This window comes from Poecile atricapillus, chromosome 2 (genome assembly GCF_030490865.1).
Source record: "Poecile atricapillus isolate bPoeAtr1 chromosome 2, bPoeAtr1.hap1, whole genome shotgun sequence".
In the NCBI taxonomy this organism is placed as follows: Eukaryota; Metazoa; Chordata; class Aves; order Passeriformes; family Paridae; genus Poecile; species Poecile atricapillus.
In genome coordinates, this window is record NC_081250.1 from 2,943,381 (window position 1) to 3,014,582 (window position 71,202).

A 71,202-nucleotide genomic window follows, 5' to 3' on the forward strand; every position below is an offset into this window, starting at 1 on the left:
TGATGTCTTTACAAACAATTCAATGGGTGAAGGGACGGCTGTTAATGCCTTTCAGATGGGGCTCAATGTCGCTGCCAACTTTGGGCATCAGGTTTGTTACAGAGCCCAGACAGTTCGGCTGCTGAAACAGCCAAATGGGGCCGCAGAAGCCTGGACTTCTGAACTTGGGGGGTAAATAACATGTTCGAGGGGGGGAATATGTGTCAGGCGGTTCGGGAAGGCTGCACCTCCCTGGTACCTCGGCCACTGGGGGAAGAAGAGGGCAACGAGCGGGAATTTGGGATAAAAGGAGGCAGCGCCCTCCGAAACCTCGAGAGAGAAAACCCCGCGGGCTGTGCCCCAGTGGCCTCTCTCCCTTTATCCGAATAAAGCTGCAGGACTCCTCTGTCTCTTTATGGACACGGGCTTTTCCCAGCCAGATTTTCCGTACAATACTCACATCACCATCCCGGGGCACCCCTAGCCCCGTTCCCAGCCCGGTTCCATCCAGCTCCTATACCGTTCCCATCCCGCTCCCGGTGCTCTCATCCCGTTCCCACCCCGTTCCCCGTTCCCCGTTCCCTGCTCCTCCCGGCGCTGTCCCGGTGCTCCCATCCCGTTCCCCGTTCCCCGTTCCTCCCGGCGCTGTCCCGCCGTTCCCATCCCGTTCCCCGCTCCCCCTTCCCCGCTCCCCGCTCCTCCCGGCGCTGTCCCGGTGCTCCCATCCTGTTCCCATCCCGTTCCCCATTCCCCGCTCCTCCGGGCGCTGTCCCGGTGCTCCCATCCTGTTCCCATCCCGTTCCCCGCTCCTCCGGGCGCTGTCCCGGTGCTCCCATCCCGTTCCCCGTTCCCCCTTCCCCGCTCCTCCGGGCGCTGTCCCGGTGCTCCCATGCTGTTCCCATCCCGTTCCCCGTTCCCCGCTCCCCGCTCCTCCGGGCGCTGTCCCGGCGCTCCCCGCGCGGCCGCTCCCGCCGCCGCCTCGCTGGTTCCTCGCTGCTGAGGCGGGCGGGGCCGGCGCCGGGCGGAGCGGGAGGCCGAGGCCGCGGGGCCGCCGGGGGAAGGGAGGTGAGCGGCGGAGGGTCCCGGCTGGGCAGGGGGACCCTGACCCTGCTCCTCATCCTCTTCCTCTGCCCCCGTGCCCTCCGCGTCCCCGGGGCGGTCCGGGATGTGTGCGCGGCTGGAAGGGTGTGGGGGGAGTGAGCTGGGAGGGCACTGGGGGTGTGGGGGTGTCCGGGGGGATTGGGAAGGCTCTGAGGGGACTTTGGAGACGTGATGCGGAGCGAGGGGATGTTTGTGTGTTGGGGTTGGGATCTCGTGGTTTGGATATAGGGTTTGGGGGCTCCTTGGGGTGCTTGAGGGGCAGAGGAGGAGCTGTGGGTTGGGTTGGGGATGGATTGGGGTGAGCAGGGATAACGTGAGGGTTTGGGAACCACGGGATGGATTTGGGCTGTCTCCGTGCTCGAGGGATGTGTGCAAGGCCTTGTCAGTACAAAGCAGAGCCCGAGTGAACACATGGGTATGTTTGCTGTCAAGGTGCCCGGGTTTATTGAAGAGCGTGGCAAGGGGGTTCTTTTGGGGATTTTAGGATGCCTAATGGGGAGGGAGAGGTGTGGGTAGGGTGTAGTTCTGTATAATGTGAGTGGAACAAGATGGATGTGAGATGGGTCCTTAGTTACACGGGTTTGTGAAGGGACAGGGATGAGCTGCTGGGCTTGGGGAGGATTCAGGCAGGTGGGGTGGGTGAGTATTTGAGAACAGGTGGAGTGGCTGGTGTTTCTGAGAGATGAAGGTGAGGCAGAACCTCAGAGCATCACAGAGTTGTTGCAGTGTGGTTTGGGAAAGGGTTTGGAGGATTTCCTGTTGGAATAGTGGGAGCTGGAATAGTGGGAGCTGGATGCTGGGGTTGGAGGTTTGTGTGTGCTTTATTTCTGGTAATCCACAGGAGTGCATGCGGACAGATTTGTGATGGTAAGGGTTTTCCACATGCTTCCCCTTGGGGATAAGAGTAAGCCTGTAGGATTTATAGGAGCCTAAAAGCTCTAGATATGCACAAATCCTGTGTTAAATTTTGAGATAGCAGCGTGTTTTCAAATTGCTTTTATTCACTGCTCAGTCTGGAGAGTGGGTCTGGGGTGTCTGTAGCTGCTCAGCACTGCTGGGGGATTGGAAGGAGATCAGCTGGGAAGGATCAGGTGGATACTGGTGCAATCTTAGAAAATGAGAAATTTAACAGTGTTCTGGATTTGTTTTTTTTTTTAACACACCTGAGATGAAGATAAACTCCACTTCATGATCCCTCAGGGATGTGATAAATCTCCCTCATGAACCACATCCTTGTTGGGTGAGACCCAAAGCAGCACTGGAGCTGCAGTTCAGGTTTTGTGTTTGATGAGTCAACCTGAATCTCTTTCATGTTCATCCCACCTGTAGCTGTCCAGGACTCCCTCTGGAGATCACCTGCCTGAGGAAGGATTCTTTAGTGCGGTAGTTGTTGTCATATATCAAACTGTCATGTGTCAAAAGCACTTCACATCCTGCTTCAGGGCCATGGTAACATCCACTAAAGCTTTTGGCTCTTCCTTCAGCAGGAAGGTCAGAACTGGACAAAACAGATAGGGTTGAAGGTGGACACCACTAGAGAGCAGGGGAATGTGTCTCTGAACAGGGACAGACAGCAAATACTTGAGAGAAATCCTGGTCACATTTCTTTGTGAGCACTGTGCCATTCTTGGAATGAAACCTGTTTCTGATGGTGAGGTAATTTCTGAAAGAACCAGGTTTTTGATATAATTCCCCCTTATGAACTCTGCACTGGTTTGCATTTGCTTTCACAGCCTTTTGAGCAGATTGTTTTCTAAGTCCAGGCAATAAAGCATGAGTTTGTTGAGCATTTGGGGAAGTGTGGCCTGGTGAGTTGGGTGTAATCTTCTTAGCCAGAGGAGCTTGCGTAACACACAGTAAAGTGCAGGAGGTCTGATTGAGGCTGCCTTGATAATCCCTACACAGCCACTGGAGAGTTGGCTGCTCCCTAGGAAGTGAGGGAAGGGGGAATTGTGCTCCAGGTGGCTTAGATACACTGAAGAATTGTTTATTCTGAGATTGGTGCTGTTAATGTGAGTCTTGCACTAGGCAGTTTTATTCTGAAGCATTGTTGGATGTACAGGTGCTTCAAGAAATGAAAACATGGCTTTGTTTCTTTTAGTCATAAATTATAACTTGTTCTTCTGAAACAATTGCTTGAAATACTTCCCATGGTTCTGCTTTATGCCAGAACGGGTGTTCTGATGCTGACATGATGTTATCAGTTGTGAACTCTGCAAGATTTGAATCCAAAGCCTTGAGTTCATTGTCCAAGTTCAGAGCCAAGGTCAAAGAGCTGCCACGTACAGGCGCTTGCAGATCTTTGGGCTGCTGATGGTGTGCAGACAGACAGACTGCAGGAGGAAAGGGCAGCCAGTGTGACACAGTGACAGCATCGAGCCACCTCCTTACGTGGACACCTTGATCAGCCCAGCAAGCTGTGATACTTTGTGCTTGGACACAGGTGACGTGGCAAAACTGGCTTGCAAGTAGTTAAAATTCCAAGGGCAGTGCCGTTGGTGGCTGTCACTTGCCAAAGCAACACAGCCCTGAACATCATCTGATGGGAAAGTAGCAAGGGCTGTGCCAAAGGGAAAACCAAAGGACTCATTTCTCCAGTGAAGTCTGGCATTTAATTGGGAAGTTTTCCTGGTGGACACCTGATCTTTCTTTCCCAGACCAAAGGATCCCTCTGATGGGCAGCTGATACTCAGTGACAGCATTGGGCGCTCCAGCAGGAAGGTTTGTGTGTCTTGGAAAGTTGGAAAACTTCATATGTGCAGTTGGTTAACTGTAGGTGATCTTATCCTTGGTGATTAATAAAATATATAGATATTTACATTTAAACTCTTGCTCTTAGTGGCATAGGGAGCTGAATAATTTCATGGGCTGGGTAGGTTTTAGAAAATGTCTTTGATTTTTCAGTTTGTTTCTTTTTTGTCATCCTGGTCATCTTCTAGCTGTTCTGGAATTATTTTGGAGCTAAACTTCATCGATATTACCAACCCTTCATTATAAAACTGCAATTCTGAGCAACTGTGCTTAGAGGTTGGCTGTGTAAAAGTTAATATTTCTGTTAAAGTTCTTTTTTGTTTTGGTTCATTTCACTTCCATGTAAAAGTTTTCTGCACTGTTTTATCAATGGCTACAAGCACATTGGAGATTGATGGCATGTTTCAAACTGATTTATAATAATCACGAAAATTGTTGAAATTCTTTTTGATATGTGTTGAAGTTGGTGAGCTTAGTTTGCTTTTACAACTTAAATGACAGCTGGAGGAGAACTGTGAGAGGGATTGCGGAAAAAAAAAATCACATCTAATTCTTTAATCTCCATTTGAAAAGTTCAAGACAACACTTCTCAAGAGATGTCTGATCTTCTGTAGTTTTAATCTGCTTTTCTAAGGAAACAAGTTTTATGCCTTCATTGTGCTTTCTGCTAATTCCTCTGATAATTATCCTCTGATAATTGCAGTTGCTTTAAAGTTCTGGCACCTTGGACAGAGGGATGTTTCCCACAATTTCTGTGGGAATGATTCCTGTGGGGTAGAAATGAGACCCTCTTAGTGCTGCCTGTGGCAAGAACTCAGCCCTTATCAGACATCAGGAGAGTTTGGGGTGCCTGAATTGGAGAAGGTTTTGCTCTCTGGATTTCTCAGACAAGAAAAGCTTGTCCTGATGAGCCACATTTCAAAGACACTTTGAGCATCCTAATGAATTGTGTGATACAGGGCTGGTCAAAGCAGTTCTCTCTATCAAAAGTTTGAGTTCACAAAGTGTGGGTTTTTTTTCCTTCTTTTTATTTCCCCAATGCTTTATTTATGTTGTTTGCCTGAAGCCAAGTAAATGCCTTTGGTTTTCCTTTTTTCCCTTTTTTTTTATTTCTTGAGTTGTTTATGGTAATCCCTTAAAATCTGCTGATTTAGAGCTGTTCTTTTTACTGATACAACTTTAAAAAAATTCTGATTGGGGCATGAAAAATATTTTTCCTATCATTCCACAGCATCTTTGAATGAGTCTAGAAATGAATACATTGCATAAGAAAATGAGTTGTTTGTTTTACTTCAGGCAAAGCACTTCCTAGGATATGTTTTCCTTGCTTCACAGGAAATCTGATGGTAAATACACATGTAAATACAGGTAATTAATTAGCTTTTTAAACTAATTTTTAATTATTTCATTCTGATTCTCTTTCAGAGATGCTATGAAGTGCTGTTAATCCTCTGACACCGTGCCCTGGATCCTCATGGTATGTCTGAAGGACACATCTCTGCATGTTCTGGATATGCCAGGTGAAGCCCAAGAATAACTTTCCACGGGAGTTTGTGACCTCTTAAAGAGGAAGAAGTCAAGAGAGGGCAACTTTTAGTCTATATTTAGCCCTAGGTGAGTCTGTAAAAAGAACTTGACAGGCTCTAGCCTAAAACTTATTTTTGGATTTGTGTGTTACGCTAGAAAATAGAGAAGTGCCATGCTCAGGCAGCTTTTAGGAGCTCCAGTGGAGATGCACCACATCAGTGGGGCTCAGGAGCTTCCACAAACACCTGTGAGAACTTCACTCAGCATTTCTGATTGTTTGGACAAAGCAGGAGAGAAAACAGGAATATTTTTCAGGTAGATAATTCCTCTGTCAAATCCCCTGCCTCATATTTTGATCTGAGAGGCACGAATTTGGCACAGCCATGAGCTTTGAGAAGAGTTTGGTTGCTTTGCAATAGCAGAGGTGTCACCAGAGGTGCTGTTCAGTTCCAGTGGTGAATTGAGCCTCATCCTCACACATTCCTGCCTGGAATTTTGGAATCAGCCGACTTAAATCTTTCATTTGCAGGTTGTCCTCATGAATACTTCCGTGGAGAATGTCCATGATCTTCTTTGCCTGTGTGGTGCGGGTGAGGGATGGGCTTCCCCTCTCAGCCTCCACAGATTTCCATCTCAACCAGGACTTTCTGGAGTGCAGGAAGAGATTGAAGGCGTTATCCTCCATCCTGGCGCGGTATCCCAGCCGGGGCACAGCGAAAGGACGTAACCTGAGCATTCAGTGAGTCCCTGCTCTGCTCTGCTGGGGTGTTTCTGGCTTTAATTTTTGAAATAATGCTCTTGGGGAGTAGTGTTCTATTGAAATAATGCCCTGGGTGTGGTCTGCAGTGCCTAATTCCAGCCTGAAATCCCACAGTGCTTGTCTAGGCTCCAATGATTTTGAAGTTTTATTCCTCAGTTCCTGCTCAGTGTAGTGAGAATGTGCTTAGTTATATATTTGTATATATTCATATATATTTATATACTTATATTTCTATAATATATAATATGTAATTTAATATATTATATATTATATAATTATTTCTATATTAATATAAAATTAATATAAATTAATATATTTTATATTTTTATATATTTACATATATTTTATACATTTATGCCTTTATTTTCTATATTTATATATATAGAAAATATATATTATGTATTATATATTATATATAAATATACATTGTATATTATATATTTATATATATTATATTTTTCTATTTTTCTATTTTTATATTTTTCTATTTTTATATTTTTATATATTGATATATTATATTTTGTATGTTACTTTATACAAGTATACTTACATAACTGTTACATATTTTGTATTATATTTGCACACATTTCATTTTGCACTTATATTTATATATACACATTTATACATATAAATATTTCCATATAAGTATTTCTATATAAATATTTCCATATACATACATGATATTTATATCTATTAAGCTACATATTTATATACACATACACAATATTTATACATATTTAATTATACAATTATATATATTTTTCTTATGTGTATTTGGCTCATTTTAATTTTCACTTTGTGTAACAAAAGCCTCCTGCTCAGTGGGCAGTGCTTGTTACTCTCAGTAACTGGAGTATCACAGATTTCTACAAATCCCTTTAAGAAGGCATCCAAGTGCCTTGGAATGTTTTAGTTTAGGAGAAGAAATTTATTAAAGAAATTACAGAGAAATAAATGAAGAAACTTGTTTAAAACTCATTTAAGAAGTGAATTTTATCTTGTGATTGCATTTCTGGTGAGCAAATGGGAGAAAACTTAAAGTGACCCTAAGCTAAAACTAAGCATCCCTTTTTGGGAGAGTTAAAAAATACAAGAATTTACACTGAAACGGTTGGAAAAGCAGAGATTTTCATCTCAATTCCTTTTCACTGAAAACAAACTTGTGCCCTTTGATGCCAACAAGTCCTGCAGCTTTTTCATCTGCTGTAGTGTGTGCAGCAGCTCAGCCCTGGCTCTGGAATGAGAGCAGTGCAAATGGATCCGTGGCAGAAAGGCCATAAATTATGGACAGCTTGGAAAAGGTGGTGTTAGGCAGGCATGGTGTTGATCCCAGCTGGGAGCTGGGAGCAGCAGGAATTTGGGGAAGCTCCCCAGTGGAACTGGGGCTGGCAGAGCCAAGCAAAACTGTAAATCCCAAATCCACTGTGCAGCAAATAAATAAAAATGATATGAAAATGAAATGAAATAGAAGCCATGAGTGTGAGATGAAGCTGGGATGAAATATAGGAACAGTAGGAAAGAGACAAATTGTTCAGTTTCAAAGCTTGGGTGTTAAACTGATTTCCTGCTGACAAATGGATGGGCTGCAAGGGAAGATATCCCTGAGAAATCTCCTGGCAGGTTTGGACCATCTGCAAGTGGAAACTTTTACATAAATATGGATTCAGTGTTAGAGGAGTCCCTTTTAGAGTAGAATTTTTATTGTGATGTAGCAGGAAGTGTTTGAAAATCTTGGGTTGTTCAAATTAGCAGATATTTCTTGCTGTTTATATGATGTTGCCATGTTCAAGGGAAGCAAGGAATCAATCTGCTTCCTGGGAACAAACTTCCTTGCTTTTACTTCTTTTCTGCATTTTCTTTCAAAATAGGTTTTCTGACCACCTTGGTTTTTATTAATGTGATTTAAAGCCAGCCTGGGAAAGGAATGTCCTCGATTTGTACTGATGTACCAATTTAATAAAGTCTGTGTTGTGCTCTTCACTGTGCTCAGCATCCTGGATGAGTTAAGAATAAATAATTGTATAAGAAAAAATAGATCTACAGGAATTGCAGGACTTTGACAACAACAAAAATCTCTTTTTTTGCAGTCTGCTCTCCGCTCAGTCTGTACATTTTGTTCTGACAGAAAGCACTGCTTCATCCTCACGTTCAGCAGGACTTTCACCTTTTTATGTTGGTGTGATTGTTTAAAATTTCTATTTCAGTTTCCTTTCTTCTGGGGATATTGCCTGCATGGCAATCTGTTCCAGCAGCTACTCAACCATCATGGCCTTCTGCTTCCTGGAAGAGCTTCGGTGGGAATTTGCTGCTTCCTACAACACGAGGAGCATCAATTCAGCTTCCAGACCATATGCATTTATTGAATTTGGTTTGTAACTTTGTTCTCTAATATCAAAAATCCTCTCCCTGCCAAGTTTATGGTGTTAACATTTCCTGGCCAGAGGCTGATGATAAAAGTGACTTGGGGTGTGCCTTTGCCTGCATGTGGAGGAGGAGTGAGGATCTTAATGCCCTAAACTATTTGAGTATTTGGAGTTCCTCAGAGTTCATCTATTATGAACAAAATGCTCTGGTGATTGATGAACAAGCAGAGAAGAAAAAAGAAATTGATTCCTCAGACACTTTCTAACTTAATTTAAAAAATCTGATGAGTGGAGACAGATGAGTACAGGAAAAAAAGGGAGACTGAATAGATTATTATGGGCAGCTTTATTTCTGGCATGACTTGGAGTCAGAATACTTCAGAACCGTGCCCAGTGGGTTTTTTTTAACCTGAAATAATTAGTTTTCTTGCCAAGTGGTGGCTGCTCTACTGAACCTCACACCTTTGAAAGACACAATTCCCTTGCAGTGAGAGTTTTCTGGAAAAGGATAATATGCTGCAGTATGTTTGCACACTTCAGTCCAGATTTCAGTAACAGTGTTAAACTCAGGCTTAAAAACTTGAGAAATCCATCAGGAAAGCTTCTTTTAGACCCATCTTGGATTTTTGGGTAGATTCCCTGCAGGGCACAGCCAGGATGTAATTTCATATTCAGATCCACATTACTCCTTTTCTTGCTTTTTTTAACTTGAGTAGGAGTTGGGGAATTTCTGGCCTCTTTAAATCGCATAAATCTTATTTTTTAAAAGAAAAAATACATCTGTAAAATAATTTTTACTATTATACTTTATTAAGTTACTGAGTGCCTAATATTGCTGTGTGGTTATTTATTTATTAATTTAATCATCTTCTTTCCTGTGTTTGGATCTAAGATGTGCTTGATGCTTAAGATTTTAATATTTTGTTCGGTAGTTACAGATAATTTTTATTATTATTTAGAGTAGATATTAGAATAAATTCTTTCCTGTGAGGGTGGGGAGGTGCAGTTACCCAGATCCAGAGAAGCTGTGGCTGCCCCTGGGTCCCTGGAAGTGTCCAAGGCCAGGTTGGATGGGGCTGGGAGCAGCCTGGGACAGTGGAAGGTTCCAGAGCATCGGGGTAGCACTTAAGGACCTTAAGGTCCCTTCCATCCCAAAAGTTTCTGTGCTATGAAATACCTAAAAGAAGTACTTTTGTTCCCTACCCAGCAGTGGAATTTTAGGCCTGAAACCAGTCAGAAACGAAACAAAGAAATTAATACAATCAAACAGAACAGCATGATAGGATAAAATACCACCATAATTAAGGTTTTCGTAACACTTAAGGATGAATTAGTCAGTTTTTCAGAGGAGATTTGAGCAGCTTTTCCTGTTCTTTCAGATAACATCATTCAGAAGGTGAAACACCATTTCAACAGCACCCGTGGCTCCCGGGCCAGGAGCAGCTGGGAGAGGGTGGAGGAGGAGCTGAAGCTGCAGCCCCCAGTGCAGCTGCAGCTGGAGGCCACGGAGCTGCTGAACGGGCTGAGCAACGGAGGGCACGCAGGAGGCCATGTGGAGGTTGGTAAGTTGCTTCTACACGAGGTGACAGGAGAGTTCCTCACCCTGCACGTGGCAGAAAAACACGTGGGGCTTCCTTGTGTACCGAGAAATGTTTATTTACATGGTGTGTGTGAAACCAAAAAAAAAGGCTTTTTCCGTCATAGTAAACAACATATGGGCTTTACATTGCAGCAGGTATGCAGCAGGGCTTTGGAGACTGCTGGAGGGTCTTTTTCCAGCCTTACATCTTCCTCTCTGTATGGAAAATATAGGCTGGGCTTGATATTTTCCACATGGAATTCTCTTCTCTTAAAACCCTTGTTTGTTCAAATTTCTAAAGCAGCTCCAGTATTCATTGCATGTTGCAGACTCTTAATGAAAGATCTGTAATTACAGTTTGAATGAGTTTCTTCAGCCTAGAGGGAAACAAAGATGAAAAAAATGCAAGCTGAGGGTAAAACTCTTGTTCCCACATTGTCTGACATGAGTTGTTCTCACCTCTTTGCTTTCTCCTTTTACCATATTTTTTTTTTTAAATGCAACTAAAATTTGACTAAAAATCTGAAAGAGGATTTGTGTATCTGTATAAAAAACACAGAGACTTGACAGGGGCCTTTTTTATAACAAAAATTGACATTTTACCTGCTTTTGAAGTACCAACTTCTACTACTTTATAATAAAAATGGTACCTCTCACTTGTCTTTCAGTTGCAGAGTCAAGGTCCTGCCTACCTCCTCCACAAATGAAATCAGAATTACTTAGGTTGGAGAAAACCTTACAGATCATTGAGTCCAAGCAGAAACCAAACCCTGCCAAGTCCACCACTAAACCATACTCTATTTTAATCCTATTAGCACGGTGGTTGAAATGCAGCTTGCAGTTCCATGAGCTTGTATTTCCTTTTTTTTTTTTGTTGTTCTTGGCTTATGAAACACTAATAAAATTAAGTTCCAGTTGCTCAATCTAATTGTTTGTGATAGATGAGCTGGAATCTAATTTGACATAGGTATTTTAAATTAAGAGTATGGAAGGGCACTGGCCAGGAGGAATTAAAAATAGAATGGAAACCACTTTATTTGCCAGTCAGATTTGTGAGTGCTCCTCAGAATTGTGCTTGAAGGTTAAATCTTTTCATGTTATGACAGGGCTTAGAAATTCTTTGCACTTTTTCTTTAAATTTTGAACAGCTTCAGTGCCAGTAAATATTTGTGATCTAGTCTGTGTCCACAGATCAGAAATACATTTTCACTTCCCTCTTATTCCTAATTGCTTTCCTTTACTTTCCATCTGGCTTTTTATTTCTGGCTGTTCTCTCTGGTCTAACCCAAATACTCTCACAGATTGTTCTGCCTTTATTTTAAGGATCATGTTTATGATCATCTGTTTGCCTCCACTGGAGTCAGCTTTCCTGGCTTGTGTCTCTCTCCTCTCATCATTCCCTCCCAGCTGAATCGCACTTTGCTGCTCTAAGTTTAGCTGTGTGCACAGTGTTTGTTCCATGTTAATGTTATTTATACGATGGCTCTGCTCTACAAGAGGCTGTTTGAAATGCTGTGGCTGCAGGAGAGCAGGATTGAATTGTGACTGCACTCCCTGGTGCAGATTGATCGATGCAGGGGTGATCCAAACATCCCTCTCCTCACACGGCTGGAGCTGCTCCTGGCCTCTCTGGAGCCGGCTGAGCTCATCCTCTGGCTCTTCAGTTTGGTGTGAAAAGGGCCAGAAAAGCCAAGGCAGCTTTGTCCTTGTTAGTATTTGTGAGAACAAGAGATTTTTCCTTTCTTGCTTCCATTCTTTCTGCTGTGTGTTCTTTCCTTTGTTAACTAAACCCAGCCTGATTCCTGCTGCAAAAACCCTTCCCTCGTACCCTTGATCAACACCCACACAGCCCTGGCTGCTGCTCAGAGCCTGGCTCCTGTCAGTGTGGGCACAGCTGCTGCTGCTCCAGAGGACACTGGGGCTGTGTGCAGGGCACAGGGCAGCTCTGAGGAGCTTTCTGTGCACAGAGAGTTTGCACATCACAGCTGGCTCTGGGAAGCAGCAGAACAACTTGTGCCACTCATCGTGTGGGTGAGCTGGTGAATCCTGCAGCTCTCCCCTCCATGAGTGCTCTTCATCTTCCATAGGCACACAGGGAGTCCTTCAGAAGCCTTTTCAAGGGGTTGTTTTTGAAGCTGTCTCGCTCTTGCCTTTTGTGTGCTTGTATTTTAGTTGAGGCTGTTGGAGTGTGATTTCATTTCTCACTCCTGGCTCTCTTTCTGCAGAGCTTTGAGCGAGTGACTCAGTGTCCAACCTTGTGCTGTGCCTGCAGGAGGCAGATCCAAGCTGCTGCACACTCTGGTGTCTCCCTCCAGTGAAATGGCCACAGGTCTCTGCCAGAAAATCTTTTATGGGCAGAGGTTTCAATTTCTTCACTGTGTGAGGGTGTTTGCAGTTATTCTGTACTTGTTCAGACCTGCTGGTGCATCACCCACAGCTCCCAGAACGTTTCTGTGTGGATCTTGTGCTCTGAAGTGCACAACTTCTGTGCTTGAGGAGTCAAATCAATGTGAAGCCTAATTAGTGTTTGTTTGTGTTTGTGCAGAGTTGTGCTGTCTCTGACTGTTTGGACTCTTCCCTTATTTAATGTAATAGGCCATTCCAGTATGAAATTCTCTTTATAAAAATATGACTGACTTCACCCAAGGAAGTGAAATATTATTTTCTCTTAGCAGGACCCATCTCACTTCCCTGTGCAATTTCAGTTTGTGAGTTAAACCTCAGAATTTAACAGCAGAAATAAATCTCTGCAGCAAACCATTTCAAGACCAGTTTTCACAGAATCTGAACCCTGAGCAACTGGATGTTTTAATCTCCCCTGCCTCTGTGGCAGCAATTCTTTTTATCCTCCTGGATTAAAAAAATGTAGCTTTTACATAATATTTCATGCTGCAGAAGCCATATATTGAGATCTACATTGTTCTTCCCTAGGGACTGGGAGCTCTTGGCACATGCAGTTTGCAGGATCTTGCTCAATGAATGACACTTGTGCTTGATAATTATAATTTGTTTGAGAGACATTTTATGCCTCTGAAGTAAACCTTAGAATTTGAGGAAGAACAACAGTCTCTATTAGGAATTATCTGTGGGGGAGTTACACCTATATGTAGCTGCAACATTATTTAATTAATCAAAAGTAGGAAGTAGGAATAGCAGGAAAAAAATAGAAGGAAAGTGAATTCTGGGGTCAGGGAAAGAATAAAGATGCTGCTACAAGTTCTTTTTAAATGTCACTGTGTAGCAAAAGAAAAGCCAAAGTGCCTTTGAGTGACAGAGTAACTCACACCATGCTCCCTAAAGTGACACATATCAAATGGAGTTGATACAGTTCCTTCTGCAGTTGCTTTGGAGCTGAAATTATGGATGTGTGAGTGCATGCCAGACAAATTAATTACAGAGCCACGGATGAAAGGTGCTTTACATCCCTATATTAATTTGCCACCAGAGTTTTTTACATCCATCTATCAAAATCTGGCTTGAAGGAGAAGGCAGGAGTGTTTTCCTCTCTGAAACCATGGGGTGGCTGTTGTGGTGTTTCATCTGTCATTCAGGAGGAAGCCAGAGGTGCAGTTTATCTCTAATAAATAATCTTGATCCACCTGGAAACAGGGAGAAGATTCTGAGGGCTTGATGGTTTTCTTGAGGGTTCCTTCATTCTCTCCTGTGTCTTGGGGACATTGGTGCAGAAGAAGATCTGGATTTGGTATCTAAGCTACAAATTATCATTTCTTATTAAACTGTCCTACTTGTGGTGATCCAAGGGCAGGGATGAAATGTAGGTGAGGATCAAGGTGTGGAATTTATTGTTGAACAAGCAAGGGAAAACTGGAGGTGGGCTCTTGGACAAGCCTGAATTAAAGGCAGCAGATTCCAAAGCTAAACACACATTTATGATAATTACTTTGACCTTAATTAGGGATGTATCAATGAGATTATCCTGCAGAATTGCTGTTCAGCAGTGTGGGTGTTAACTAGTAGCAGGGAAGGTGAGAAAGGAAGGAGGCAGATAATTCACTACCTGTGAAATGTGGGCAGCCTGAGCCCTCAAACTGCCAGTGGGAAGAAATACTTAATTACTGGTTAAGGAGGAGATGGATTGCTGCCTTGCTGTGATGGGTGGCTGAAATCTAAGCCCTTCCCCAGACCTTTGGGTGAAAGCCTCTGGCTTTTCTGCTGACCTGTGAGGAGTGTGAGCATCCTCATCTGCTGGAATGAACAAAAAATGATCTGTGTGCACCATAGGAGAAGACATTGATGCCAAATAGGTCAAGAAAAAGTCTGCTGCTCACCTGTTTAAAAATACTTCAGAGCTCTTGATGATTTCTGGATGTGTGAAGAACTGAATACTGCAGTGCAACAACAACAAAAAAAAGGGGTTTCTGTTCATAATCAATCTTCCCTGGAGCAAGCAAGAAAGGTTTTGAAAGTGTTTAAAACCCACATAAGGTAATTGTGGTGTTTTTCTGTTAAAAGACTGAGAGTAATAGTGCAAACTTTCACTAATGTCTGTTTTTCATTTCAAGTCCCTACTTACAGAATGCAGCCTGTGACCCCCCTGGGGATTCTGTCACTTGTTCTGAACATCATGTGTGGAGCTCTGAACCTGATCCGAGGAGTTCACCTGGCAGAATATTCCTTTCAGGTAACCCTGACTGCACTCAGACCTGAGAATGAGTGAAAAGCAGAGAGTTTTTGGGTGACCAGTTCAAGGGTGGCTCTCCTGCCCCTTAGCTTAGCACACATCTTTCCACAAGAAGTGTTTTGTTTCTCCAGGGAATGTGCAGTTGGTTTCTCACCTGCTGCACTTTGTGTATTTTGCTGTACATCACAATATTCTGCATTTTATTCTCTTCTAGAGAGGTTTAAATTTTGAGAAATGTTTTATTCTTACCAGGCTGCCTGGATTTTTTTTTCTTCATTCTTGAATTTTATTTTAGATCCTTTTCTGTAACTTTTTTTAAATAAACATGAGACTGTAAACAACTTTAAAAAAGGAAAAAAAAAAAAAAAAGTGTCCTAATTGTATCCTGATGGTTTTATTTAGCAGGAACTGTCACATAAGCCTCAAGTTCTTGATGTCTTATCCAATGATATTGATCTTGGTGTTTAACACTGTTACAGTCAATCAACATAAACTGGGATAAGAGGTTCTTGACTATATTTATAATGTTCTCAAATATCAAGCAGCACTTGCTAAAAGCTGTGCCTGACGTAGTTGTCACTTCTTTTAATCCCAACAGGAGGACCACGAAGGCATTGGAAATGTGATAGCTTTTTTTCTACCTTTTCTAGCCTGTGTTTTTCAGGTATGTTAACTGCAAATAAATTTTTTTTTTGCTGATTATTTTGATGTCTTAATTCACAAGACAGAGCCATTTTTGGCTAAACAGAGGTTTTTAACATCCTACCTAGGTGATTCCACTGATTTATTCCAGTGAAGTGACACAAAACCAGTTCAAGGCACATTTTGACCCTTGGAAAATTGCATTTGCAGGCTTTTTTAGTGTTTCCATGTTCTGTCAAGTCAGAGGGGGCTGGGTGTGGTGGATAAATGCCATCCCAAAAATGGTTTCTTCCCAAAGGGAGGGAGGCCACATCTTCCTGTCAGTGTCAGACTTAGCGATGGGCTTTTGGGGCATGACCATGTGCAAAGATTGCACAGCAGCATTATTGAAAATGGTGTCATTTACATGAAAAATTCTCATGGTTCCTTAGTTTTTTTTTCCCATAATGGGGTTATTCTCTCTGAACTTAAACAGAAGAGTTTGAATGAAGAAAATACAACATGCTCCAAGTTGTTTTTTCTTGAAAGGCTCCTTAAATTTGTAAAAAATTCCACAGCCTTTAACTTGAGGGTAATATATGCTGGAAAATCTTTGACTTTTAGCCTGGCATTGCAGGAAGGTGCTGCAGTTTTGTTTCTGGGAATAACTGATATCTACAGTGTGTTCACTGCCCTGCTTGCTTTTGGATAATGGTTTGGGGACCACTATCTGCAGACTTTAATGTATCTATGGGATTATTTATTGAATTATGATAAAATTTAATGTCTTTCAGCCTTTTTACACCTTTGCTCATGACAGAGCTTTGAGGTGAATAGATGAATTTAGATCTAATAGATTAATTTAGATTTAAATACTTGATAGAAGTTGTTTTTCACAAAGAAAGGCTCTGCTGCTTCTTTCCCTGTGAGTACCTGAAGGCAGGGAAGGTGAATATAGGAAAGTTCTCTCTTCTCCTTTTGATTTATAGCAGCTTCTTCCCAAAGTGCCTGTGCACAACCTGCAGTGCTTTCCACGTGCTGATCTCTGCCTGTGGCATCAGCACAGTTGGAAATCAGTGACCTGAGGTGGGAGAGGCTGATCTGTCACTGCCTGAGGGGAAAAAGTGACTCCTCTGGCAGCTCTGGGAGCTTTGCATTTTCCCCTGTGAGGGTTTTGTCTTCACATTCTCAGTAGATGGGTTCCAGCTGTCCCAGGCAGCAATTCCCAGCTGGATCCCTGGTTTTGTGCAGAGTTCAGTGCTAATTCTCCCTCTCTGCTCCTTCTGCAGTGTTACCTGTACCTCTTCTACAGCTCAGCCAGGAAGGTGAAGACATTTGTGCTCCTTTTCTGTGTCTGTTCATGCAACATCTACTTGTATGGATTACGGAACCTCTGGCAAATCTCCTTCCACATAGGAGTGGCTTCTCTTTCCTCCTACCAGATCCTGACAAGGCAGCTCCTGGAGAAGCAGCCTGACTGTGGTGTATGAAAAAAACTTGGGGTTTGCTACTCTGTTTTTAAAACTTTTTTTTTTTTTTTTTTTTTTTTTTTTTTTTTAATTCACCTGGCCAAAAATAGCTCAGAGTGTTTTTTAACCATCCATGGCAATGGTTATTGCAAAGAGAACAGTTCCAAGCAACTTGGGATGAGCAGGAGACTGTAATTATGTCCAACACACAGCAAAAGGTGCAGCTGTGTTTCACATGGGGCATGGTAGAGCTTGTCAGGTGTCACCAACAGGTGGAAGTTCTTACCATCAGCAGGCTTTTCCTCCTTGGCTGCCCCCATCCAGACAGCATTTTGCCATTTGTCTCGCTGGCTCTGTGACACTTTGGCTGGTCAGTCTTGTCCTGCTGCTGCAAATACTCAGATTGTGCTGTAAAACAAAGGTAAAGCGAGGGGTGACATTTTTGCCGTTAGAATTTGTTAAGATTCTTGGTAAATGTGAGTAAAGAGGTTGTTTGCTCTAATTAGGTGAGTGTAGTATCAGTGGGAAAAATGCTGAGGGTGGGCTTCAGGGTCATTTTTGTAGGTTTGGAAGGACAGGAAAAGGCTGTGGCTCTTCTATAAACCATAAAGTGTATAAATATCTCCTTGGCTGAACAGCACATTGCAGTTAAGTGTGTGCTCATGGGTTAATTGCAAATATGCTTGGGGCAGCAGAAAATAATCCAGGTGGGTGTAAGTGATCTGTCAGCTCTTGTGGCCTTTGTTTCCTTGGCTAAGGTCACTTTTAGGATAAGGGCAATTCCATGTTTGCTTGGCCTCTATGGATAATAAATCTTCCAGGCCTATTTATGACAGGCCACTGATTCCTTCACCTTTTTTTTAAAAAAATGAGTAGCTGGTGAGTAGAAAGCCATTTCCAGGAATGGGAAGCACGAGCAGGTTCTCTTTGTTCTGCAAAACACCTGTGGTTCATGGTGGTGAGTTCTTACACTGAGCTGAGTTTCTGAGTGTGCACTTTGGAGCAGGGGACTGCAGGGCTGGAATTCCCAACCTCTGCTGCACTGGGAGTTCTGCTCTGTCATGGATCGAGGTGCACAGGGGCATTTTAGGGCATAGATGAATAATTTAGGCTGGCTGTTAAAAGAAATGCTTAGCAGTTTGATGCAGCTGTCCTTGAGGGCTTGCAAAGATTCAAACTGAGATGTAGAGAACTGTAGGTGTGTTATTGTGGAATTACGGTCCTAAAATTTCCTTTCATTTTTTTTCTTTCTGGTCATCCCCATTTCTATCACCAAAGATTTGTTTTTCCTCTCACATAGTCTCTACCTCTGGTTGCAAAGGGATTAACGTGCAGCAGAGTTGTCTTTTTTGCAGGAACACTTCACAAAATTCCTTTTATCTCAGTGAGTTTTCCTGGAACCTCAGGATGCAATCAGGCCTGAAATGTGTGGTGCTGTACCTTGGCAGCACTTCTGGATGCAGCTGACTGCAGCAGCAGCATCCATGGGCAGCCTATTACAACCTGGACAGTTCCTAGGACATCAGGAGACTTAGTGCCAGAGCTTTTCTCAGGAGGAAAACGTAGGGATTTCTTTTTCCCTTTACTTACTGTAACAGCAACATGATAAAAACCTCCAAACTGAGGAATAGTCTGGTAGGAATGATGGAGGAATATTTTAGCCAGGCATTTAAGGACACAGCTCGAGCTGTGTGCCATAAGGGAAAGGTTTTCTGTTATAAGGGAGTGGATTAAAGTTGTTTGTCTGTCATTATCCCAGTTTTCTGTCAGAGTGCAAGTGCAGAAATGAAGCCACAATTCAACCGCTGTCCCTGAGACACCAAGATGACCCCACAGATGAGAGGAGTTTTGTACTACTCTTTAATTTTCCTACTGTTCAGTCCCAGTTTTCCTTGGTAAATTACTTCTGGAGACTGCAGGGAACTCAGCCACAACTTTGGATTACAAGTTAAAAAAAAAAATCTGAAAAAAGAACACCCCAAAAATCTGACACTAGAAATGCAACACTTTAAGGATAATGGATCTGATGGCTGGTGGTGTTTTCCAGGAGCATAAATTGGGTATCAACCCACTGGATTCCTGTGGGGAAAGGTTAAAGTATTTTATACTACAGATAGACCAAACTTCATGAGAAGGACTTGAGGACAGAAGCCAACTCCCTGCTCCTGCCTTTTTATCCTCCCTCTGGCTAAAGAGTCCAGGAGAGCTTTTCCTGTTTCTCCAAAGCCTGCCCTGCTCTGGTCTGAGGCACACAGAGCATTTACAGCTGGGCATTCCTCAGCCTTGTAGGGAGCTGATTGGAAAAATTGTGACATTCCTGATGCTTCCTGAGCATCCAACTGCTCTGTCCTGAAACAGATCCATCCCTGAGCCAGGGGATGGCAGCCACAGCTCTGCAAACAAGGGGTAGAACAGGGTGTTTGTGTAATTGTGCAATTAGCAGGGAGAGGAGAAAAGTTAAATTCAGCTTTTCTTGAATTGCTTTTCCTAAAAATGTTCCACTAAAATCAAACCAAATCAGCTGGTTCAGTTCTGCCTTCACCTAAACTTCTATTTTTTTTGCTTTGTGGATTTTTAGGAGATGTGACTGAATCTTCAGATATTTTTCTACCCAATGACAAAAATGACAAAGCTGTTTTGGTGTTAATCTTAATCCCTTTGCAACTTTTTTATTTTCCTGTAATATGTGTAAATCATATTAAGGAATCTACATGGATTAGTCTGTGTGCACTTTGTAGGTTTGGGTTGGGATTCCAGGATGAGGCAGAGCACACGGAGTTTGACCTATTTTTATTTTTAATTTGCTATTTATTCCATATCCACACGGTATTTATACAGTTAAACATTTTCTCCTGGCAGAACAGCAAGAGGAATAGAATAGTTTACATTGATCTCAATGCTTTAAGATTTAATAAAAAAGAATGACTTGCAGTTTGAGAACACAAAATCTGACTCATAACCTGGGATTTTTCCTGTATTGAATCAAATCCCCAAAGAGGAATCCATCCCTTTTTGTTCAACTTTAAACTGGTTAATGTGGTTTGAATTGCATCTTCTTCATTCTGTCACTTTGCAAGATAAGTCTTTTGGAAACTCTTTTCCTCACCCAGCAGCTCAGCACAAGCAAATTGGCAAAGAATAAACTTTAATAATTTCCAGATTTGCAGTGCTTAGTCACTTTATGAAGCTGGTAATTCTCTGGATTTTTTGGCTTTTTTTCCCCTTTCTCCCAAAGACCTGTTGAGTTTGTAGAAGGTGGGCTGGTACCTTTTTAGACATTTTTGCACTGTATTAATAATTGAACCTGTGTAAATGTGTATAAAATCATTTTGCATGTATATATGTACATATATCTAATAAATGGCTTTTTTTTTGTAATGATTGTCTTCATTCAGTGTTTGGAATTTATTGATTATATGAGAAACAAGGTTTGATCAATCATTTCATTTTTGCAGGCACCTTCAGTGATCCCTGTGGCCAATTCAAACAATTTTATAAATACATGTATAGGAATTTAGCTACCTGAGCAGGGGATTGCAGGAGATAGAATCTCTTTGTGGCTTTAACAAGCTTGCTCTTTATTTTCAGGGACTTGTGGAGGCTTTTCCTGCAAAACTTGTGTGTTGAAGTGATGAAATGAGATGTAACACATCCCAAAGGTGCCTTTCCAGCTGCCTGGCAGGGAGGAGTGGGGATGTGGCAGTTTGCAGGTGGATTTTTAGCCTTAATGAGAACAGGCCTGTTAATTAGTCTGTCCCTACTAAGAGCTTGTGGGCTTTTATTGGGGAATTTCAGCCACCTTTGGTAATGGCTCTGAAGACACCAATTCATCAGCTTTAAAGCAATGAAGGGCTTAATGTGACAGAAAATTCAGTTTTCCCATCTCTGGAATGGGATGGGTTCGTGTGTGGGAGAGATGCTTTGTGTGACAGGACTCAGAGGATTCTGCCGAGTCAGGAACCAGAAAATAAAGCGAAAATCAAAGAGCTGAAAGAAGGAACTACTGTGGAAGGAACTACTGTGGAACTACTGGTTTCTTCACTTTTTTCTGCTCCCTGCTTGAAAGCTGTGGCTGCCCCTGGATCCCTGGAAGTGTCCAAGGCCAGGGCTTGGAGCAGCCTGGGATAGTGGAAGGGGTCTCTGCCCACGGAAGGGGGTGGAACTGGATGATCTTCAAGGTTCCTTCCACTCCAAACCACTCTGGGATTCTGTGGCAAAGGCAGAACGATGCTCAGAGAGAGGGAGAAGACCCTGGGATGAGCAGAGAGGCAGAGCAGGGGGGGTGTGCAGGCAGTGGGTGGGAATCAGCAGAAACTGATGGCTGGGAGGGGGGAGAGAGCCTCATTCTTCTGAACTGCTCTGCCCTTTGAAATCCAGATGTTATTTTTGTTCTGTAAATAACTGATTGCTCAGAGCGTGTTTCTTCTCAGGATGCCAGTAGAGAGGAACAACAGCCTCTCCCTTTCTTCTGTGGTGAGGGGAAAAAGCAATTATAACTCCCTTTCTCTTTTGAAGATGCTGATAAAAGGAGGTGGGAGGATCAGAGGGTCCCTGTGCTGAAAGAGAAACAACTCCTAAGGTGATAGAAATACATGTTTTTATTTTAAACAAAATAACTCCACTTCTGCTGACTTTCAAAGGTGACCCAGTTGCATGGAAAAACTGTTTGTGAGGGGGGGGAAGGAAACCAGGGCCACAAAAGCAGGGGCAGACAGGAGGTGGGGACAGGTGAAGTGTCCCTCTCAAGTGGTTGTGACTTTAAAAGCCCTGGGCCACTTGTCCTAAATTCAGGACAGGGCTTGGAGCACCCTGGGATAGTGGAAGGTGTCCCTGCCCATGGCAGGGGATGGAATGAGGTCTTTAAGGTCTCTTCCAACCCAAACCATTCTGGGATTCCCTTGGGCCATTTTTCTCTGGCCCTTGGAAGAATCCTTTACAAAGCAATTAAATGGCAACACCAAACAAAGAGCCCTAAGAAGGCTTTGGTTCCTGTTCCCACTTAAAGTACACGGTAAGCAAAACACAAAATTCCCTTTGGTGGAATAAATGTCTTTTGATGTAGAAATGATATGGAAGGCTTGAAATAATGTCCATGAAAAGGTAAAGCACCAGTCAGTGATGCCGTGAGAAGAGTGATCTAGAACAGAGGCTGGACAGAGTTCAGAATAAAGCAGGGATTTATTGAGAGGCCTTAAAGGACACACCTTGGGCAGGACAAGAGCCTGGCCAGGGCCTCACCCAAGGTGGACCAAAAATGGTCACAAAATGGATGATTGGTCATGAGGTCTCACATTTTTATAAGTTTTAGTCCATTTGTACATCAGGATTAATTGTCCAATTACAGCTTCAGGTTATAAAGTCCCACCCTTCTTGTTTTCTCACTTCAGCCCATCGTTGTTTCTGCATTTGGGCCTGAAACTTGTAAGGATTGTCCCTGGTGTCCAGCTGGAAAAAGAATTCTACTCTCTGAAAAGAGCTCATTAACTCTTCATATGGAGCTCAAAACTGCACACCTGGGCAGTGCAGAATATGAAAAATATGAAAGTTAAACTTAAGGCATCATTTCCCCCCTTTAGTGGCTTGACCAGGTCTTTACATCATGGAAGGCTGAGATTAATCCTTTTGTTATGCAGGGGAAGACACTAACATTCCAAATCCCTTATTTCACCCCTGTAGGGAAATTATAGACAAATGAGGCAGAAAGTTCAGCCCTGAAATGCTTTAGTGCCCACCAGAGGGCAAAGCAAACTCGAGGCTTCCTCCAGGGAGCTGCCACCTCCTCCTGCTGTGGTGGCCTTGGGTGGGAGCACAGGGCACAGACCTGGCCTGCTTGACCCCAAAATATTCCTATTTACCTTCTGGATGAGGTCAAAACCCCAACCAAGCTGCGGTAAAGGTGCTGACCAAACCTGTGCAGGCTCCCTCAGTGCTGGGGAGGATAAAACAGGGAAACCTTATGAATATGATTGTTTAGCAAAAGATTCTGAAAACATGAAACCTAGAATCAAAATGGAAATGAGAGCTAGCTTTGAGCCATGGGATACTGAGTGCTAGTGACCATATAACCAAAGAACAACAGCCTAGCCAGCTGAAGGAGAATCCCTGTTGATTGAACTTCTGATGATAGAGAATCCGAAGGTCAAGCAGCAAGAGAAGAATCTGAAAGGCTTTTAGAGTTTAAAATGTAACACTGTATGGTAATGTAGTAATTCTTACAGGCTATATGTAAATTATTTAGAATGTGTGTCATGTAGTGGTTGGCTACTGGGAATTAGAATATTCACTATAGAGAAGGATATAATGTATTGTAACAAGAACTTCGCTCTCTTAACTTCCACACTCTTACTCTTAAGTGCTCTCCCCTGTCTCTTACTGTTACCCTCTCACTTCTCTTATTCCCTGTTCTTACCCCCTCTGGCCCCTCTTTCTCTACCCCCTTAATTACCTCCTTCTCCCATGCTCCCCAACTCCTCTCTCCACTCTCTCTCTCCCTCCCTGATCACATTTACGCTGTGGCTGGCAGCAGAAATGTGTCTCTTCCCCCCTCTACCCAAATAATAAACTGCTTATACCTGAACAGCCTGACCCTGGAGAAGTCTCCCACCGTGTCCATGTCTTTGTACATCCACACCTCAGGCTTGCAGCAGCAGAGCCCCCCGTGTTTGGTGGGGTTCAGCGTGCCCCGAGCGCCGCTCCGAGGGTGGGACAGTACAAGCAGAGCTGCTGAGGTGACAGCACGGGGCCAGCGGCAATCCCTCGTCCTGGGATCAGGTGTCACCCAGATTTATCTACAATTTATGTATGATTTATGGTTACCTTTGCCAGGTAAGGGACAGGGCCAGAGGAAACGGCCTCAGGTTGTGCCTGGCTCTCCCTCAGCCAGGGGAGGATTGGCTTAGATCTTAGGAAAGATTTTTTTTATAGAAAGGGTGGCCAGGCACTGGAACTGGCTGCCCAGGGATGTGGTGGGTGAGAAACACTCAGGTGATCCAGAGCAGGAACCTCTGGTGCTTGAGGCATCCCAGAGCTGGCAGCTGGGTTGTTGGTTTGGTCTCAGAAGCCAAAATTCCCCTGATGAGTCAGAAGCACAGAATGAAGGAGGCTGAAAAAGCCCTACAAGGATTGAGTCCAACGTTGCCAACTCCACCACTAAATCATGTCCCAAAGTGTCACACCCACACATTTCTTGAACACTTCCAGGGATGGTGTCCTGTGCTGGTGGTACTGAAACCTCAGCTTTGTGTCTGGCCCATATTTAAGTAATAAAGTAATTTTTCTCTTCTTTGAAAGAGTCAAAGTCTTCTTCTCTTCTTCCTGGTTCGTTCTGTGGCTGCTGGGGCTGGAGGGGGCAGGTGGGGAGCAGCAGCACTTTGTGGTTAATGCACTAAACCGAGCAGGGAGAAGCCTCGTTCCATCCTCGTTCCCAGGGCTCCCTGGCTGTTCCCTGAGCTCACACAGAATTTCCTGATCTCCCCAAAGCACAAACAGGTATGTAACAATTCCCTGGAGGTGCTCGAGGCCAGGCTGGATAGGCCTTCAAGCAGCCTGGTCTAGTGGAAGGTGTCCCTGCTTCGGAACTTGATGATCATGAAGGTTTTCCCCAAGCCAAACCACTCTGAGATTCTGTGATTCTATGATAGCAAGGAATAATTTGATTTAAAATTAAAAGTTAAAAAAAAAAAAAAAAAAAATTGAAACAAACTTCAATTCTTCTTCTGGAGCTTTCTGCTTCTCCCTTTTCCAGGCACTGGGAGGCACCAGTGCACAAGGCTGGGAAGGAAGCCGAGCTGCTGACTCGGTGAACCTGCCAAATTTATACCTGCTCCTACAAATGCTGCACTTTCCCCAGCAGATTTTGCTGTAGGATTCTTGAAAGGCGATCAAACACCCTGGAGACTGTTAGAGGATCATTTCAGAGCTGCAAACCCGCTTACCTGGCGGGGCTGGAACCAGTTTGTCAGAAGCAAAAAGCCACTGCAGCTTTTATTTTTTAGTTTTGCCTGTCTTTAAGGAACAAAATCTTGTTCTTTGTGCTGGATAGTGGCGCTCCTTGTCCAAGCCCTGGAGTTTTGATCTCAGCCTGAGGGTCTGGAAGGGACAGGAGGGTTTCTGAGGGGAGGCACACATCCACACATTCCTGGTCCCTAATCCATCTGCAGAAACTGCCAGGAAAGTTGATTTTTGGGAAGGGACGTGAGGCAAAGCCGTGTTTCCAGAGCTGCTGATAAATGGGCAAGGGGTGATGCTGCCTTTGCAGCCTGTGCCTCGGCAAGAGGAGGTGGCACAGAGCACCAAGAACAGGTAAACAGGATGGATTGCTCCCAGCTTAATCCCACAGGAAAATTGCTGCTGTTGAGGAGTGAAGGGGAGCTGCCAGGGGAGGAGAGTCTTGTTTGCATTGACAAGAAGTTGCCTACTTCTGGTATCACCTGCAGTCAGGAAAAAAATTCCCAGACACAATTTTAGGGATTTTTTCCAGCAATTTCTTTCCCTGTAGTGGCTTTCTTTTTTGTTTGTTTGTTTTTGGTGGTTTTTTTGTTTGTTTGTTTTTTTAAATCTCTTCCTGACCATTGCATGGACTGTGCTGAGCTGTCATGTACCACATGGCAAAGAGTGATTTGGAGGTGACTGCTGGGGCACCTCCAATCCTGGGGCCAGTTTTGAGCCCCTCATGACCAGAAGGACATTGAGGGGCTGGAGCATGTCCAGGGAAGGGAATGGGGCTGGGAAGGGGCTGGAGAATTCCTGAGGGAGCTGGGAAAGGGGCTCAGCCTGGAGCAAAGGAGGCTCAGGGGGAATTTCTGGCTCTGCACAACTCCCTGAAAGGAGGGGACAGCCAGGAGGGTCGGGCTCTTGTCTCAGGCAAAGTGCCCAAATGAGAGGGAACTGCTTCAAACTGTGGCAGGGAAGGTTTAGATTGGATATTAGAGGAAATTTCTTCATGGAAAGGGTTTTCAGGCCTCAGAACAGGCTGCCCAGGGAGGAGCTGGAACCAGCATCCATGGCAGTGTTCAAAAGCTGTGTGGATGTGGCACCTGGGGAGAGGGTTTGGTGGGGAACACAGCAGAGCTGGGTCAAGGTTGGACCTTAGAAATCTTCTCCAGCCTTTCTGTTCTGTGGTTCTGTGACTGCAATTGGCAGGATGCTGGGCAGAAGTTCCACCAGGAGGGAAGTGAAGCTCTGGAGCAGCTCCCACAGGCTGGGGTTTCCCCATCCCTGGATGACCCGAGGTGTGGCTTAGAGCAATTCTCTATGGCACTCAAAGGCTGCCAGGTGTCGTGTGGAGAATGAGAGGAAGATCTTTTGTATGGGTTCCAGGGAAAGGATTAATCTCTGAAAGGTCCAGGGACAAAAAAACAGAAAATACAAGGGTACAACAATTTATATACAGGGGAGGATACAAAACTTCAACCAATGGGGAAAACCTGGGGAGGGGAATAGGACACATGGACCAATGGGGCATGGAGGATCGGGGGATTCCCAAAGGGGACAGCCAGGCAGGGGGTTGGGATAAGGGAGGATTGACAGGGAACATTCAGGAACAAGGGGCAGGGTTTACAAGATTGATAAGGAAGGTACTGGAAAAAGGAGTTGGTGCCTCTATTGGTGACTCGTGGTTGGGTTCTTTCTCCCCTTGAACTGAAATTGATGGGAGAGAGGCAGTTTTCTCTCTGGTTCTTTATTCTTCTCTTATCAGCATTACATGGATACAAGGTACAAGGAGCTGTGTGCACTAAGATAGAAAGGTGCAAAATGGCCAACAAATATCTTCTTCAAGGTCTTTTATATGTCCATTTACCCAATTAACAGATGACAAGTAGATTATTTTTCTTAGTGACCCAATGACCCAACACCTGTGTGCTGCACTGCGGCATCTTCTATCCAATCACCTACTACTACCCAAAAACCTCTAGAAGAAGATGAGGAAGAAAGAAGAAGGACAAGAGACAACACCCTAAATCTTCCATCTTGTCTCCTGTTCTCTAAACTAGTCTAAACTCCAAACTTTAACTTTTTCACCCAGTGACTTAAGAAAACTTTCTAATTTACACACTTACACTCCTAGCTTTTCTATTTAACAGTTGTTTTCAGGGTGTTATATGAAATTCAGTGCTTTCTTGGATGTCAGAGCCAGGTATCAGAGATAAGGGCCCACTCTCTGTGCCCCTGACTCCAGCAGGTTGGGATCCAATGATGGGCAGTGTAGGGGAGGAGATAACTTTATGTTAAACCAACAAAGCAGGGGGGTAACAGAACAAACCACTTATACAAAGAACTTCAAACTTATTAAAAGAAAACACAACACATGTCCAGACTGACCCATCTTGGCCGGGCAGAGCCCCAGCTGATGTGTACTGGTGCTGGTGTCAGTCCTGCCTCGAGCCAAAGCTGGCATTGATGTCCCTCCCAGCCACCTTCTCCCTGATTTCCCTTCCAACCACATCCCTGTGGTTTTACGAACCCGTGGCACCCTGTGATTTAATGTCCCACCTTCCCACCAACATCACCACCCTGTGGTTGAGGGTTCTGGGTGATGCTCAGCTACTGTACAGCACTCAGGTCCTAAAACAGCACAGCATCAAAAAAATCCCCCACCAACAACCCTAAACCAAATTTTTCTCCCTGAAGGCTCTCCTGATAGAAATTGATCATCTATAGAATTGAGAAAAACCTTCACTGTCCCCCCATTATCAGGAATCTGACTCAATAAACTTTCAATTTACAAGTCTCTAACAGGTTTATGGGAGAGTTATAATAACCTGACACCACCAGTGCCTTCCAAAGCAGGAAGGAAGTGTGCTGGAGATAGAAATGTGGTGTTCCCATGTCTTAAGGTAATTAACTTTTTTCTGATGATTAAGACACATCAGCCTCCAAAATAAAACCTAAAAATACCTTTTACTGCAGATTTGCATGATTGTATCTCCCCATTCCAAGGCCAGGTTGGACAGGGCTTGGACTAACCTTGGGTAGTGGAAGATGTCCAAGGGGATTGGATTCAGGTGATTAAGGTCCCATCCAGCCCACACCATTCTGGAATTTCTGGTGTTTCAGTCACAACCAGAAAAAATCCAAGCTTGTCTTTAAAGAAAACAAACTTGAAATGCTGCAATTTTCATTCAAACTGATACTTCACTGTCAGCCTCAATCTTGATAAAAGTCAAGAAAAAAAAATCCAGAAAATGAAATATTTTGTTCAACTCAAGACAGTTTTTTTCCAGAAAAGCCTAGAAACAGCAACAGTAGTCTCTGATCAAAGAGATTAATCACATAAAGATTTTAAAGGCAGGGTATAACTGCTCTCAGCCCTTGTTCTGACAGTCTTGAGTCGTTAAAATTCACTGCTCAGTTTTGTGGAGACCCCATTGCCTTTTAAGACCGACTTAAAAATTTAAGCACTTAATAAATTTATGATTGCAAATTAAGTCATCCTTTGGTGCCTGGTCAGCTGTGTAGTCCCCAAATCCATTGATGTACTGAGGAATTATGGGCTTCAGCTGGTAAATTACTGCAACTCCTGCTGCTTTCGGCACACTTGGGGATGTGGGCAAGAAAGGAAAAGGGCTTTGGGAATATTTTTGACCCAGGTTATTAAGCAGCTCTTCCCCCTGGATCAGATCTTTCCATCCATCACTGCCTGGGAGGAAAATCAATCCTTTTTATAGCAATGAGCATATTCAATAATGCAAAAGGTCACGGCATTAAACACGGGGCGGAGGTGTCTGCAGTGAGTGATGGGTTTTGCCTTTCCAAACCTGCACAGCCCCACTGCAGCTTGGCAGCAGCAGCTGAGGCACCTCCTGCACACCCACCTCCCTCAGAAACTCCCATCCCTCTGGAAGAGTCCCAGGCCAGGCTGGTGTCACCCTGAAAACTAACATTTTCATTCGTGTTTATATAATTTTTAAGAGCTTTCCCAGGACAGTGACTGTAAACATAGATGTGTGGACATTCTTTCCGATACACGTCTTTTGATGGACTTCTCACATGACCAGTGTGATTTGAAAGGCAGTAACTTAACTATCTAATCTTTAGTCATTGCTGAAAATCTATAAATACTGAAATTGTAAGAATAAAACCAGATTTTTTCCCTGTCATACAGGAGCTGTGTTTGTGTGAATCACTGCGTGTCCTACAGGTTGGAGCAACTTGGGATCGTGGAAGGTGTCCCTGTTCATGGCAGGGTGTTGGAAGAGGAAGATTTTTAAGATCCCTTCTGACCCAACCCATTCAGGGATTCAATGGTTTTCCAGCTCCCAGCTCTGTGTTTGCAGTGGAACAGGTTGTGATGTGATGGGTGCAGAGATTTATGCACCACTAAAAGAGCAAAGAGTCCCTGAGAGCAACTTCTGAGGTGGCCCTGAAGGGATCCCATCTGTGTCCTGTGAAATTCCATGAGGTTACAAACAGAGGGAAAAGGGCTCACCAGGCAAGTCCTGAAGGTTTTCCTTGGTTTGTGGATGCTGGATGCAGCAGTAACTTTGGGGTGCAAACCATTCCTGCCAAGGATCAGTGAGCCCTGTCGGTGAGAGCGTTTGAGAGCTCAATAAAATCAGGAGGAAAAGGAAAAGTGGAGATCCTGGGTGGCCTTTGGCTGGTGGGAGAGTTGGTCACTGCTTCCAGCACTAAAAGAGAAATGAGGATGTAAATGTGGGAAAGGTGGAAGGAAAGGGGAAGCCTGAGGAATTTCAAAAGAGGAGCTGGAGTCAGGTTAGGAGATACTGACGTGTTGGATGATCTGTATGGAGATATCAGGACACAGGGAGGAACCTGAGCTGCAGGAATGATTCCAGAGACCTCTGAGAATTCACCTCCTTTTAATTAATGAAGTAAATTCCATTTTGAGACAGATTTCTCAAATTCTTCCTACTGACCCCAGCTCACAGCAGAACTCAATCTGACAGTGCTTTTCCAATGCAAGGGCTCCAAGGGCTCCTCTTTGGAGTGAGCACCCCAGGGATGGTTGCAGAGTTCCCTGAGCCAAAGGGGCTCTGAGGCTCCGACACAGCTGGAGCTGAAGGGACCTGGGTTTAATTCCTGCTCTCCAGGAGCTCCCTGTGTGACTCCAGGCAGATTTAGGGTTGTGCAGGGTCATGCAGAAATCAGTTTTTATGGCCAGACAGTGTTTCTGAGCTCAGGGCAGTGAATTGGAGCATCTGCTCTCCAGGATCAAATTCCCTTGGGATCCATGGATCGCACACCAACGTGAGGCTCTGGTCATCCACACCCAGGGTATGGGCATTTCTCACTCTCTCTGTGCCCCACTTCCTCCTGCATCAAACAACAGCAGAACCTTTTTTTGAACTGTTCTCTTCCAAAGAAAAATTCTGGGGGAAAATGCCTATTTTGATGAAATTTCACTCAAAATGACCAGACAGCATTTTGAAACTTTCAGTGAAAGCAAAGTGAAAGTTTTCCTGCCACATTCCCCTTCATTCCTCTGGGAACAATTAAACAGCCCTCAGTAGAACTTATTAAAAAAAACCCAATAAACAAACCACCTCACCTTTTTTTTTTATTATTATTTTTTTTTCTTCTTGCTGTGTCACAGCAATATTTTTGCAGGCACGACTGAACGGAAAGGAACAATCTGATCTCAGAGCAGACATTCCTTTCTTCTGTATTTAAAGCAGGACTCTCAGGAGTGTCTTTGAGCTGTGTGAGCTTAGGCCAGGGAAGTTTTTATGGCAGGTGCCATATTTGCCCAGAGGGAGGCCACCCTTCCTGGCTGTCCTGCGAGCTGTGACTGCAGAGTAGATGGGCACAGTTTTGGTGCCCAAAATGCCTTGGGGGCAAAATCCACAGCTGCTGTGGTTGTTCAGCCTCTTCCTGGGGTAGCATCCAGTTGTTCCTGCCATAAAATCAACTTTACATGGGCAGGGAGGGACAGGATGAGGAGAGACAGTTCTAAACTAAAAGAGAATGGGTCTAGATGAGATGTTTGACTGAAATTCTTTACTTAAAGGGTAGTGAGACATTAGGACAGGTTAATCAGAGAAGCTGTGGCTGCCCCTGCATCCCTGGAAGTGTCCAAGGCCAGGTTGGACAGGGTTTGGAGCAGCCTGGGATAGTGGAGATGTCCCTGCCCAGGGCAGAGGGTGGAGCTGGATGATCTTTAAGGTCCCTTCCTACTCAAACCATTCTGTGATTCTATGATTCCCTGAACTTGCCATTCTAGCAGTATCAGAGTGGATAGATCCACTGGAGGGAATTCTTTCCACAGCTAATCCTGATTTTCACCAGGTTAGGACTTAGGTGAACTCCTTGAATCCATGAGAATCAAGTTAAGCTGGAATTTCTCATCATTTCTTCTCTCCCTTTTTATTGTTCCATATAAAATGTTGCTGGGCTGCATTTCCCTCACCACCCCCCCAGCAGAGGAGTAATTACATTTATTGGAAACGCTTCCTGATCACATATTCATTTACCAGCTGCTAAAGGAAAATGAACTGGGCAAAGTGCCACTGGAGACTTGGATTCACAAGCTGGGGAAAGCAAATGAAAGAACTGCTCAGTGTGCATTTGCTTTCCCGCTCCAGCAATTCATTATCCTCCTGTTCAGCTGATTTAGGAAGTTAAAAGGCAGTCAGGATGGCAGCATGTGGCACTTTTCAGCACGAGCACAGCTTTGGGGTTGCCACATTTACCTTTGGCTGCACTCTCTAAAGGGCAGTAAAAATATTCTGACTTAACATCTTAAATATGATGTAATAAATGAAACCAGAACCACTATGTTCTTATTTCTTGGATGCTCTCAGGCAATCCCATTGGTGTTGTCATTGTCCCATTTTCATCCTTCCTGTCCTTCTCCCTCTATCCCAGTATCCCTTTTCTGTTTTCTGGACCCCACAATCAGCATGAAAAACAACCAGCCCCAAAACACCACACACAGAAACCCCCCACAGGTCACAGAAACGCCTCTGACACCTCCAAACCCACCAGGAATGGTTTGGTTTGGAAGGGAAATTAAAGATCATTTTATTCCAACCCCCTGCCATGGCAGGGACACCTCCCACTGTCCCAGGCAGCTCCAAGCCCCAACCTTGGACACTTCCAGGGATCCAGGGACAGCCACAGCTTCTGAAACAAATTCCAAGCTTTTCTGTCAGTATCCTTGAGAAATGTATCGGTACAAGATTGCCCAAAGCCACCAAGTCCTGGACAAAGAGAGGGATTTCATTCCAAGTACTGCCAGAGGCCCCAAGAACATGACAAAAAAACAGCCAAAATGAGCAAAAGAGCCAAAATAATACAGTCAGAAACCCTCCAGTGCCCAGCTGAGAATATTTTCCCAGGCTTCACCCTTTTGTCTCTGCTCAGTGTTCCCCACCAGGAAAGGCCAATAAACCCTTTTGGAACATGAGCCTTTTGAGTCAAACAGATCAACCTACTGGACGTGGAAAATCGGTGGGCATTGATTTTAGGGTATATTACACTGCCCCCTCCCCACGCTGCACTCATTCCCCCAGGCAGGGGCAGGCAATAAATGATTAATTAATTAGATTCCCACAGCTTCCCCATCCCATTATTCTGTGTCTCTACGAGGTCTGATAAGCTTTTAGCCCTACCTGAGTTCTGCAGGTGTGAACTACTTGCTACTTGCAAGTTGCCTAAATGTCTGCTGTCATTAGATTCGGGGTATTTCCCTCTCATTTTATATTTGCCTTCAGTATTTACGGTTTTATTTCAGTCTGAAGGTTTGAGCTCACCTTCTTTGGCCCAATTTAACACGTGAAGGGAAGAAACTGGTTCAAAACCTGCTCTAGGGGAAGGTGTCCTAGGGATCAGAACTGGATGAGCTTTAAGGTCTTTCCATCCCAAACCATCCCATAATTACCTCTAAAGGACGCAGGACACTTCTCTGATTTCAAATTTAAAAATTACCTGATGGTAAAAGGTCCTTCCATCATTTTGCACCTCGGGTGCTCTTTGACAGCGTGGATGCATTGTGGTTTTTATCCAGAAATTTAGACAAAACCTGTCAGTCTGAAGATGGGTTATTAAACCCACAAAATTCAACCAGAGCATGTAGTACACATCCAAGACAAGCAGACACTGGGACTGGGATGAAAAAGGCTCGAATTACTTGAAGAGAGTTTAGCATAATTGCTGGTTTTCTTCTGCAAAGAGATTTCTACAAAGCACACAAAAGCGGCGCTTAAAGAGAAATGATTTGTGGCATAAGTGGTGTGATAAACATCTGAATATTAATGTGGTTCTGGTGAGGAGCCCTGTAAATGTGTGTCTTTGGATGTTTATGTTCCTTAAGTTGTGCACAGGGATGTTCAGGTGGCTGGTGCTGTTTGAGGTCTCTTGTTTGGCCCTGTACTCCAAACCCTGGAGGTTTGGGTCTCCTGCAGGTTGTGTTCCAGTCCTGTGTGGACATCTCGGGTGTCCCAACACTGAATCGTGGAATCACAGCATCCCAGAATGGCCTGGGGCTGAGGGAACCTTCAACATCATCCATCTCCACCCCTGCCAGCGGCAGGGACACCTCCCACCATCCCAGGCCTGTCCAACCTGGCCTTGGACACTTCCAGGGATCCAGGGGCAGCCACAGCTGCTCTGGGCAACCTGAGGCCTTGTACTGGCCTTTTATGTTCATCTGCAAATGTGATTTATTTCTTGGATCAGCACATGCAATAAAGCTCCCCCAGCACACAGAGCTCCCTTTCTCCCAGGCCTGCAGACACCAGTGAACACCCACACAGCTCATGAGGGGGCTGATGGGGTTAATCCTTCCCAGCTCCTCTTGGATCTGCTGGATGGCTCTGCTTCAATCAACTGCTTTCCTATTCTATCCAGATTTCTTGGTCTCTAGGCTGTCACAGTTGCGGCTTGTCCTCTGGAAATGAAGTTATTTCTTTATTTGTCTACTTCCCTTTGCTTATTTTTGTGTTTACCTTGAATTTATTTGGGGTAAATTTACCTTTTTGTGAGCTGAGTCCCTGGAGGCAGCTGCAGCCCTGGTTTGAATGGGAGGACCAGGTGACAGTGGGGTCATTCCTCATTCCAAGGCTTCACTGACCTGGGCTTGCTAATTCTCCTCATCCTCTTGCACCATCTCAAGGTCTGAAGCTTCGGGAAAACCACAGGTGCCACAAGACAGACACATCCTGACCTGGCAGCAGGGTGAATCTGCTATGATCTTTTTGAATCTGCTGAAATCTTTTGAGATGATGTAAATTTTGTGTCTCTGTGTTTGCACTGGGAGCTGCTCTGGAGTCACAGAATGGCTGAGGTTGGAAAGGACCTCTGGAGCCACCAGGTCCAGCCCCCACCTAGATCAGGCTGCCCAGGACCATTCCCCCTTCAACAAGCTGGATTTTCTTTTGAAGTACAACTTTTGCCTCTAGAGCTTTGCTGAATCCTTTAAGAAGAGTGATGAAACCCATTTGTCTCTGCAGAGGGAGGCTTGCCAAGAGCACTCCTGCATTATCTCTCACACGGGGCGTTTGCTTTGTTCCGAGGTGAGTTATGCCTGTGATCATTTTAAAAGACTGCAAATGCAGGAAACAAAGCAGACAAGGTGTAATGAAGTACCTTCCAGCCCAAAATTGTGTTCAGTCTCAAGGATCCCTCTCATCCATTAAGTTTTGATTGGAGGGGAGAACACAAAACAAAGCTGCCAGCTGGCCCCGACCTGTTTGAGCAGCAAAAATCCAGAGCAGCTCCTGGGGAATCGATGAAATCCCATTGATTCAGAAATGCTGCAATTAAATGAGCTAATGGATGAGGGTTTGGGGGAGGGAGCTGAGTGACAGTGATAGCATCAGGTGGCAGAAGAGGTGAACCCAACACCTTGGAGTTGGGTGGACCATGAGGGGGTTTGGGCACATATTTTTGGGTGTCTTTATTTGCTGTGTGTGTCCCCTGGGTGTGGCCAGGACCCTGGGGTGGGGACATTGCTCTGTTAGTAGTGACATGAGCTGGTCTGGAAAAAACTTTCCATCATGATAAACAGAAGATTCTTCAGATTTCAACATAAAAGAGCCAGAGGTTGAGCCCTGGTGCCAAAGGCTGGATCGTCCTCCCTTCTAAATCGCTTGTTTTACCTCCAGCTGCACCTTTCCAAGAGTGAGGAACAGGGGCCAAAAGTTGAGGGGCTGATTCTCCTCCTCTGCTCCACTCTCATGAGCCCCCACCTGCAGGTCTGGGGTCCCAGCACGGGGATGTGGAGCTGCTGGAGTGAGCCCAGGAAAGGCCACGGAGAGCCAAGAGCTGGAGCCCCTCTGCTCTGAGGCTGGGGGAGCTGAACGAGTTCAGTTCTGGGAGAGAGAGCTGAGGGATTTTGTCATCTTTGACAAAGTGAAGGGAATAAACTCTTTCCCATCTCCAAAGGGAAAAGCACAGAAATCGTAGATTTATGCTGCAACAGGGGATTTTTAGGTAAATGTTAGGAAAAGCTTCCTTGTGGTGAGGCTGGTTCAAAATCTGAAAGGATTTGGGAGAAGTGCAACTGCACCTGGAGCAAGGAAGCCTGGAAAAAACATTATCACAACCATTAAGCATCGTCAGGATGGTTTAGGCAGAACTAAGAGCTGATTTCAGAACCCATTCAATCATATTCCCATGGAGAAAGCAGGGACAGGAGCAGGGATAAAACCCTGTTTCTAAGAGATGTGGGGAAGAAGATGAGCTTTAAAAAAGCTCAGGAGACATGGGATTAATTCTTGCCCTGCTGTAGAATTCCTGGGTTTCCTCCACAATTTGTTTAGCCTTTTCTTGCCTTGACCTCCTGCCCATGGGGATGGTTTGGACATAGCTGTCAGAGGAGCTGAGGAGGATTTAAGGTGCAGGGCAGTGACATTGAGCTGGCTCATGATGCCCCAGAAGAACATGAAGTCTCCTTTTCCCTCCAGAAGAAAGTCTGGGTCTAGCACTGAATGTTTGAGTTGAAAAAACACCTTTCTCTGTGTTCTGCCTTACCTTAATCACAGAATCTCAGAAGGATTTGGACTTGAAGGGACCTCAAAGCCCATCCAGTGCCACCCCTGCCATGGCAGGGACACCTTCTACTATCCCAGGCTGCTCCAAGCCCCTCCAGCCTGGCCTTGGACACTGCCAGGGATCCAGGGGCAGCCACAGCTTCCTTTAATTTAGTTTAATTAGGCTGTCATGAAGCACTGAGCTGTTTTTAAGCTCGGGCCTGCCTTGTGCTTTGTTTGCCTGAGTGTGGCCTCTTTGTTCACCAGAAATGATGTCAGGTAGGATTGGAAGGCTTTGACACTTGCCTGAGGTGTCTGGCCATGCCCTGGGGGGGACAGGGATGCACAGAGCCACAGGATAACTGGGCTGGGAAGGATCTTTGGGGGTCTCCAGTCCATGCTCCCTGCTGAAACCAGGGTTAGGATGTGCACCCTTGGCTTTGGGGTATCTCCAAGGATGGAAATCCCTCAGCATCCCTGGGCAGCCTGCTCCATGGTTTGATCCTGAATAAGCTCTTTCTCATGTTTAAGTGGAATTTCCCCTGCTCTGGGTTGAGCCTGTTGCCTCTTGCCCTGTCAATGGGCACCACTGAGAAGAATCTGGCTCTGTCTTCTTTCCTCCCCACACATCAGGAATTTGTAGGCATTGATCAAAATCAGCCCCCCCAGAAACTTCTATTCAGTCTGAACAACCCCAGCATTTTCAGCAGAGGATTAATCTTACCCAGCATGTAAAAATTAAATTTCAAATCTAAGCCTGTCACCCAGAACTCCTTTTCCAGGAGGAAAAAAAAACAAAACACCAGTGGCCCAGAATTCATCTCCCTCACCCTGCAGATCTCAGGTGTGATTCAATTCCTACACACAGCTGCCAAATCCCATTTGGGATGGCATGAGATGTTTTTATGGGACTGGCAGGTGTCACAGAGGATTTATGAGGGACCAGCATCCTCCTGAAAAGGCAGCTGGAGGCCAGGAGGGCTGTCAGGGGGGTCCAGAATGGGTTTGGGAGGGCAGAGCCTGCCTCAGGATTGGCATTTCTGATGAGGGAGGGTTCAGCAGTGTGAGCTCAGCTGCATTCCAGGTGTGAGCCTGGCCTGGCTGTGGGGGCACAGAGACCCCCAAAGCTGGAGGGAAGATCCTGGGGACACCAGGAGCTGCCACATCAAATCCTCACCTGCTCCATCACCCTTCTCATCCCCAGCCTGGCTGGTTGGGATGTGCTGAACTCCAGCCCCCATGGGCCTGCAGTCCTTTGCAGGCAGCTAAAAACAAAAACAACCTAGAAAAAGGCTTAGATTTTGCCAGGGGCTCCACCAGCCCATGCAAAATTTGGTGAGGGGAGGTGTCAATTCACACTTGGACACTGCAGAGCTGGGTTAAAGCGCAGTGGGAGCTGAGGTGGCTGAAATCCGTGTGCTTTAGCAAACAGAAGGTGGTGGTTTGTATTTATTTTCCCAGCTGGTTATGTCTGTGCAAAGGGGATATAAAAGGTCTCAGGGTGCTGGTGCCTTGCCCTCTCTTTGCTCTGTAGCAGCAGGGGAGGACAGGGACAGGTTTTATGTGACCGAGGTAAATGTGGTGCTTGTTTTCCTCATGTGTTCCTGCCAGGAGAGAAGCAAATGCCCACGAGCCAGCAGGGAAAACCTGCTCCTTCCCCTCCTGTCAAACACAGGGACTTGTCATTCCAGCTCCTGGTGAAAAGGCAGCCAGAACTGGGAAACTGGGTGTTAGGAGAAAGCAAATTTAACCCTGCTTGTGGGTGGTGGAGCAGACCCCTCTTCGTTAGTAAGCTTGATACGAAGTGCCATAAATAATTTTAGTGAACAAACAAGATAAGGTTTCTCTTGCTGGGGATGTGGAGAAGTTGGAGTAAAAGCAGGTGCCTTTCCCTGCAGTATCACAGAATTATTAAGGTTGGAAAAGAGCTACAAGACCGTGGAGTCTGAGCTGTGACTGATCCCCAATGTGTCCCCAGCCCGAGCACTGAGTGTCACCTCCAGGCCTTCCTTGGACACCTCCAACACCTCCCTGGGCAGCCCCTTCCAAAGCCTGAGCACCCTTTCAGGGTGAAATTTTCCTTAAAATCCAACCTAAACCTCCCCTGGCACAGCTCGAGGCCATTTCCTGTGGTTCTGTCCCTGTTCCCTGGGAGCAGAGCCTGACTCCCCCAGCTGCCCCCTCCTCTCAGGGAGTTTTAAAGTGAGAATTTTCCCCCTGAGCCTCCTTTTCTCCAGATTAAGCACTCCCAGTAATGTTAAATGAAGTTATATTGAGTGAAGCCACAACACTGCTGGTTTCTTCCTCCTGCAGCAGCTGCAGCTGGGGACCCTGAAGGGAGCAGAATTGTGATGGGAGGCTCCTGACCCTCCACCAAGGATGATTTCCCTCCTTGGAGACCTGGGATGAGGTGTAGCTGTAGCAAAGCAAACTCCCTGCCTGTGTTTCACCTTTCAAGGGACAAGGCATTCCTGACATAACACACATCCTGATTTTTTAACTTGCCTTGACAGTGATTTTCAGCTCTGACAGACCTGGCAGCACCTTTTTGTTGTACCTGACAGCTCAAACAGACTTTTTTTTGGGTTTAAATCCAGGGACATATTTAAGCCTGGGTGATCTTTGGAGGGGAGATGCTCTAAAGAGCTGCTGTGCATGGAGATAAATCTCAGTGTCTCTTTTTGATTAGGGTTTCATTGTTAACCCAGGCAGGCTGTCTGCTTTTAAACTTTCACTGAAGATTCTCATTAAAGAATTAGAGCCCTAAATACCTCCTGGCACTGAAAATCCTGAACCCAAGTGCAGGATTTATTGGTACATTGCATGTTGGAGGTCCCATCAACCATGAAGCATCACACTGGTCTGCAGGAAAAGCTCAGAAACATCTGTGGCTTTGCTTTGGTGTGAGGGGGAGGCAGAATTTAAATTTTCCCGTGCCATTTCATAATTGTACAGATAATTTGGAATGGCCTGGCTGTGCTGAGAAGTCCTGGGCTGGCCCAGAGCACCAGGTCCAGGCACACATGGAGCAGGGAAGGAGCTCTGTTTGCTTCTGTGGTGGCAAAGAACCTGAGTTAATTCCTCCTCTCTCTTCATTGCCTCCACTCTTTGATCATTTTGGCCTTTGGGGCCTCTGTTTCCTCTGTACCATGGACATGATAATTTTTTGGTGGCTGAACTGTGTCCCTGGGAGGGCTGCTCTGCCTGGGGAGTGGTGGAGCAGGATTGGTTCGGGTTATTTTGGCTGCAGATCCAAAGAAGTGCTGTGTGCTCCTCCATGGGAGCCTGCTCCCAGCACACCTGCTCCACAGAATTCACAGAATTCCAGGTGCTGTTTCCTCTCATGCCATTAGGTGGTGGTGGAGGAAGCAGGACAGACACAATCCCCAGAGTTTGAAACTAGGAAAATCAGAAAATTCCTTAAACTTCTCACAAGGGAAATAAATATTCCCTTGCTGTCTGCTCAAAGAAATGAAAAAGGGGTAGGGGAGGGTGATCCCACGTGTGGGGGATTGCTGGGGAAGGGGGAGCAGCCCAGCAAAGCCAATCCCTGCTCTTGGAGAGGACAGGGAGCACAAAAACCTCAGGCTCTGGGCAGAGGAATCGGGGAGAAGAGCAGGGAGTGAAGCTCTGCGGATTTTTCTCCCTGGTGAAAATCTGGGAAGGAAGGTGGGAAGGGGTGGGAGGCAGCACTGAAGGGAGATGAAGGAGGTGTGAGAGCCAGGCAGGGTCCTGGCAGCTTGATCTCGGGAACAAACCCTTCCTCTTTAGGGCTGATGTGTGAAAACTCAGACTTGGAGAGGAGCAGAAAGGGATAAAAAAACAAGACAACTCAGAATAAGCAACCGACCACACACAAAAATCTCTGCTTTGCTCTCCACGGCTTTGAGGGGCTGGTTTGGAAAAATCAAAAAAATCACAGACTCACTATGGCTGGGAAAGTCCTCGAAGATCATTGAGTTCACACTTAAAATGATGTCTTGTCTTCAATGTCCTTGTGCCGTCACCCCAGCAGCCGAGGAGCCCTGGTGGGTGCCAGGAGCACCATACAGGGAATTTGTTCTTCTGTGTAAAATGTTTGTGCCCTCCTCAGTGCCAGGAATGAGGGGCTGGGGCCTGAACACCCCCTGCTCCTGCCACTGGACTCAGCCTGAAGCAGCAGCCGGTGTTTGTGTTGCTTTCCACTGTCGCTCTATTAGGAACGGCGAGAAGAACGACACAGACTCTCTCAGGAGTCAGTCAGGAGAATTTCTCTGTTTATTGCTTCAGATCTTTTTTATAGACCGATACATGAAAAGTACAGAAAAGAAACTCTTATTGGTCAGTAAACTAACACATCACCATCATTGGTCAGTGGGGTTCACCACCCCTCGACCTTCTCCTGAAAGAAAACAAGGAACAGACGAACAGCACCTGCAAGGCTGTTTTCTATCTCTGAGGATTGTTTTAATTTCTCTCTATAATTTCTCAGGCCGCTTTCTCAGGCAAGACTGAGAAAGCTATGTGGCCTGTAATTTCCACATGCTCTCTGTTTCAGAGTTAGCATCCATATTCCACCTCTTGGATTGGTTTCACATTCGTGCCGTAACCCAGCAGGGCTGGATTTCACTGCCTTGCTAAAGGAGGAGCATGGAGGGGCTGCACACACCTGTGAGGATTAGGAGCTCTAAATCCATGGCCTTTGGTATCTGTTCCTGCAAAAACCCAACCTGAACCCGGGCTTTGGTCCAGATGGGAGCTGGTGATGGGTGGGATTGTGTCAGTGTCACTGGAGCTCTGCAAGGACAAACCTCCAAGGAAAGTCAGGACATAACACAATAATATGATTGTATTTATAAATTATATATTTATTTAATTTAATCATTTATTATATATTTATATATAATACTTTTTATTATTTATTTAATTTGTATTTATATAATTTATATAGATGTAATAGATATGATTGCAATTATAATAATACAATATATATTATATATATTTTATATATGTGTATATTGCATATTGTATATATATACACACATATATATACATGTATTTATATATATTGTATATTATATATATTGTATAATATATAATATTATATAATATACAATATTATATAATATTTATTATATTACATATTATATATTATATAATATATTATATAATATATTTTTATATAGTATATATGATATAGTATATATTATATACTATATATTATATAGTATAAATTATATACTATATAGAATATAGTATACAGTATATCATATATATTATATTATTATATATATGTATTTTATATTGTGTATATTATTGTTTATAATAATACAGTAATAATATGTATAATACAATAATACAATAAAGGATATAATACAATCATTATAAAGTCACCTCAGGACACAGGACCAGAACTGGAGAGAGGGAAACCACTGCAACCAGGATGTCCCACATCCTTGCCCCAGCCTTTAACAGTGAGAAACTGAATTAAAGGCTGAAAACTTCAAATGCTTTAATGCAAAGAGCTTCTAGATCTTCAGAGGAGAATTTCCTTTTGGGTATTTCTGTTTGGATGCCCTTCTCCAGCTCCCAGCAGGGAATATCCAGTGGAATATCTCTCATATCCTGGGTGCCAGCGTGCTGTGTTTTCTACTTTCTATCCCTTTCTATCCCTTTCTATCCCCTCTGTGTTTTATTCTCTTGCTGAGGCAATTGCAGCCCTTCTCACGTGGAGAACACTTTGGTTTCCTGCCCTGCGGTGTTTGAAGCTGCTCTGTCTCAGGGTGAAGTGCTCTCAGAGCTGGATGACGGCACTTGAACACTGAGACCAAACTCAGCTGGATGGGGAACCCGAGAACTGAGAGGAATAAAATAGGTCAGATTCCTGGAGAGGACCCTCAAGATCTCCCAGTTCCAAGCCCCTGCCGTGTGCAGGGACATCTTCCACTCCACCGGGCTGCTCGGGCCCAGCCTGGCCTTGGACACCTTCCCCTGTTAATAGGAGCTGAAAACAGCAGCACTGGGCACTCAGCCTGGAGAAGCTGCTGCTTTGGGCCAGTCTGATCCCAGAAATGCCCATATTTCATTTAAACCGTTCTCTCTGACAATGTATGGACTCTTGGGTCAAACCTGGCTCTTGCTTGTCAGAGACGTGGCTGTTTCTTCTTGGGCCGACCTGGATCTTTCTCCCATAGCTTTATAAAACTTATTTGGAGAGACATTTGGTCACACTAGGCTCTCAGGACACCTCAAATCCATCATAATTTCATTTCTGACCTAGTTTTCCTGAGTTTCCCCCCAAGAAAGGACAGATGGATGGCTTTGAAAGACCGGCAGGCACCATGCACTGCTGTGTGTGTGAGTGTGTGTATTTGTGTGCCTTGTATTCCAGGGCCTGCATTTAATATTTACCTCAGCAGGGATTTAGCAGGGCCTGAATTTGCTGACCTTGAGGCTGAGACCAAGCTGTGACCATCACCCCATTTCCCAGCTTACTCTGAGAAGTCTGCACGGCTCGGTGAGCAGAAATGGTGCCACCAGCACAAGTCAGGGATGAATTCTGTCCCTGTGCTGCTCTGGTGGCCAGAGAAAGCCCAGGACTCACATGTTTCACCAGCTGCCACTGGGTTAATCAGGATTTGCTCACATCTGGAGAACTGGGACTGGTTTGTGGTGCTTTTCCTCAGAGGAAGGACACAGGGAAATAGCTCAGTCAGGTGTGGCATCTCTGCACTGAGCAAATTCACCACCTCATTCCTTTTGCTTTTTCCTTCCCTGCTTTGTAGGGAATCTCTTCAGCAAGAAACACAATTGACCTTGTTTCTTATAAAAAGCATAAAATAGGAATTCAGGCTGCCCAAAGCCATTAAACCCCCAATTTTGTACTCTTACAGCATAAGTGACACTGCTCTGGTCCATTGTAAATCCTGCTGCAGGGGTTCTCCATGGCCAGGGACAAAGCTGCTGCACCTAAGTGTGGGCTGTTAAAAGACAGTGAAATGTTCTTTGTAGAATGGTTTGGGACTTTAAGATCACTTCATTCCAACCCCTTGCCATGGGCAGGGATGTAACCACCAAGATAAGTTTGTCCAAGTCTTGTGAAGGATTTTCTCACGTCTGTGAATCATCCTTGTGGTTATCTTCAGAATCTTCTCCTGTTTTCTTTCTTTTTTTCTCTAGAAGCCTTCTAAAAACATCTGCATCACTGTCCTCTGTCTGCAAATTGTGTTCTTCAGGGCATGTGAATGATTTCTGAGAGAGATCTGTGTTCTCTTTGCATGATTGTCCTGGTTTTTATCCTCTTTCAAGCAGAATGAAAAGTAGCCCAGATTGCCAGGATGTGCCTCCTCCTGGTGGCTTGGGAGAGCTGGTCCTGGCTTTTCTGGGGGCTGAACTGAGTTTCATCACTGTGATAACGAATTAATAAATGGCAACATTTTCACCTCCTTGGGAGGAAACTCAGAAGCTCCCCTTGGCAAAACCAGCCCAAAAGGAGGAATCTGGTGGTTTCACAGGCCTGAAGTACCCAGAAAATATCCAATTATTTGTCCTCCAAATGAACAACTGCCAATTTTCCTTGTGCTGTTCCCATGCTCTGCAAAAGCCACCTGTCAGATCAAAGTTTATAAACAGCGCCTGTGAAGGAAGAGAATCAAATTCCAGCCTGAATAGGAGCTGTGTGTGCCTTGCTGGTTATTGAGTGTGGGCTCTCTCCCTGCCTGCCCTCAGCAAAGCCAAAATTGTCACTTCTGCACAGCCTGAGAGGAGAAAGAGGAGGAGGAGCTGTCTAAAACTTCATGTTGATTGACCACAGCTTATAGATCATGTCCAGGGTGTCATGGCTTGGAGGCATTCATTGCTGGCAGGGGAAAAGCTTTTGTCCTCAGCACTTTTGGCTCTGGAAATGATTTAATCTGTCAGACTTTGCTGCAGATTGTGTGGACTGCTCTACACTGAAGAGGAGGAGGATTTGCTCAGCTTTGGAGCCCTGGATTTCAGCCTGGATTTCAGCTTGTCTGGTTGGGAATGCAGAGACCAGCAAATGGCTGGGGGACAGCTCTCTGCAGAGCCCTGCTGGTGATATGAAATGGCTGTGGCCAAAAGATAAATCTTCATTTCTGGCAAGCCCTGAGGCCCACATGACAGGAGGAGCAGCACAAAGGTTTGGTGCTGGGTTCCTGTTCTGGGATGAAGGGATGCAGGGGTGCAGGGCCAGTGCCAGGAATGCCATCTGTTGTGTCCTCAGGGATCTGACCTATCCGTGCCCCGTGTTTTTGGGTGCTTCCTTTGTACCCACGCTGTGTGAAGAGCTCAAACAAGATTCACAGAATATCCCAAATTGGAAGGGACCCACAAGGAGCATCGAGTCCATCTCCAGTCCCTGCACTGACCCATCCCCAGTGAAGCTGCCTGCTCCTTCTGCTCCCATACTCAGCCTTCACATGAGCATTTTAAAAAATTTTCTTAGGCCCATTCGAAAGAGAAGATTCTTCCACTGTCTTTGCTTGATACACAATTTTGTGTGCTTTGAACACAAACTGAGTTGATGTAACCACTCCCCTTGGTGCCCTTTGAGCTCCTTTCCTTACTCTCCTCATCCCCAATTTGTTGCAGTGATACAGGAAAAGGGACAAAAGATGAAGTCAAAAAGCCACTGAAAGTACTGATTTTTGCATCACCTGAGTCTTCAATAATTCCTGGTAATATTTGATTTACAGAGCACCTTTTCTGCTGAGGTGTATCCCAAATTCCATAAATAAGTGCAAAGCTGTGCTAACGAGGTCTCAGCTCTGCCAAGGAGCCCCAGGCTCTGTAATTGCAGGTATTTCTCATCAAAATCTCTTTGGTTTTTCTCTCACCTTCCTCCTGCAAGCAAGTGCTTACAAGGCTGCCTTGAGCAAGGGTGGATCTCTGGCTGGGTCAGAATGGTTTGGGTTGGAGGAGACCCTAAAAATCACCCAATTCCAAGCCCCTTCCAGGGGAAGGGACATCTTCCACTAGAAAAGGTTGCTCAGAGCTCATTGCTTGCCTGAGATAGAGGAAAAAGTCTGAGTTGAACTGAAGGATTGAGGAAAGATGTTGCAGGGACAAAGAAATGCCCCATTCAGCCCTTGGGATTAAATTGTGCCTCTCAGAGTTAGTGGAAGAAGAAAGGACCAAAAAAACAGGGTTGGCCTCTACAAACAGGGAGGAAATGAGAAAAAGGGGGGCTGAGAAGATGGGGATTGTGGGTGGAGGTCCCTGAGGGTGATTTTGTGAGGGACAGGCAGAGGCATTAACTTTTTCTATTTATAGATGTAAATGTATCAGCTCCAGCTCCAGATAAGAGGAACAGGCTGCCCAGAGAAGCTGGGGCTGCCCCTGGATCCCTGGAATTGTCCAGGCCTGGTTGTATGGGGTTTGGAGCAGCCTGGGACAGTGGAAGGTGTCCCTGCCATGGAACTGGATTCTCTTTAAGGTCCCTTCCCACCCAAACCATTCTGGGAAGTGCCCATTTCCCTTATTGGGTCATTTTAAGGATCAGTTCCTATGGACCATGACAGATCCCAGTGATGGGACCATCTGCAAATTGCCATAAAGTAAATAAAGGGCAAAGGAATGAGGCTGAGCTGCAGCAATGAGAGTTTCTCATTTAAAATAATGCTGGATTAGAAATCAAAATGTTATTGCTGCCATTAAGTTGATACATCTCCCTTGCAGTTTTCTCCCTCTTTTAAAGGCTGACATTCACAGGAGCTGTAGTGGTAATAGCAGCAGCTTCCCACTTATTAGGAGCTCTCAGGAGGATCTCTGTGAGCCAAGCAACCGTGATTTTTATTAGCACTGATGGTGTGTGTCAGTGGTTGGCCTCTCTTTATGCCAGCATTAACAAGAGCTGGGAGAAAATTGTCTTGTCAAGCACAAGCCAAGCAGAAATAATGGCCCTTGAATTCTTTCTCTGCACCCACAAAGTGACAGAATTTGTAGTCTTTAGCATCTATTTCGTGTTTATGTGTCACAGCCAAAGCCTGGCCTTGCAGTACCCCAGGTTCTCTAGTATGGGTTTAATTTTGTCCTCTGTAAAGCTGTTTCTGGGGTTAAGAGCTCATTGTTTGCAGCCTCTTTCCCAGCTTGTAAAATGTGGCCTCTGAGCCACATCTGGACTGCAGAGATCCCACACAAGTTTCTCTGTCCTGCTCTCCCAGGGAAGTCCCACTGAGTCAGAGAGACTCAGCTGATGTGCAGCTGCATTTTCAAAGCAGGGATGTTCATGTTTCCTGTCTGTGCTGAGACTGCAAAGAGGGATTTATTCCAGGTTTCAGGAGTTCAGCACATTTCAGGAGATCTTGATTCACTCCCATGTCCTGCCTCTGCCTCCCTGAGTGACCCTGGAGGGGGAATCGTACACTCCATCCGTGCCTCACTTCTCAGTCTATAAAAGAACACGTTCCTCTCAAGTTTTCTATCTTATATTGGAGTTTGTAGCTGTATCAGTGAGGTCTTGTTCTGCTCCAGAGTCTGCAGGCAAGTGTCAGTGCCTGGGGGATCTTCCAGGGGATCCCAGCAGCTCTGGCTTTCAGGAGGAGCTGGTGGCTTTGGGCCCTTTCCTGACAAAAGGGCTCACACCAGCACAGCAGAATCCCTGGAAATGCTGGGGTGACTTCCAGGAAAACATCCTCCAGGGTGAAATTGCAGCAGGCACAGTCGACTTCTTGCCCTAAACAGTGACCCCAAGAAGCACAGAATTTTCAGTTCCTTTAATTTGTCTTGTCTCCTTATTTAACTTGAAAAACCAAGGTGTTCCCGAAGCTTTCCTCAGTTATTCATCCCTTGCTGTCATTCTCTGGAGGATGAACACAGTAGAGCCCTCACTTCAGTTCTGAGCAGGTGTGAAATCCATCGTGACCAAGCTCTAAAACCCCTTTTTCTTGTCCAGCTGCCTGGCTGTGTGTCTGTCCAGACAGATTGTACCTCCCAATGCCTTTGTCTGCTGAGCTAAAGCACAGCTTTATTTTTTCCTTTTTGTTCATGCCCAGGCAACCAGAGCTCCCATCCAGAGGAGGATTTGTCACCGAGGGAGGAGCTTTGCTGCCTGCTGCCAGGTCCCTCCTGCCTTGGGGGCTTTCCTTGAGGCAGTGGCAGCACAATTTCTCCACCAGACGTGAATGCTGAGCACTGGGGTGTCCCCATGTGTCAGGGTGTGACACTGATAACTCAGTTCTTCTCCTCAGGACCAAGAACTAATGACAGACTGCTTTTGTATTTGGGCTCAGTTTTTTGTTCTCCCTCATCTAGATTACATATTTACAGTGAGGAGCTATGTAAAGTAGGGTAACAAGCTACAAAGTGGAGAGGAAGGTATCTCTCCAAGGTCTTTTAAGTGTCAACCCACCCAATAATGAAGTACCAAATAACTTATTTTCATTTATAACCCAGTAACCTGACACCTCTGTCCTACAATGCAGATTCTTCCATCCAATCACCTAATATTACCTAAAAACCCTAGAAGAAGAAGATGAAGAAGAAGAAGGAGAAAAGGACAATGCCCTAAATCCTCCATGTTATCTCTTATTCACTAATACAGCTTAAACCCTAAACTCTGACTTTCTCACCCAGTGACTTAATATAATTCTATCTAATTTACACACATTCTATTTCTCCACTTAGTTATAGGAGCTTTCTCCGTGGTCTCAGATAAACTCAGTGGTTTTTTGAGTGTCTGAGCCTGCCAGTACAGATAAAGGAATATTTCCTGTGCCTCTGAGTCCAGCACTCATGGGTGACTCTGGAGTGACAACAACAGGGAAGGACACCCAAACCTTGATGGGGAGGGAAGCCAGGGACCTCTTGTCCTGGGGTGACTTTATGATACTGGTATCCCCAATTGTCTGGTTTATGTTATATATTAAGTTCTGCACCTTTAAGACTGGCTCTGAGAGCAAGAGAGGGGGAAGAAGAAGCTGCAGTTTGTGTTAAAGAAAAACATCACTCCCACACATCTCGCTCCTGGACTGTGGTGTCTGCAGCACGGACAGACAGCGGGACAGAGCTTCTCTCTGGCTTTTAGTTAGTTTTAGCTAGCTGAGGCAGAGGAGTTCCCTGGACCTTTGTTTTCTCCTTTTCTTGGATCTGTGCAAGCCTGCTCTGGACTGAACACCCAGCCAAACCCCGGGAGCTCACGGCTGTGGCCCACCGGGGCCTGGGCCTCGGCACTTTCCAGCACCAAAAGGACTGATAAAAACCTGAGTGAGCTGAGCTACACCACATGAAAAGGACTTTTCTTCCTAGATTTGCCATCCCATCGAACAGCAAGAGGTTTTATTATTTAATATTATTCAATTTCTGTTAAATAAGCAGCTTTTTCCACTTCTCTCCAAGAAATTTTTATTTTTTCCCTTTCCCAGACCAGTTGGTGGGGAGGGGGCATTTCCCTGGGGAAATTCCCATTTGGAGTTTTCCTCCTTAATTTGCCCTAAACTAGGACACCTCTGCACACTGTGCTCCTCTCAGGAGGAAGAAAGAGCCTTCTTCACGTGGGGCTCTGTGCCCAGGGCTGGGGATGTCCTGGCTGTGCCATGTCTGGTTAGATTGTCCTGGCCTCTGAAGACATTCCCTGAGCACCCTGTGGAGCTGTGGAGGGGAATGTCCACCTCCATGCAGGAACACTGGGACATGAGAACTTTAAACCAGGTCCTCACATAACGTTTTGCACCCATGACACCACCTGGGTTAGCAGGTAGTGTTTTCCTGGACAGGAATAATTTATAATTTATAACACCTGAAGCAAAGGCTGACTGGTGGCAGAACGAGGAGAACCTGGCTCTCCCCAGTCAGTGAGAGAAACATTGGCAGTGTTTCCAACCCATTCCCTACCTGTGGATTCGTGTTTAGCATCAGCTCATCCATGCACCAGGGGTTTTCAGATGCCTCACCAGGCTCTGTGCTGGGCTAAGGCAGCTCCCAGGAGCACCCAGGGGAGCAGGAGATGGTCAGGGCACATCACAGCAATAGAGTCTGTTCTGTTTTCTCTACAGAAATCAGTCTAAAATCTGTCCCAACCCCAACTTGTGTGTTTCTGTAACCAGGATTGCCCAGTGGCATCCTGTGTCTAGAGGGGTTTCCAGACTTTCTCAATTAATGGGTCAAATCACAGAATCCCAGGATGGTTTGGGTTGGAAGGGACCTTAAAAGTTCATCTCCTTCCAGCCTCTGCCATGGCAGGGACACCTCCCACTATCCCAGTTTGCTCCAAGCCCCATCCAACCTGGCCTTGGACACTTCCAGTGATCCAGGGGCAGCCACAGCTCCTCTGTGCCAGGTCCTCCCCACCCTCACAGGTAAGAATTTCTTCCTCACATCTACTCTAAATCAATCCTGTCTCAGTTTAGAGCCATTCCTCCTCATCCTATCACCACAAACCCTGGTAGGATGTCACACCTCAGCAGCCTGAGATGGAGGAGTGACATTTAGATTTGCACTTCTGGATTTAACATGAGTCATCTCAATCCTGCTGCCATCATTAGGGCTCATAAGAATGAGCTACTTTACATGCTCGTAGCTGCATTCCTGAGCCTGAACAGGCAGGAGGAAAGGGATTAATTAAGGGTATTTAATTACTTTCAATGCCAATTGCACAGCATTTGTACTGGACCCATGGACAAGTTGCCATCACTCAGCTGAGTGGCAGTGACTTGTCACAGGGGAGCTCTCAGCAGGAGGAAACTGGAGCAAGGAAAGAGAGGAAGAAGAACTCACACTGGCCCAAGCCAAGAACACATCCATTAACCAGGCACTGATGGCTCGTTCCATAACTTGTCACCCATTAAAATATTGCAGCTATATTGATGCTGATGTACTGCCAGCTGCACTAAAAATAGGCCAAGTGTGCAGCTTTTAGTCCCCCAGGAAACCAAAAAAAAAAAAAAAAAATAGTTTTTGTGCATTTAAAACACTTCACCATGACTCACATTCCTTGCTTGGCTTTTCCATGCCCTCAGATGGAACATTTTGCCAGAGGTGTCTGGTGCACCCTGAAAGCAGCCTCTGCAAAATACAATTAAAAAGCACAGTTCATCAAAGCCCTGTGATGTGAGATGCCATTCTGAGCCCCAGGAGGGGAGGGCAGGTTGTGAGGGTGTTTTCAGTCTGAGGCTGAGGAGCTTGGGGACAGCAGGGCCATGGTGGGCTGCTCCTGTGGCCCTGTGAGGGTGGCAGGGGCTGGCAGAGGTGACTTTGCATGGAGTGGACATCCTGTGGAACTGGCAGCTTGAGCAGCTGGAATTGATGTGCTGCCTGCTGGGGAGGGTCAGGCTGGGAGAAAGATGATTTTTATCCTCCTTTGGACCCATTTATTGGGGGTTTATTTGTTGGCAAAGGAGCGTTCTGGAAATGCACTTGCTTTGGAGAAGAGTGGTTTCATCAATCTGCAAACACACAGGAAGGACCTGTATGGTGAGGGAAGGCTCGACTTCGAAGCCAAATCATAGAACCATGGAAGAACTTGGGATGGAAGGGATCTCTAAAGGTCATCCAGCCCCCTTGCAATGAGCAGGCACGTCTTCAAATGAAAAATGTTTCATTAGGAGTAAAACAAGCAAAAGAAGTCAGTCGGAACATGAGTGAGGGGCTCACCCTCCTCAGCTCAGACAGCACAAGGAGCCTCTGAAACAGGGCCACCATTTCCTCTTTCACCTACTGAAACAAGAGGGGAAGAAGGGTTTTTGTCAAATACCAGATGTTTAAAAGACAACAGATAATTTCAAATGAGTCACCCAGGTTCTGTCTACATCAGACACGAGAAGCAGAAACTTCCAGAGGCCAGCTCGTTTTCTGATGACATTTTTTAGGCAGTTATGTGGCATTCAACCATGTATCAGTAGATTTGTGACCTTCAGATAGAATTTGAAGCAATAAACTGAATATCTTGCAGATCACTGATTAGATTAACTTCTAGACTAGTAACTCTACATCCTTATATTTAAATTTTCTCCTTTTTTACTTTTCAGAGGAGCAAATGCTGTTTGCTCCTCTGTTCCTGAGATGCTGGTGCAGATCCCTCATTCCTTGGTGACATTTGCCACCTGTGCCCTGCTAAACAGTGCCTTGATGTGTCCCAGGAGCTCGTTCATTCCCCTGGCTCTGCCTCACCAGGCTCTTTGCCTTGTTCATTAATGTAATTACCTCCCTTCATTAGCTTACGCCTGTAATAAAATCCCTGCTCCTCCTGTTGGAAGCCACAGAGCTTGAAAGTTTGGTAATAAAAATCATCAGTGGTTTAACAAATTACTTTCCCCTCAACTATTTGGCTGGTTTGGCAGAGCTCCCTTTCCCTGTGCTGAGTTTTTCCCAGTGCAGAGGCACTAAAAAACTCCTTTATTAGGGAGCTCACCTTGACTGTGATGGCCAAGAGCAGATATGAGGTAAGGGGAAATTCCCTGCATTGCATGGAATAATATCCATCCCTAAATGCAAGAACATTCAGTTCTGGGAGTGATGCTAGGAAGAACCAGAAATTGGTTTTTAAGAAGACTTTTTGTACAATTCCGAGTCTCGTGAGTTCCGTGGGATTGAATTCTCTTTAAGAAACAGCTTCCATTCAAATTTACCTTTGCACTGCTCTGCCTCCCATGGGAATGATTTCACAACTGGGAAGTAAATCTTGCAGTAAGACCTCCCAAACTCTCTGTCCAGAGGGGGATTGATGGCTGTCTTTAAAAGGACATCGCTGACAGAGAGGGGTTGGATGCTAAATGTTTCTTAATTCTTTAATCTAGACAAGAACACAACAAAGCCAGGAGAAAAATATGAAAAGTGAGAGCAGTTCACTTATTAGAGCAAACTCTTCAGAGAATTATGGTTTTCTTTGCCTCTTGAAGTTTGTGATCGGCTCTAAACACGTGTTTGGTACCTTTTCACACAATCTGGGGTATTTTAAATGTGTGGATGGGACAGGCAGGATGCACAAGGTGCTCAGTGCCTGCTGAAGGGGCAGCTGAGCACCCAGTGGAGCCCCTTGGCTCTCAAAAAACATTAGAAACCTGATTTTCAGCAAATAAATTCTATCCCTGGGCTCTGATAATGGATTTGGGGAAGAAGCTGCTACTTTTAGGGAGCAAGAGTCTTGATCTATTTATGTGTCCTCTAAAAGATGAGGTGAATTGTCCCCTTGATGGATTTCACATGGGCTGAGGAGCTCAGGAGAGGCATCCACACCTCAGGGAAAGCCTAAGGGAAGAGATGAAATTAACCCCTGACTCTCAAGCCCATCTCCATTTCTCTGAAGAGCAGCCAAAACAGAACCACATTTTGGATTTATTCTGGCTGAGAAGCTGTGGTGACCTCGGAGCCTCAGCTGTGACTCGGCCATTTGTCACCTCCTGTGCCAGGCAGGCAAATTGCCCTGACTCTGCAATCAGGGTAATTAGGAAAAGCGGTGTTTTGAGCTGCTGCAACCCTCGGAATAAAACATTTCATTTGCATCAAAGTGCTCTGATCAAAGTTGGAGAATTAAGATAACAAAAGAGCAATTAGGGAAATTTTCCAAATGAACAACTTGTGTGGGTGGAAAGAGGTTCTTTCAAAAATGTCATCAAAACATCTGAACTCTTTAAGAATGCTTCTTTTTCCTTTTGTTTGGAAATTGCTCATTTGGGAGAACAACACAGTGACACGGGTGTGTCATAGGCTGGTGTCACCTGTTCTTCTCCACTTTTCTTCTCCTGAGAAGGAGTGTCCCAGATCCCAGGGTGATGGGGATGGCTCTGTGTCCCAGCTGTGTGACCCAGATCAAGGTCTGGCTGCTGAAATGCCCGGGGCACTTCCAGGGACAAATGCAACCCGGCTGTTGTACAGCAAAAATTGTTGCCTCAGGCTCTCTCTCCTTTCTGAGCATCAGGGGGTGCTGGAGGTTGGGGGTGTCTGTGGATGAGGGGCTGGACAAGCCCCAGCCGTGTGGATTTGGGGACCAACAGTGCCCTGGGCTGCAGAAAACCATGTGGGCACAATTTTGGAGAGGGGGTTCTGTCCCTCTGCTCTGCCCTGCCGAGATCTCACCCGCCCTGCTCTGCCCAGCTCGGGGGTCTCCGATGTACGATGGGCCTGGAGCGAATCCAGAGCTGCTCCAAGGGCTGGAGCCCCTCTGGAGCCAGCCTGAGAGAGCTGGGGGTGCTCACCTGGAGAGGAGAAGCTCCAGGGAAACCTCAGAGCCCCTTCCAGGGCCTGAAGGGGCTCCAGGAGAGCTGGAGAGGGACTGGGGACAAGGGATGGAGGGACAGGACACTGGGAAAGGCTTCAGGCTGAAAAAGGGCAGGGTTAGATGGGATATTGGGAAGGAATTCCTGGCTGGGAGGGTGGGCAGGCCACCAACCACCAGCTGTGGCTGCCCCTGGATCCCTGGGAGTGTCCAAGACCAGGCTGGACAGGGCTTGGAGGAACCTGGGAGAGTGGAAGGCGTCCCTGCCCATGGCAGGAGTGCCACTGGATGAGCTTTACTGACCCTTCCAATCCAAACCATTCTGTGATTAAATAATAAATAAATATGGCAAGACTCGCAGGGGCTGGAAAGTTCCCTGATGGGCTCTGGCAGAATGTGAATTGTCCCACTTTGTAGTGCAAAAAAAAAGCACCTAAGGGTGGAAAACAAAGCAAACCGAGCCTGAAAACAGAGCAGGCTGCACCTTGAGCAGGCAGAGGATTTGCAGTGCAAGACACCTGTCTCAGGCTGATCAAAAAGCCTCTGTCTCACCCACAAGTGAAGTGATTTCCCTGCTACTGGGAAAAGAGATGAACTCTCAGTGATTGCCTCTGAGCACAAGTGAGTGGCTCTGCCTTTGATGAGTGCAGCTCAAGCTGAAATTGTCCCCTGCAGGGACAGGGACCCGAGCTGCCACTGCTGGAAGCGGGCAGCAGGGAGCAGCTCTCTGGATGGAACGTGATTCAGCCAAGGTCATCTTCTCATGCACCTGAGATGATCTTACAAACCTGTTCCTGAGCTCAGGAAGGAAAAGCACACCTGAAACATCCGGGAAACCCTGGGTTCTGTCCTCTGCTCTGAGTGAGGGCTGTGGAGTGGCCTTGGGAGGCTCTAGTTGTGTCAGTGGGGTGATCTGGTGGGATAATCAGGCTCAGATTTCCCAGGAAGATAATTTTCTCCCAAAAAACTTTGAAGTTGTGCTTTTCTTGCTGTAGCTGAGCACCCGTCCTCAGCACACAAATGTTGGTTTCTCCCTCAGCCCCAAGGAGTGGGAAAGGGGCTGATATTCCCTTGAGAGGTGGAAAAGGAGGGTTCTTTCCCCTCATCCCAGTCCTGTGAGGGGTGATGTGGAAGAGGAGGGTCTGATCCTGATGTGGTTTGGTGGGAATGGACAGGGAGCTGATTCAGGACAAGGGTTTTATCTTCATTTTATGCATCTGGAATCAGATGAGCTCCCGCACCTGGGCTCCTCATCCTGGGATCCCTTTCTAGCCCACAGCTCTGAGTAAACTCTTCCAAAGGCTCTTGGTCAGACTGACCTTGGTTTCTTATTTTAGGTTGAGGTGAATTCCCCTCTGATGGGACCATTTCTCTCTCTTGACTACAAGAGGAAACTGGAGGGAGAATCTCAGGCTTAAATATCCAGATTTTAGCCAGAAGGAGGTTCCCACCCTCACCTTCCCTGCTGCCATCAGAGCTGCTCCTCCCTCAGGCTTCCAGGAGAGCAAGAACTGCAGAGAATTTGCTCCATAGCACATTGCAGGATCCAAAATACCACTGCATCTTTAATCTTTTGTGTGCTAATACACGTCTAGACAAACCAGGACAGCTTGTGCTGAGCTCAGCTCCCTGCTGCTCCTCTGGGATACTGAAAATTACATGAGCAGCAGTGAAGAGGATTTTATTTTATTTTATTTTATTTTATTTTATTTTATTTTATTTTATTTTATTTTATTTTATTTTATTTTATTTTATTTTATTTTATTTTGATATTTTATATCTTATTTTTTATTTTATTTTATTTTTCTTATTTTATTTTACTTTATTTTTTATTTTGTTTCATATTTTATTTTAATTTATTTTATATTTCATATTTTATTTTATTTTATTTTATTTTATTTTATTTTATATTTCTTACTTTATTTTATATTTTATTTTATTTCATTTCATATTTTATTTTAATTTATTTGATATTTTATTATATTTTATATTTTATTTTATTTTATTTTTACAATTTTTATTTTATATTTCATATTTTATTTTATTTTATTTTATTTTATTTTATTTTATTTTATTAATCTTTTTTTTTTAATTTTATTTTATTTAAGAAAGTTTTCTGAATTTTCAACACCAGGCCTTCAACTTGACAAATGGAAATCTTCCTGGAATAAGTGAGGGACTCATCTGAGAGAGACTCTGTCATGATTGATTATGTGCAAACACATTCTGCATCCACAAAAAAGTAAAGTTAAGTAGCCAAAACCATAATGAGTGAGCAATGAGTGCCCACCCATCTTGGGATGGAGGTACAAGGTTCATGTTCTTTCTGCCCTGTCCTTCTTTAATCCTTTTTTTTCCCCATTGGTGGAGATAAAATGGGAAAAGGGAAAAGTAAGAGGAAACCAAATGTCCAAACTGCTGAATAAGCTGCAAGCAGTTCCCCTCTGAGACCTGTAATCAGAAAAGGAATTTAATAGTCCCCATCCAGTCCTTCTCTTCCTGCACTTGGAAATTGTGATTATACCACCAGAGGCACATCTCAGTGATGCATGTCAATCCTGAAATGCCCTCCTCTGCTGGGAATACAGGATGGGCTTATCCATCTTCATCAAAATAAATCAGGGGCCTTTGTAAAGAAGATTTCCAGCCTTAGGTCACCACATCACCTGAAAGCTGCAATTTAGGAAGAAAAATGTGATTAAACTTCTCTCAGTTTCTGATGTGGGGGTATGTGGCAGAGCGTTTAAAGCTGTGGAGTCACACTCAGCCTCAAAATGCCTTGAGGGAATGTTGTGTTTTCCCAGAGGAGAGGAAATAAAGCAAATTCAGCTACTCCTCTGCTAATTGCATTAGAATTCGGTGAATTCTGCTGAGCCAACGTCACTAGGAGTGATCAGAGACTCCCCAGCAGTGGTACCCAGGAGCTGGGAAAGCTGGGAAAACTGGGAAAGCTGGGAAAACCTCCTGGGCTGTTCCTTTCACTGCATCAGGATGAGATGTCAGGGCAAAAACGGGGCTGAGGGAGACATCGCAGCTCTGATACATTATTGAGATGTTACGGCATCGGAGATGAAATTGCACAGAGAAAATGAGGCTTCCTTGGATTGGGGCAGCACTCTGGAGCTGTCTGGGGCTCTCTGGAGCTCTCTGCGGATCTCTGGAGCTGTCTGGAGCTCTCTGGGGCTCTCTGGAGCTCTCTGGAACTCTCTGGAGCTCTCTGGGGCTGTCTGGGGCTGTCTGCAGCTGTCTGGAGTTCTCTGGAGCTCTCTGGGGCTGTCTGGAACTCTCTGGAGCTCTCTGGGATTGTCTGGAATTCTCTGGAGCTGTCTGGAGCTCTCTGGATCTCTCTGGAGCTCTCTGGGACTGTCTGGAATTCTCTGGATCTCTTTGGAGCTCTCTGGGACTGTCTGGAATTCTCTGGAGCTCCCTGGAGCTCTCTGGAGCTGTCTGGAGCTCTCTGGATCTCTCTGGGGGTGTCTGGAACTCTCTGGAACTCTCTGGAGCTCTCTGGATCTCTCTGGGGGTCTCTGGAACTCTCTGGAACTCTCTGGAGCTCTCTGGAGCTCTCTGGGACTGTCTGGAGCTCTCTGGAGTTCTCTGGAACTCTCTGGAGCTCTCTGGAGTTGTCTGGAGCTCTCTGGGATTGTCTGGAGCTCTCTGGGCCTGTCTGGAACTCTCTGGAACTCTCTGGAGCTGTCTGGAGCTGTCTGAAGCTCTCTGGAGCTCTCTGGGATTGTCTGGAGTTCTCTGGAGCTGTCTGGAGCTCTCTGGGGCTGTCTGGATCTCTCTGGAGTTCTCTGGAACTCTCTGGATCTCTCTGGAGCTCTCTGGAACTCTCTGGAGCTCTCTGGGATTGTCTGGAGCTCTCTAGGGCTGTCTGGATCAGCTGTTTGAGCACCACTAAGAGAAAAGGAACAAACTCCTGTAGGACACCGCGGAGGCTGAGACCAAGCAGGGAAAAGCTGTGATGGAAAAAAAAAGATGGGAAAAAAGAGATTGAGTCTGGCTGCCAGCTCCTCACCCAGGAAACACCTGGCTCACACCTGGTTCCTATCCAGTGATGGACAGATGCTGAAAGCTGATGCTTTTGGGGAGAGTTCAGGAGGATCTGGGGGCTCCACCTGAAAACACGAGGTACCAGGAGGGTTTGGGGGCACAGTGGGGCAGGTGGGGTGAGGCGAGGACACCGCTGTTCAGTCAGAGAGGGAGGAAGAGGAGGAGTCACCCCAAACCGTGGCAGAAGGGCCTGGAGCTACACAGGTGTCACTTCAAAACTTGTTCAACACTTTTGGGCCTCAGTGCTGGTGACTCTGGATGCAGCTCCAGAGCATCAGGAGATTCCTGCCTTCTACTCCTCTTTGTGGCTGGGGAGCTCTGCTCCAGACCTGTTTATGTTTGATAAAACTCTAAAACTTGCACCTCAGTGCTGGCTCATTCATGGTGCCAAACTTAAACAGGCAGTGGTTCTCATCTTCTTCTTGTTCCCAGCTTACCCCTGGGCAACCAGGGGATGATTTCTTCTCCTCAGCTTGTTCAGGGTGGGAAAGAAAACCCAAACACCTCATCTAAACCTCCCCTCTTTTCATTTAAAACAATTCCTTGTTGTCCTGTCACAATCTACACGTTTTAAATGTTGCTCTCCCTCTTTTTTATGATCTCCCTTTTGGATCTGGGATGGGTTCAGAGCATTTTCTTGCTGACAGGAGTCGGGTCAGTTTTGGCACAGCATTCACAGGGAGTTACGTGGTGGCTGAAGGAGGTGTCCGTGTGTCTGTCCCCATCTCCAGGGATGAACTCCTTGCTGTCAGTGAGGCTGGTGGTGTCCTCAGAAGGACAGAGGGCATGAAGTGTCAGGGTGACACTGGTGGCTGGGTTCTTTTCCCCAGGACTGAGACTGATGAGACAGAGGCTGTTTTCTCATCTTCAGGCTCAGTTGTTTATTCTTTCCTCATCTGTATTACATAGATACAGAGTACAAGGAGCTCCACACACTGAGATAGAAAAGTGCAAAATGGAGAGCAAAGAATCTCTCCAACGTCTTTAATGTGTCTATTTCTCCAATAATCAAGTGCCAAGTAAGTTATTTATTTTAATGACCCAATGACCCAACATCTGTGTGCTGCACTGCAGCATTTTCTATCCAATCACTCATTATTACCCAAAAACCCTTAGAAGAAGAAGATGAAGAAGGAAGAAGAAGGAAAAAGAGACAATGCCCTAAATCCTCCATGTTGTCTTTTATTTTCTAATATAGCTTAAACCCTAAATTCTAACCTCCTCACCCAGTGACTTAAGAAAACCCCATCCACTCACACACTCACATTCCCAGTTTTTCTGCTTGATTTTAAAGCTGTCTCCATGGTTTTGTGCTGAGCTCAGGGCTCTCTTGGGTGTCAGATCCAGGACCACAGATAAAGGTCTATTTTCTGTGCCTCTGACCCCAACAGTGAAGAGCATCCCATGGTGGGGAAAGGAGTGGTGCTGTCCTCCAGAGCATCCCTGCTCCCTCCTGCTCATGGGCAGCCCAGGGATGGTGCAGATGGGTGATTTTCACCCTCCTGGACCAACACATTTGCATCTGTTTCAATCCAGCCTGACCTGCTGCTTGCAGAGCTGTGTCCTGCCTCCCTGGCTGCCCAGCACTGCAGCTGCTTTTGGGCTTCATTTATCTCTGTTTTTTCACCAAGAGGGGATGTGTTCACCAGGCTGAGCAGTGTTCTGCAGAGTCTGGGGACAGCTCCTATGACAAATGCACGAGGCTCACTCAGATGGAAAGTGCTGCCTGTAGAGGTGCTGTCACAGTGATGGATGAGTGAATTGCCTGATCCTCCTTCCCACTTGTGGAGTGCCAGGATTCTCGGTTTGGGCTTTTTTCCCAAATCAGCCACCCCTTTTTGTCTAGGTTAACAACCCTGGAGCCCCTCTGAATCCCCCCACATTTCCAGTAGTCACTAAAAACCAAAATCTCAGTGCCAGTTTTGGGATTTTGGGGGCAGCTGAAGGATGACAGTAGATGAAAAGATGAAAACTGAACGTTGTAAGTGGTACCAGAGAACCAACCTGGTGTCTTGTCCTTCTCAGAAGTTTGCTGTAGGGTAAATTTAAATGGCATTTTGGGAAGGAATTCTTCCCTGTGAGGGTGGCAGGCCCTGGCACAGGTTCCCAGAGCAGCTGTGGCTGCCCCTGGATCCTGGAAGTGTCCAAGGCCAGGTTGGACAGGGCTTGGAGCAGCCTGGGATAGTGGGAGGTGTCCCTGCCCATGGCAGGGGGTGGAACCAGATTTGAGGTATGATTTGAGACCCTCAAACTGTTTGAGGGCTCTGTGATTTCCCTCAATGGATGTAAGTGTAGACTGCACTAAAATGTGCTTGAAAACATTTTAAATTTGCAGTCCAAGCTCAGCCATTGCTGTTGAAAACACCAGGGAAGCAGCAGATGCAGCAGAGGGTTCTTCAGGCTTCTGGATCTTGCTGCACTCCTCAGATTGATACAGCAGCACAGAGAGTTCAAGCAATCCCTCAGAGAAAAAGAGTCTCTCAAACAAACAGGAAAAAAATGAATGTTTGCTTAAAATGCTAAACATATCCTAATTAGTAAATAAAGTGTAATTCAAATGAGGCTCAAGAATTCCTGCCTGACACTGTTATGCCACTTGTGATATTTCTGTGTGTAGTAGGAGAGATGAAAAAACCCCACAAAATAGATGGAAATCAATGCAAAAGGAACTAAAGCTTTAGATTAAAAATGGAGATTCAAACTCAACTCTTTCTTTGAAGATCCTTTAGAATCAGCAAAAAAGAAATCTCCTCAAACTTAATCAAATTCGGTTTCCCAAGAGCAGGTTTTGGCTTTTTTTTTACAGGTGGGAGCTTAAGCATGGACACAGCGACAGCAACAACCCCTCTTTTATTATCACAAATAAAAAATGGCATTAATCTATTGAAGACAATTGCAGGAACACCACACAACCTTCACCTCTGGGCAGCAGATCCCCAGAACTCTTTACAGCACTGGCTTATCTCAGTTTGTACAAGCCAGGCTGTTAATCATTAATTTGATTCCATTTTCTGATCTGTGACCAAGGAAAGCCTGTGACTCAGTTTTCACTCCTGAACCTTTTACCCCTTGCTGGCCCTTTTCTGCTGAGATTATTGAAGTCAAGTGGAGAGGTCTATTTTCTCTTATTTATGCTCCAGAGTGTGTTGCTCTCTGAAGCTCTGGTGCATTAATAAATGTTCTGCCAATCTTCACAGACCCTGTGCTGGTCCTGGGGCAGAGCATGGCCTTGGTGAGAGCTTCTCCTCCACAGACAGCATCAGGTCGATTTATATCTCTCCAGGTAAATTTTCACCCTCATTGCTGGGACAAAAATCAGAATCCCTATGGTTATTGGAAAGAGGCCATGAGTGGCCAGGGACAGAGATTGGGTGGGAACTGAGAGAGGGGAAATTTAGGTTAAATATTAGGAAGAAATTCTTCCCTGTGAGGGTGGTGAGGCCTTAGCAGAGGTTGCCTAAAGAAATTACGGCTGTTCCAGCCCTGGAAGTGTCCAAGGCCAGGTTGGGTGGGGTTTGGAAAAGCCTGGGATAGTGGAAGGTGCCCTGTAAGTTAAAACTGAATTAAGTTCTCTTCCTATCCAAACCATTCTATTCTTTAATTTCACAGCTGAAGACCTCCAAGGGCCAGGCAGTGTTTTTATCCGTGGGTTCTCAGGTGTGTAGGAGGCTCTCCTGAAGATTCCACCCACACCTGCACTCTCCAGGCTGTGTACAACAAATGGCTGTGACACCATTCCAGCAGTGTGGCACTTGTTCTGTGCCACCACGGCAGCCTGCACAGCCCAGGGGACATCACAGGGCAGGAGGGGCAGGAAGGAGGAACACACCCAGCCCTGGCTCTGTGTGGGTCTCCTCTCCAGGCAGCTCATCTCCAGCTGCCTCAGCTGATGCTCTGTGCTGCAGCAGGAAAGGAAGCGCTGAGCAATCACAGAATCACAGAATCACAGAATCACTGGGCTGGGAGAGACCTCCAAGATCATCGAGTCCAACCCAGCCCCAACACCTCAATCAGACCATGGCACCGGGTGCCACATCCAGTCTTTTGTTAAACACATCCAGGGATGGTGACTCCACCACCTCCCCAGGCAGAACATTCCAGTACTTTATTATTCTTTCCTTTTTCCTAAGATCCAACCTGTATTTCCCTTGGCACAGCTTGAGGCTGTGACCTCTCGTTCTGTCAGTGCTGCCTGGAGAAAGAGACCGACCCCACCTGCCCACAGCCACCTTTCAGGGAGCTGTGGAGAGTGATCAGCTCACCCCTGAGTCTCCTTTTCTCCAGGATAAACACCCCCAGCTCCCTCAGTGGTTCCTCACAGGGTTTGTGTTCCCAGCCCCTCACCAGCCTCGTTGCCTCCTCTGGATGTGCTCAAGTGTCTCAAGGTCCTTCCCAAACTGAGGAACCAGAACTGGACACGGCACTCGAGGTGTGGCCTCAGCAGTGCCGAGCACAGGGGGAGAAAAAACCCAAACAAACAAAAAGCAAACCACAGGGGCTCCTAAATTAACTCCTCCCACATCATTTCCAGGGGTTTTTCTCCTCCTATTCCAGTCCACGTTGGACTCCACATCTTAGGAGTTTTATTATTTATGAGTAGCTATCAGCTGAAGGGAAGCAGATCATGTTTTATTGATGTCCTTTCAGACTGAGCACAGGCTGGGTGGCTCCTGGAGCACCTCCAGTGCCCCCACTTTGTCAGTGATGACAAGGCTTCCCCATTGCTGAAAATCCTGCAGGTTTCCAGAGTTTTAGCTGGAAGTTACTAATTCCCTCTTTTTTTTTTTTTTTTTTTCTTTCTTTCTTTTTAATACAAGCTGATAAATACACACACACACACACAAAAAGGAAGATAACAAAAGACAAAAATACGTGAACCCAATTTGCCACAGATCCCTTTTACTCCCTGATTTCTGTGTGTGTTGTTACACCACACGTGATCTTTGACTTTGTGTGTTACTCTCCTACTTTTAATCAATTGGCAAATCAGGGGAAAAGTGCCCTGGGAGATGCTCTGGGGCATTTTGGGCTTTAAGAGCATTTTGTAAAAGCAGTTGTAAACTCAGGGACTTGCCTTGTACCTTGTCTTGATAAAAGTGGGGCTGCTGTGTTAAGCAACAAATGGTGAAATGTGTAAGAAAACAGCTCCAAAATATTCCAAATGCTCCAGTTTCTTTGAGCATGTCTGAAACACAGAATTACAGACATATATTTTGTGATTATTAACATGCAGAAAGCAGCAGCTTCTGCTCTTTTCCTTGGAGTCACATTCTCCAAACCCAAACTGCAGTGGGAAGCTCCAGGCTCCCAGATTTCAGGGGCAGGAGCAGCAGGACCTGGTGTTCACAGGGAATTCCTGTGCTGCAGGTGCTGCCCTTGGAGACAGGCACTGCCTGCAAACCCACAGTGCTAAGGGGGAAGCAAATCCATCTCCTTTTCCTGGGAAATTTGCAGCACCAGGAGCTGCCTTCCTGATTTTTTTGTGCAGAGTGACGGCAGGATTCAAGCGTGCAGATGATGTGCTGGTGGCTGCCCTAGTTTTTGGCAGCTTCAGGAAAATCTGGATGAGAGAGGAGAGATGGTTTTGATGTGCCTCATCCCGGCCCTGCTTTTTATGGAGTTGAGGGTGGGATTGCTCAGCATCAGTTCAGATCTAGGGAGGGTCCCCAAAGTCTTTGCAGGTGTGTGGAAAAGAGAGTAAGAGCTGTGGGCAGCAGATTTTTGCTCAGGGTTACTCCCTGGGGAAGGTGCCAAAATTCCTGGCAGATCCCACCAGCCTGGAGAAGCTGGAGGTCAGTGTTAGAGGGAGTGGAGAGGTGGTGGGAGCTGCAATAGGTACAGCCAGACATCAAATCTTCATCCTGAGGCTCTGACTGACCCAAAAATATCAGCTCCGTGGGGCAAAGCAGATAAAAAAGGTCTCCATCCAGAGCCTGGCCGCATCCTGGGACAGCTCCAGCAGAAGGAAGCTGTTCAGGGAGCTGGGAATGTCCATCAGGATGGCTGGTGTACCCAATCCAAGCTTCCCCTCTTTTCTCCTGCAAGGACAGAGCTTTCTGGTCCCTGCTGCTGGCAGGTCTGTCCAGTCTCACCTGCTGGATGAGAACTGGGTGACTCTGACCCTCAGGGAGGGTGGCACCTCAGCCTGGTCCCTGGGCCACGAGAGCCACAGCTGAGCTGCCCATGGGGCCAGCAGTGCTGGGAAGGGCACAGAGGGGCCTGAGAAAGTGGGACTGAAATGCAGAATTGGGGAAGGATTTGGGATGGAAAGGATCTTAAAGCCCATCCAGTGCCATCCCTGCCATGGCAAGGACACATCCCGCTATCCCAGGCTGCTCCAAACCCTGTCCAACCTGGCCTTGGACACTGCCAGGGATCCAGGGGCAGCCACAGCTGCTCTGGGCACCCTGTGCCAGGCCCTCCCCACCCTCCCAGGGAACAATTCCTCCCTAATATCTAAATATCTAAATATCTAAATATCTAAATATCTAAATATCTAAATATCTAAATATCTAAATCTACTTCTTTCAGCTTAAATTCACTGTGGTTAAAAAGGTGCATGGTGCTTACAGCTCCTCTCTCTCCCTGTGGCCACCTGTGCTTCATCCCAAAAACACCTCTTGGAAGACACATCCTGCTAGATCTGAGCTGTGGAGATCTCATCTCAGGTCAGAAGGAATGAGGAGTCAGGAGGGTTTCATGCTCTGTCTGAGCTGCAGGTTGCTCCGGGATTAGAAAAATAACCAACCTGACCAACTCCCAGACTATTTCTGGGCTTCTTTAAGCTCCAGGTGCCTCCAGGAGGTCCCTTCTTAGAAGGACTTTGCAGTTCTAACCCAAGGCTCCTCTAACACTCTCCAGTTCCGGGAAGGTTGATCTCCTGGAGGGGAGCCTGCCTTTGTGCTGAGCTGTGGAGAAAATCCCTGTGAATCCCCTGCTTTGTTAAAAGCTGGAGCTTGTATGAAGTGAGCCCAGCTCTGGGCTTTTCCCAAACACGCCCAGCCCTTGCTCTGACTTTGATCAGCAAAGAGAAGTCATCCCAGGAGGGTGTTTATTCTCTTTTATTTTGGGTTAGGGCTCACATGTCTTTGGTGGGCATCTTCAAAAGCTGCCCTGGCCCAGCTGCTGTGCAGATAACAACGAGCTGCTCTTTGAAGCTGGGATTTGTGTGCCTCGTGTGTCAGGCCTTTGTAACCCTGAGCATCCTTGATTTGGGATCAGGGACCCCTCTGCCTCCGTTAAATTTCATGTCAGACATGAAATTTGTATGTATATGCAAATAGATATATAATATCAAATTTGTATATACAATATAAAAATTGTATAGATAACATAACATAATATATAATAAATATAATAAATATAATATAATATAATATAATATAATATAATATAATATAATATAATATAATATAATATAATATAATATCATATCATATCATATCATATCATATCATATCATATCATATCATATCATATCATATCATATCATATCATATCATATCATATCATATCATATCATATCATATCATATCATATCATGTAATATAATGTAATGTAATGTAATATAATGTAATGTAATATAATATAATGTGATATGATATATGATATAATATAATATAATGTGATATAATGTGATATAATGTGATATAATGTGATATAATGTGATATAATGTGATATAATATGATATAATATAATATAATATAATATAATATAATATAATATAATATAATATAATATAATATAATATAATATAATATAATATAATATAATATAATATAATATAATATAATATAATATAATATAATATAATATAATATAATATAATATATAATGCAATATAATGCAATATAATATAATATAATGCAATATAATATAATATAATGCAGTATAATATAACATAATATAATATGATTGCATATGATTGTATATGGTTGTATATTATTGTATATTACTGTATATTGTATATATTACCCATATATATGTATATTATGTGTATATACCATACATATGTGTATTACCCATAATAATATATTTCCTTTCCTGACTGAAACAAGAGAGACTGAACAGCTTGGGCAAGGAAAGTCCACAAAAATGAAGAGGAAACTGAGGCTGATTATTCTGTGTCCTGATTTTGGCTGGGGCAGAGTTAATTTTCTCCCTAGCAGCTGGTACAGCGCTGTGTTTCGGATTTAGCATGAGGATAATGTTGATACCACACTGATTTTATGGTTGCTGCTGAACTGCACTCACCATAAGTCCAGGAATTTTCAGTGAGGACAAGAAGCCATCAGGATGTATCTGTTGTAAATATTCATGGTTCACTGGTTGAGCGATTGCTGGTGCCCAGGTGGGTGTGTCTGCTGGCAGAGGTGGTGTGCTGGATCCTGTGCAGCACCTGCAGCCTGTGCTCCCTGTGTGCTGTCCCCTGTGGGAGCTGGGGTAAGGCTGTCCCGCTGTTGACTTTGTAACCCTGGCAGGATGGAATTGCTGGTTGTGGAAATAATCTGCTCTTTGTACCAGTTATTCCCACCCAGACTTTGTGAGCCATCTATTGGTAATTACTAATTGTTATACCTTTTATCTCTTTCCTTCAGAGACTCAATCCATGGGGATGACACCTCCCTTTGTCCTCCCCTTCTCCTCCAGGCTAACTACGAATTTTCAACATCCTTGGGATGTTCAAACCAACACGTCCCCATTGCTGTAACTTCTGAACGTGATCCTGGCCTTCATCTTGAGCAGCCATTTCAGAATTCCATGCAGTGATCTGCCCCAGGGCTGGATAATTCCGAGTGGCAGGATGTGTGGGATGGCCTCAGTCAGAGGCCACCTCCTGTGTTTTGGAATTTCACCTCTGAACCAGTGCAGAATCTGGCCAAAATTACTGTCCTGGAAGGATAGAAAGGGCAACCCCATTAATGTCTTTTTACCTGAGGTATTTTGGTGTCTCCCTGGGATGGGATAAATGGATAAGATTCCTGTTTGAATAATTTTAAGGTTCTGCAGAGCTCTTACAAGGAACAGCTGTGACCTGCTTCTCCACACCTCCTTTCAAGTGATGTCTGGTTTTCTGGAACCCTTTTAATCCTCGTTCTTTCTCCACAGATGGAGCTGGAATAAGAAGAAGCATCTCCTGGATGCCCTTTATTCATTCCTGAAGGTGCAGGCCGTCCCCTTATCCTCCCACAACTCATCCAGCCCACCCTGCAGTGGTTCTGTGGGACCAATACCACTGGGGTAGCACCATGTAGGATTTTGGATCCTTTGTATTTGGAAAGAAGGAAAAGTGTGAGCATCGTGTGAAGAGCCCCATCCATGGCCAAGGATGGCCAACAGAAACATCCAGCATCCCAATCTGAAAATGCTTCTGCTCTAAAAATCCAGGCTAAACCTCTGCAACCAGCACAGCTCCAGAGGCTCCTCTGAGAGGTTCTTAATGATGCCACCACATTCTCACTAAAAGAGATGCTCTGGTTTCAGTTTTGGAGAAGATGAAGGGCTGCATGTGGCAGAGGAAAATCACAGAATGATGGGATTGCAGGATGGTTTGGGTTGGAAGGGACCTTTAAGATCATCTTTTTCCAAATCTGTGACACCTCCCACTATCTCAGGTTGCTCCAAGCCCTGTCCAGCCTGACCTTGACACTTCCAAAGGTCCAGGGACAGCCACAGCTCCCCTGGGAGACCTGTCCAGGGCCTCAGGGAGGAATTTATTCCTAATATCTAATCCAAACCTGCCTTCCTTCAGCTTAAAGTCATTTCCCTTGTCCTGTCACTCCACGTCCTTATGAAATGTCCTTTTCCAACAGCGCTCCCTTGATGAAGTTAATAACTTATTTGTGATCCTTCAGCCTTAGAAAAAGGGAAAAATTATTTTCCTACCAGCCAGATATTGGAAGATTTCGCACAAATCCTCATAAATCTTTAATGCTGGTAAAGAGCTCTACTCAAGCACTCTTAAAGCTGCGAGGAGCTGAGTTGGGTCCTCCTTTTCTGTGAGATTCTCTGCTCTTCCTGTGCCAGAGCTGCAGGCAAACCTCGATGCAGCGCTTTTTCCGAGCATCTGTGAGTGTGACCCAATTACTGCACAGGATCTGTCAGTGGAGAGCAGCTCAGAGCTCAGACGTGCCTGCTGCTGGAGCTAATTAGTATTTCCTTTGTAACTTCCTAAGGATGTGGGGAGAGGGGGATATACTGGAGAATATATTGAAAAAAAAAGTATTTCAGGAGCTTGCAGTAGTTTTAATTTCAAGCCCGGCCAGGGTTGTTTCTGCCTTCACTTTGGTGCTGAACCTGTGAAACCCAAAATATATCTATAACTATCTACACATGTGTGTGTGTGCTTTTAAAAAGACAGAAATATATCTGGAAAATCTGTCAAGCTCAGAGTGCCAGCATATAATTAACAAAACAATCAATCTGGAGCATAATAGACTGAGCTTCTCGTACTGAGAGTGAAGGGAGCTGTTTAACCTTTTCTGGGCCAGAAAAGTACCAGTGGTGGAAATATTCACTGTCCAGCTGATTTGTACTAAGGAGGGAATGAATTTTAACCCCCAGGCTGGAGAAACCAGCTCTGGGAAGAGCCAAGAGCTGTGAATTCCCATAATGTTGGTGTCAGTGCTGTGCACAGCTGGTTTCTCCTGCTGGAGCTGAACTGTCAAGGCCAGGGTGCACCACGAAGTGGAATTTGTGTGGGCAACTCTGGAAAGAAGAGGGATGAGAGTTTCTCCACCAACCCCTTGGTTCTGTATCCAGAAGGGATTTGCTCGTGGAAAAGGACCTGGGGTGAGGGCTGACAGCAGCTGAAGGTGAGCCCAGCTGTGCCCAGGTGGCCAAGAAGGCTGCTGGCACCTGGCTTGGATGACCAATAGTGTGGCCAGCAGGGCCAGGGCAGGGATTGTCCCTCTGTCCTTGGCACTGGTGGGGCTTGGAGCAGCCTGGGATAGTGGGAGGTGTCCCTGCCCATGGTCCCTTTGAGGTCCCTTCTGACCCAAACCATTCTTGGATCCTTACCCAGGATTTCTGTCCAGTTTGGGTAACCCACAGAGAGGAGCTGACAATTCCACGTTTGCAGGGTGGTGTTAACCAATAGTGGCCTCCAGGGAGGGACCAGAAAAAGACACAACACTGTGCAAGGAGAAATTCTGCCTCTCAGAGCAGACACCACCCCAGAGATTTGGTTTCTAACAGCCATTGCCACCAAAAAGCCAATTCTCAGAAGGAAAATGGGCATTTGGTTGAGTTCTCCCTCAAAAAGTTACACTAAAGACCACGAGAGCCTTGACACAGAGTTGTGGCTGCCGCAATTTTTGCTGCAGTTTGGAAATTCTTGCTGCTAAATAGAGATAATATTGAAAACACCTTTCTGTGGAAATGTCAAGATTTTGGTGATTTATTTCCTTGGAGTATATTTGTGCTCCATTTCCAGTTCTGAATCATCCAGTTTGCTCAGAAAACCTCTTCTCCTGCAGTTCTGGATGCTGGATCTTAGAAAAAAGTGTCTTCTCTGCAAATATTTCTAGGCAGGGAAAAGTGTAATGGAAAACTGGGCAACATTTTACAGTTAAAACTTCTTTTTTTACCGTGGGAGACATTCAGATTTAGAGGCCAGAAGGTTTATTCTTCTGGTTTAATAATAAACCACTCTTTATTACTGGCATTTTCAATTCATTTGTGTAGAAATGGGACAAACAGCAATTTTGAAAGGCGTTTGTATTGCCTCTTTTCCTGCTTTTCAGAATTAAATCTTTCACCTTGCGGATTTGAATGGAATTCTGAATTTGTAATGGAGCCATTTGAGCAAAAAGCCCTTTACCCAAGAATCCCTTAAAAAAAGCAAACATTTGAAGCTGAGACTGAGAGTATTATTTACCTCCAAACAATGAATTTGCACCATGTATTACTTTGTGATTTTTTTAGTTTTTTTTAAGAATGGGATTTGTTCTATCCTGAAATTATTTCTTTCTCTCTGAATTATGCACAAGCTGAGAAGGAAACATTCTTGGAGCTTTATTGATAAGTGCTGTGAGAGGCCGTGGGCTGCAGCTGATGAAAAACTACTGCATAAGTACAATTACGTATTATTCTATATATTTATTAAATAAAACTGGTGTTTTTTCCTTTCCTCTGACATCTGCTGCTGCATTTATGTGGGAAAGTGGCATAATTTTCTTTAGGTGCTAGAAACTTCTGTTTGAGGACACAACTATCAACTTGCTTTTCCCTGCTGGAAACTGAATTTCCTCCTGTTGAAATTAGGAGGAAAAAATAAGTCTGGGAGGGGTTTTGCCTGCCAGAGATCCATGCAAACCTTTCTAAAGCTTCTGTATTCCCTGGAGTTTCCAGTGTGAAGCGACTCTAGACCTTAAAAATGGAATTTTGCTGATATCACTGTGATGGTAGCTGGGCCTGGAATGTTTGAAGGTTTTTTTTTAGCCATGGTGCCAACATGGACATAACCCTCATTTGGGAATTTTGGGGTGTTAATTTTCCAGATGGGCACGAGGCACATCTTTTAGGGGGACAGAAAATGGTCCCTGACCCATGGTGGCTCCTAAGGACACCTGGGCAAGGACTGGGAAGTGCTGGTGGGAAGCCAAAACTCCAACAAAAACCTTTCCAAGGGCTTAAAGAATTTGGGTGAGCCTGTGGCAGTTTGGTTGCTGGTGAAGATGTTTCCAGAGAGTTTCCCCTCTTTTTTCTCAGGTCAGACTTCTCCAATGCACCAACCTGCTCTGGAGGGCTTTGCAGCTTGGAAAAGAAGGATTTGCTTCTAGTGACAGCACAGAACATATTTTGGAGAGTGGTGCTGACCCCCTTTTCAGGGTGTACACTTACTGTAGTTGCCAGATTAAATCATTAATAATTTCTTCTGTAAATCAAATATAATCAAACAATAGTTTTGCTTTCTCATCTTCTTTGAGACTTCTGGAACAATTATCTGGAGACATCCAAAGCATCCAAGAGAGGATGGAAGTCATGGTGAAGATTCAGGGAGAGACCTGTGTCATTGTGGAGCAACATTTGGAGCCTGGTGAGGTGCTTGGATGCCTCTCAAAAGGCAACAGACTCTTCTGTGTCATCACCTGGAATCAGCTGTTTCTCGAAAGTCTCTCAAGAGATCAAAGGGTCTCAGGATATGCCTGGGAAGGTTTAGGTTGGATATTTAGGAAATATTCTTCATGGAAAGGATGGTCAGGCATTGGAACAGGCTGCCCAGGGAAGTGGTGCTGTCACCATCCCTGGAGGGATTTCAAAGTTTCAGAAACATGGAACTGGAGGACAGGATTTAGGAGTGAACATGGGGATGGTTCTGGGTTGATTCTTGGTCTTTTCCAACCTTAAGGATTCCATGATTCCAAAGTGGTGGCCGTGCCCATGAGGATTGCTGCCTGCTGTAATTTCTCTCTCCTTGCCTCCTTTGGGCTGAATTCTCTGTGGATATAACTTTTCTCTAGTCTCCCAGCCTTCTTTGGGCTGAATTCCTCTGGGATGCTCCCTCGTGGGGAGTTCCACTTATCTCAGTCCTTATGATTCGAAGTAAACTCCCGAGCTCGTTAGAATCTTGTTTCTCGTGTTTATTGAAGGATCCTTACAAAACTTAACAGGTCTCTCCAGGCTGGTCACAAGGTTAATCTTTGCAATTTGGCACATTTCTTTCTTCTGATGGTACAAACAAGGCTTTGTGGCACACTTCATGTCTGATGCACAAAATGGCCCCGAACTACGCAGTTCTTTTATCTTTATACTTATTTTTATCCAATTAACTATAGACACGTATATTATTTTTCTTAATGACCCAATGACCCATCACCTCTGTGATGCACTGCAGCATTTTCTATCCAATCACTCACTGCTACCCAAAAACCCCCAGGAGAAGAACATGAAGAAGAAAGAAGAAGGGACAAGAGACAACACCCTAAATCCTCCATCTTGTCTCCTGTTCTCTAAACTAACTTTTTCACCCAGTGATTTAAGAAACTTTCTAATCTACACACTTACACTTTTAGCTTTTTCTATCTAACTTCAACATTTGTTTTCATGTATCACCATGAAAACATGCTCATGAATTTCATATTATATGAAATTCAGTGTTTTTCTGGATCTTATAACTAAGTATCAGAAACAAGGGCACACACTCTGTATTCCGGACTCCAACACCTGCAGGTGAGAATCAGGTGTGAATTAAACCTTTCCAGGTTTTCCAAGGCCTGGGAGGCTGGGCTGTCAAACCATCAATGAATTAACTCTGAGGATTATTTCCAATAAG

At 45.2% G+C, this 71,202-nt stretch overlaps 1 protein-coding gene across 4 annotated transcripts; it reads left to right on the forward strand.

Moving 5' to 3' along the window:
- The first annotated feature begins 959 nt into the window (after positions 1-959).
- On the forward strand, positions 960-20,165 carry SEC22C (SEC22 homolog C, vesicle trafficking protein). Of its 4 annotated transcripts, none has more exons than XM_058832924.1 (8): positions 960-1,044; positions 5,257-5,308; positions 5,888-6,097; positions 8,323-8,486; positions 9,861-10,043; positions 14,584-14,702; positions 15,301-15,366; positions 16,613-20,165. In XM_058832924.1, exons 3-8 carry the CDS (start codon positions 5,916-5,918, stop codon positions 16,811-16,813), a joined length of 915 nt encoding a protein of 304 aa, XP_058688907.1. In that variant the 5' UTR covers positions 960-1,044; positions 5,257-5,308; positions 5,888-5,915; the 3' UTR covers positions 16,814-20,165. The 4 variants fall into 4 exon arrangements, with proteins under 4 accessions (XP_058688907.1, XP_058688908.1, XP_058688910.1 ...); XM_058832925.1 differs by having other exon boundaries at positions 962-1,044; positions 5,257-5,445; XM_058832927.1 differs by lacking the exon at positions 960-1,044 and adding an exon at positions 2,253-2,320 and having other exon boundaries at positions 5,257-5,445.
- The last annotated feature ends 51,037 nt before the right edge of the window (positions 20,166-71,202 follow it).

Bases quoted from the DNA above. Each gene is read 5' to 3' on its own strand.
- SEC22C (XM_058832924.1), top strand. From the start codon at position 5,916: ATGTCCATGATCTTCTTTGCCTGTGTGGTGCGGGTGAGGGATGGGCTT. The intron at 6,098-8,322 runs GTGAGTCCCTGC...TTTCTATTTCAG, and splicing joins GGACGTAACCTGAGCATTCA to TTTCCTTTCTTCTGGGGATA. The intron at 15,367-16,612 runs GTATGTTAACTG...CTCCTTCTGCAG, and splicing joins TTCTAGCCTGTGTTTTTCAG to TGTTACCTGTACCTCTTCTA.